Genomic DNA, 72089 nt, shown 5'->3' with positions numbered 1-72089 from the left:
CTCAATGCCTACTGTTTCTTTATGTTTTCATCTAAATTAGTAATGAATATGAATTCCCTTTCGCTCATATTTCCTCTAATTCACCCATGTTTGACAGTTATCTAGGGATTCTTGACTGCTCCTAGATAGAGCTCTTTCACCTTCTGTTAAGCTGAATGAGAGATTCTTTGTTGCCTCTCATTCCTTAGCCCTCATTCCATCCTTTTAGCTTGAATCATTGTTTCGTGTGCAGCTATCTTGCTCCATATTTCTCTCTTGTGACTAAGAAAATGCACCAGCAGTCCTACTCCATGACTCCATGCCCAATGGTTTGAAACTTTCACATTATGCATGCCTCTCTACTTGAAAGCATCATCTTTCCCACCAAAACTTAAACAAAACCCCTTGAACTCAATAACTAGCCTAAAATCATCATCAACAAAGCTAAATCAGAAAGAGATAACCCTCTCTGATTGCAGGTAGGCTAGGACCTGCAGTCCAAAGATTGGTTTGTGGTTACCTCGGCCGTATCCTTTAAGGAGCTTAAGGACAACCTGAGTGTTAACACTTTCATCATCTGAAGAAGAAATATTTTCAAAAGTAGAAGAGATAGGGAGAGGTGGCACATCCGCTGAACTAGGCTCGTAGGCCAATATATTTTCAGCAAACTTTACATCTCTTCTAATGATAACATTTTTGGACTTAAGTGGAATAAGTCTATATCCTTTGACATCTTTAGAATATACAACAAAAATACATTTTTCACTCTTAGGTTCTAAAGCTTTATGTTTCTCATCTGGAATATGGGCCCATGCTTGTTATAGAAATTTTTGTGCCTTACAGCATGAAGCATGAAATTTCCACAATCTAAGGGATCTAAAGTCCCTAAACATGTTGTTCCTACCCCTAGAGGAACAAGGTCAGCAAACCACAGCAATCCAAATCAGTTCTCCACTGAAAATTACCCAAAAACAAGTCAATTCTGGATCATGTCAACTGCTCCACTGAGCATCTGCGCTGAATGTCAACTGCTCCATGGTCTACCTGCGTTGAATGTCAACTCCAACAAAGGCTACCTGCGCTGAGCGAGATTTGACAAGTGGAAGTCTCATTCCTCTATGTGTCAGTGCCCAAGAAGCTTCCAAAATGACACTTGGATCAAGGAATTTGCCTAGTGATGAGTAAGAGGTTCTTAAACTCCAAGTGGAAGCAAGGATCTCCAAGTGGGCTCAAGAACTGAAGAAGAACTGGAGTTAGAGAGGACATTAGTCACTCATCAAGCTGACTCATGCTCTCTCCAAAACTCTATATATAGATCTCTCCTATGTGAGATCTAGAGGCTAGAATCTTGTGAATGTAAAGAATTGTTGTTGGTTTGAGGTTAGAATTATTGAGGTGATTTGCTTTGAAGGAGGTGAAGAGGAGATTTATTTCTGCTGGGAAGGTGATGCTGGATTGGGCCTCTTATGGTTGTATCACTTCCTAAACCTTACTTCTTCCATTAATAAAGTATTTGAGGTTCTTCTATATGCATGTGTTTCAATGATGTATTGTTGTACTTGTATATTTGATTTATTCTAATCCTTGAATCAATTATGAATGTATGCTTCTTGTAGTTTCCCTCTCTTGTCATTTTGCAGGATCTTGGTGTAGCTGGGCCCGTGAAAGAGCAAGGAGCTGGGAGCAAGCAGCAAGGAGAGAAGATTGGATCAACCATTAGCGGAAGACATCGGTTAGTGGATCTCTTTCTCCCTCCTTTTACTTTCATAAAGAAGAAATCTTAGATAGCTTTGCTTCGATTGTTGCTAAGGAACTATCACCCTTAGAGTGGGATAGGGTCATTCCGTATTGGATACTTTTCCCTACAACAAACTGGCGACTCCACTGGGGATCGTATCTTGTTGGTTGTTTGTGTTTCTTGCTATTCATTTCCTAAACATAGGGAGTACCAAATCGAACTGCATTTGAATCTTTCAGATGCAAAGTAGAGGGCAGCTACTCTAGCTCAGTTTCTGGGCATGTTTATGATTTGAAGAGCTGATCCACAAGGACTCTAATAGCTCTTTCTGATAGTCTTCATCCTCCTTTGAATCATACTCTAGTGTGTACCTGATTGCTAGCTTTGATTTGGCCAAAAACTGTTGATTTTTGAGAAAACTGCAACCCGGAACCTAGGAGGGACGAGAGTTTCTCCTTCAGCGGAGCTGCTGTGAAGGCAGTCTGCATTTCAACGCAGGTCCCGTGAAGGCTACCTGCGCTGAATGTCAAACTGACAGTGTTCCACCTGCGCTGAACCAGTTTTGCATTGTGCAACTGGGGTTCTCTGACTTCTGTTGCCCAGTTTTCAGTCTTGTTTTTTGCAGCCTGTCAGCAATCAATGTACCTATCTGAAACCACCTTTATTTGCCACTATTCTGCCTCTGTTGTATAAAGAAACTGTATTTTTTCTTAGTGTATTTCTTACATCATTTTCAGTTTCCCATAACGAAAGTGAACTAGTCTTGCTGTGACCTCTTAGATCTAGACCTGTCATAAGTGTCGTTTTGATCCTAAGAGTTAGTTTGTTTGTTGTTCATAGTTGATTGAGCTTTTGCTTTCGTCATATGGTTTGAATTGATACATTTCTAGTGTCGAAACAAGTAAAGCATAAGGTGTCTTTTGATTTTGGACTAAAAGCTTGTTTGCTTTCACTTGAAATTGAATTCAAAGTTATACAACAACTTTCTTTTTGTAATACATCAACATTAAGAAAGAGAAAAGAAATACCTGCATTGTGCATGTGCATTTTGACAGCTTGCATGTTGATTTAGGGAAAAGTGCATTAGTGTGTGCTCTATGATCTATGTGAAAAGATGATGTCTTTATTTTCCCTCAGTAGTTAAGATTTTCATAAGTTGAAAGAATTGAAAAAGCTTGCTTATCATTCTTAGACTGCATTTAGGAGTTGTACCATACATCACGTGGTGATCCATAAAGGCAAACTGCTAAACAAGATCAACCTAAAATGAATTGAATTTACATAACAACGCTTTGAAACATAACGCAAACACATAGAGGTCTAAGCTAGAGACGTGTTCCGGCGTCGTTAAACGTGATATCTTAGCGTCGAGTGGTTGGGTGATTCCTCCACAGTGAAGCGATAAGTATCAATACGGACTTGTGCTCCCACGTACCGTCGCGTATATATTGGGAGACCCCTATAGGAATAAAGCCTTTATCCATAGGAAGCCGTGTCGGCCGCCCTACTGATCGCAATGCAGTGAACACAGCATTCACGAATATCGACCACCCGTACCGTAAAACGTATTCTGTGGTTTTGCGAAAAGTTTGGCACACCCTCTGCCTAGAACTCCAGAGTAGTTTCTTTTGGCCTTTTTCAAACTCTTTAACTGAAAAAGTCCACCCGAGCATTTGTCACTTCGAGCTCGTTAAAACATCGAAGGGGACTAGAGTCATCTTTAGCTTTTTCTCGACTCTTTAAAAGTGAAAAAGCAAGTTGTGTCTAAAGCGTCGTTATAAAATTTATTTTAAATGGAACATAATCACCTCCTATTCCTGCGTTGATCTTTAGGTTGAGAACATGGAACACACCAATCAAGGAATTCCCCATGATGGAAATCCTAGTCCCTTCTCCTCTTGGGGAGAATTTGGTGCGCCCCACATGGCCACATTGTCGCTTCCAGGACTGACAATTGGTCTGCCAGTTTGGCTATTCTCAACCAGTGTAGTTCAGACCACCACAGTTCCTGAACAGTCGAGTCAACAGTTAGATCAGTCTAGAGCTGCCCTCCAGCCTTCTACTTCTTATAAATCTTCCTCCAATCCTTCCTCTTCGCAAGGTAGATCCGGCAAAAGCCAAGCTCCCATGGAGAAGAAGGAGAAGAAGAAGAAAGAGAAGAAGAAGAAGGAGCCTAAGGCGACGGGGGGCAAGCAAAAGACATCTGACAAAAATCCACACACAGCACAGACCGGGCCTAAATCGCCATGTTTCATATGTAGAGGAGACCACTTCCACCGAGATTGTCCCTGTATTCCCCGGATACTAAGGGACTGGTCCCCTCGTTTGCACAGTTCGGGAGCATCAACCTCTGATAGCCATGTTGAATGCTTACCGTCGACCGGCGAAAGTGAAGGTTCTAGGCAAAGAGGGGGAGCAAGATCCCCTTGTAGACTGTGTGAAGGCGATCACGCCATCCACCGTTGTCCCTTCTTAGACGAGGCGAAGAGAGTTTTGGAAGATCGTCCGGTTTCACCGTTACGACTTCCTCCTGGATACAAAGAAACTCGTGCCAAGTCCTTCATCGGTTGAGAATACAGCTGGCCCGCTCTAGTGGTCAGCTGAAGTGTCAGTCATTGAAAATGAACCTACTGAATCCAGACTGGACGAAAGTCCAAAGGTCGAAACGGCGGTTGACCCGGTTCTGCCTTCGGAGGTTTCATCTTCAAATGACACCGTCACTAAAGATTCATCTTCAGCTGACACCCTCACTGAAGAGAATAAGGATGACACCATCCAGATTCTTTTCATCAACACCGACTCTGATGAGCATCAGGGCAATGCGCCCATTCCTTTATCGCAGGAAGGAACATCGTCAGGGTCATATCCGGCCGTGTATTCAGTCCCACCACCAAGCAACCTGGTTGTGTCCTTTGATTGGAACCAACTAGGCAGACCCCGGTTACCAGCCAGTATACCATTCAGAATTATAGTCCAAATATACAGAATGGTGATGGCTGGAACTATCATTGATGAAGGGGCATCTGTGAGTATCCTTTCCTCTATTGCTTGGAAAGCACTGGATTCCCTAGCGCTTTTGCCTGAGATGAGAAATCTATCGGGCTTTGATAAAGGAACCAGTCGACCATTAGGGATCCTCCCCAATGTGCCCATTACATTGAAAGGGAAGGCCATTCAAATGAACGTGATGGTCGTCCAAGGACCCTTGGATTATAACCTACTCCTTGGACGAGACTATATATATTGCATGGGAGCAATAGTCTCCTCACTCTTTAGAGTAATGTGTTTTCCACACGAAGGAAGAATGGTCAAGCTCGTAGACCAACTTTCATTTCCGGGATCACGCATCGCAAATAGTCACATACCAACCCTAAATGGTCTATTCAATCAAGAAATTTCTCCACCCCCAGTCCTTCTTCCCGATGAGTGCGAGTGATTCGGAAAAATAGGACTGGAACCCAGGGGGCATGCATCCTGGTCTGCTTTGGGCAGAGAAAATCCTAGGTATAAGGTAGAATTTCCACGAGAGAATATGACTAGTCCGTACCCCGTCCAATCCTTCCTCTTCACAAGGTTGAGCCGGCAAATGCCAAGCTCCCATGGAGAGGAAGGAGAAGAAGAAGGAAGTGGGGTTGTTCTAGAATAAGATTCTTTTGTCAAAGTTATGTGAGTTGGCGGGCGTCGTCGCTCACCTTTGTCTATTTCGATAGACATTGTCGAGGAAGTGTTTTGTTTGAAAGATTAACGAGACAATCTTTGGGTAGCCTGAAAGAGGTATCCCTTTGGTAAAACAAATGTTTTGTCTTTGAGGAGTGTTCTTCTCTTGTCGCAAGTAGCTGTTCTCTTGTCGCAAGTAGCTGTTCTCTTGCGATCTTGCAAAGATTCATCAAAGTTAGGCTAACGAGAAAAACCAAGTAGCTGCTCTCTTGTGATCTCGTATAGTCCCAGTAAAACTAGACTAGCAAGGAGACAAGTAGCTGTGAACACCCAAAGAAAAACGGATCTGGAAACTGGAGGGATAACCTTGAAATTGTACTTTATACCTGGGGGCATGCAAACCTTTTGGAGTGGAAGCAAGGAGCGAGTATTTATCTACTTTTTGGATTAGTCGTAACCAAACTTGCATAAAGAAAGGATATGGGGCAAAAATCTAAAAGTTGCCAAGAGAGCATAGCCTTGGTAAGGCGCAAGCTCTATAAAAAATGGAATCTTTCAGGAGACATTCTTATCTTATGACTGGTATAAACGAGCAGTTTTGGCAAAGTTCATGCTCATTAAAAAATAAATGCAAAACCGAGTAGTTTTAACGCGTAATTCATGCTCGTTAAAAAATAAACATAAGCATGTGAGCAGGCTTCCCCTTAGAGTTCAAGCTCATCCAGAAAAAATGAACCGGTAAATAACCATTTGAGATTGTAAATTCATTAGCCATAAAAGCCTTGGTCGTGTTTGTGCACCGTCACCTCCACTTTTCATTTGGCCGATCGTTCACCTCCATCTGATTGTTTACCTATTTTGAGGAACAGCTGCGAAGAGTGATTTCACCTAGCCATCCTTGTGACACTGCCATGATTGGAAAATTCCAACCTGTACCTGGAATCTGCTGCTATCCCTGTTTATCACTCGTTCCTCAAAATACGAGTCTTCTTTGAGCTCTTTTCATTTGACTCGTAAAATATGAAAAGTTTGCCGAGTTTTGGCCCTCCAGCTCGTTAAAACGACCGGAAGAGCTATCCCTCCTCTAGATTGTAATCTTTTTGGACCTGAGGGATTATTGCACAAAAAGATCGAGCGCTTGTTTAGTTCGGCTCGTTAAAACTATCGAAAATTCATCCCTTTTGTATGGTTTTATACTTTTTCGGACTTAAGGGATTAGATGACGAAAAAGGAACCTTTGGAGTTAACTTTACGTACCTTTTCAGACTCTCTAAAAATGAAAAGGACCGAGTTGTCTTTGTCGCTAGACTCGTTAAATACATTAAATAGCGACAAACTTGTCTTTAGACGAGAACGAGTTTCCCTATCGCTAGGCTCGTTAAAACATAGCAATGGGCTTGCCCGAAGGGCAGGTTATAGAACAAGCATATGTTATCCTCCTCAAGCTTGACAAAATAAAGGGGTACTGGTCAGAAATGACTGGGGAAAAATTGGGAGAACCTCAAAGCTTTAATGGTAGCAAGTCGCTCTTGAACATGACACTTTTGCCTCCGTACCACATCGGGTTGGGTTGTTTCATTCACTGGTCTCATCACCATGGTCTCGCCATACCATCCACATTTGGGGTAATGCTACCGATCCATCACATCAGTGTCGTTATATGTTCAAGAGATGTCGTTCAGAAAGAGTCAACCGTGTCCCATCCACTGCCATACATCATCTTTCATCCTTTCATGACCGCCACCCTGAATCATATTTCACAGATCGTTTTCACCTTCATCACAATCATTAGCTCTGTTCTGTGTCACTGATGTGGGATTCATTAAGGCCCTCCTTTGACGGATCGCTTCTTGTCGACATCAGCTCATTATCCAAGAAGTTGATCTAGGAACACCCCCCTCAGTACTTTGAAGCTTGCATGCCTCAATGGCAAGTTTCTCACTTCTGGCGACAGGTATACATCAATGACCTTCGACCGAAAGATTTTGCGTGGTGTTCGACGCCAAGTCCTCTATTCACACCACGTGAATTGTACTGCAGTACCTTGAGGGTCATCATCATTATCGGTGATTCCTCTCGCGCTTGTTAATAGTTTACATCATTGACTGGTAATCAAGCGATGTCTTTCCATGTTCGACTCCAAGAAATTCTCACATGGATCGACTTGTACTTAGAGTGAAGATCGGACGAGTTTGAAGACCCCGGACCTAGTTTCATCCATCCGGGCTGCGATATATATTCAGGAAATAAAGACATTGACATGTACAGCAGATGATCATCCTACTCAAAGGATGATTATTTCAGCAGAGAATTATCAGTCTACCTTCAGACGATCGTCTGTTCTATGTACAGAAAAATGTATTTATAAAGCTGAGCATGGGAATGCCCGCCTCAGCTAGATCATGAAAGAAGTATGAAAAATAATGTATTGTATTGTATCTTATTACAGGTCACCTCCCAACGATCGAATGAACTTCGGATCCTCCTGATAAAGCATTTCACCCGATAAACGACCTCATACTTTAGGGGGCAGCTGTTATAGACATTTTTGTGCCTTACAGCATGAAGCATGAAATGTCCACAATCTAAGGGATCCAAAGTCCCTAAACATGTTGTTCCTACCCCTAGAGGAACAAGGTCAGCAAACCACAGCAATCCAAATCAGTTCTCCACTGAAAATTACCCAAAAACAAGTCAATTCTGGATCATGTCAACTGCTCCACTGAGCATCTGCGCTGAATGTCAACTGCTCCATGGTCTACCTGCGTTGAATGTCAACTCCAACAAAGGCTACCTGCGCTGAGCGAGATTTGACAAGTGGAAGTCTCATTCCTCAATGTGTCAGTGCCCAGGAAGCTTCCAAAATGACACTTGGATCAGGGAATTCGCCTAGTGATGAGTAAGAGGTTCTTAAACTCCAAGTGGAAGCAAGGATCTCCAAGTGGACTCAAGAACTGAAGAAGAACTAGAGTTAGAGAGGAAATTAGTCACACATCAAGCTGACTCATGCTCTCTCCAAAACTCTATATATAGATCTCTCCTATGTGAGATCTAGAGGCTGGAATCTTGTGAATGTAAAGAATTGCTGTTGGTTTGAGGTTAGAATTATTGAGGTGATTTGCTTTGAAGGAGGTGAAGAGGAGATTTCTTTCTGCTAGGAAGGTGATGCTGGATTGGGCCTCTTATGGTTGTATCACTTCCTGAACCTTACTTCTTCCATTAATAAAGTATTTGAGGTTCTTCTATATGCATGTGTTTCAATGATGTATTGTTGTACTTGTATATTTGATTTATTCTAATCCTTGAATCAATTATGAATGTATGCTTCTTGTAGTTTCCCTCTCTTGTCATTTTGCAGGATCTTGGTGTAGCTGGGCCCGTGAAAGAGCAAGGAGCTGGGAGCAAGCAGCAAGGAGAGAAGATTGGATCAACCATTAGCGGAAGACATCGGTTAGTGGATCTCTTTCTCCCTCCTTTTACTTTCATAAAGAAGAAATCTTAGATAGCTTTGCTTCGATTGTTGCTAAGGAACTATCACCCTTAGAGTGGGATAGGGTCATTCCGTATTGGATACTTTTCCCTACAACAATGCTTCACTTCCAAAAACATGAAAGTGACTTACATATGGTTTAATTGAGCTCCATGCTTCTTCTGGAGTGATATTCTTTAAAACCTTAGTAGGAGTGCGATTTATTATGTACTTTGCACAGTTAATTGCTTCTGCCCAAAAATTAAGACCAAGTCCTTTAGATTGAAGCATACAATTAGCCATTTCCTTTAAGGTGCGATTCTTCATTTTAGCTACACCATTTTGTTGTGTAGTATATGGAACAGTATGTTGCATTTGAATTCCATTCTCAGTGCAAAATTTGATGAATTTGTTGTTGACATATTCTCCGCCATTATCAGATCTTAACTTAATAATTTGATGTCCATATTGTTTTTCAACAAAGGCCTTAAAGGCCAAGAACATGTTAAATACTTCACTCTTGAGTTTTAAGAAGTATACCCAAGTGCGTTTGGAGAAATCATCAATGAAAGTTAAGAAATACTTGTAGCCAGAGAATGAAACAACTGGAAGTGGACCACATAAATCACTATGCACAAGCTATAAAGGGGTTGAGGCGTGCCAAGAGGCATGTTTTTCAAAACTATCCCGATGATGTTTTCCGAGTACACATCTGGAACAAACACCATCTCTAAAAGATACCATTGGAAGACCTGTCACCATATTTTCTTTACATAGATTCTGAAGGGAGCGATAGTTTAAGTGACCAAATTTCTCATGCCAAAGTTTGCTCACTTAATCGTTATGAGCAACAAATACCGAGGGAAGATTTGATGACCCAAAGTTTTAAAACTTATAAAACCTTGTAGAATCATTAGCAATGCCAGTAGCTAAAATCTATCTAGGATCTCTTAGGTCCTTAATTACAACATCGTGAGATGAAAATTCAATGATTTTACCTTCACCTGAATGAGTTATCTGATATACAGATAGAAGGTTGCATGATAAGGTTGGAACACATAATACATCATTAAATTGACCATTGTCTATATGAACAGTTCCAGTCCCTACAACACTAAGAGATCTATCATCACCAACATATATATTTTTGGTGTTACAATCATTTAAAGAAGAAAACATGGCTTTGTTTTTGGCCATGTGATAAGAAGCTCCAAAATCAATGAGCCACTCATGAGAATGAGAAGAAGAAGATACATTTAGTGCATAGCCAGATCGAGATGCTTGACAACCACATGCAGAAAGTGCTATTCCTGAAGATGAAGTTGAAGTTGAAGAGTGATCCAAATGGATGTTATGCTTCTTCATTGCTGCTTCCAAGGCTTCCATCTTCTTAAAGCATTTGGATTCTAAGTGGCCATCACAATTACAAAAGTTGCAATGTCTATCAGTCTTCTTCCCTTTGTTTTTATTTGTCTTATCATTTTGTTGAAATGATTTTTCATTTTGAGGCTGAAATTGCTTAGGACCCTTGTTTGGTTTAGGACCATTCCTTTTAGGATACAACTTCTTAGGCTCTTTGAATTTGGTTGCTATTGGGCGGCTAACGCTTTCTTGGAAGAGTTTCCAACATGAAGAAGACCAAGGTGTAAGAGTTTTTCTTGTTCTCTTATTAAAGAATCACAAAAGGAATCAAAGGAAGGGGACTTGTAGGCTTGTCCTTGAGAAATGAAGTTTTCTCTTGTAGAATGGAAGGTGGAAACAAACACAGAATAGGCTGGTCCCAACTTAGTAAGAATGGAATAGATAAGGTTACTATCTTCTTTCTTAACCTTAACACCTTCCAAGAGAAGTCTAAGGGTCTTGAACTTGGACAAAAAATCTTCAATGCAAGAAAAATTATTGGGGTCCAATGTAAGAAACTCATTTTCGAGTTTTTTCCGGAGAAAAAAACTAAAACTTTTTATTAAGGAAATATAAAAAGTTTTACAAGTCGTCTTTGCATCTTCAGCCCAACCGAGGGCATCAAAACAGATATAGACATTCCCCAAAACAGTTGGGGATCTTACAAAGTTACCCAATGCATCCCATATCCAAACATGATTAAGGGACGCGGCACATCAACCGGGCCTGTCAACTGATGAAAAGAAACTGTCCAAAGGAACGCGGAGAGATATCCGCAATAGTTGCCAATACATATGCAAAGTATAGCCAATGAGGCCTCCTTACAGGAAGGATAAACAGCCTCATACATAAGAACGGAAAGTATAAACAGCCAGATGAAAAAACATAAATAAAAAGCATCTCGTCCACTGCCAGACAAAGGATATATTCAGATACAAAAAGCAGATCACCCCGAGTGATAAGAGCGAGTGCCTGTAAAAGCAAGGGCGGCATGATCTGCGAACAAAAAACAGAGGTGCATCGAAAGAACTCCACAACCCTGTAGCCACAAAAAAATTTGGAAAGAGATATTATGATGAGAAACTATACTGGCGGAGCAAAAGGAGGAAGCTGTGAGTGGAAAGACTGTCCCTGTCGCAGTTCCTCTATGGTCCAGCTGCCCAAAACTTGTTGTAAGCCTGTTTTAGAAAGCTCATCTGCTGAAGAGTTTTTGTCCCTATAAATATGACATATAGAGATAGAATTAAAATGAGACTTTAACGACAATATATCATCTAAGGTAGACTTCAGAATCTGGTTTTGACATCTTGCTTTCCCGTTCACCCATTTGATAACATTCATGGAGTCTCCGAATATTTGAATGCTCAGGATGTTCATTTGTAGAGACCAACACATTAAGAGGCGTAATGCAACCAGTTCAGCGTAATTGTTTGTTCCCTGACCCAGCCCTACAGCTGCTTTGAAAGAGTGCTCTCGGTTTAGATGAATACAAATACCTGCCCCAGCCCTGTTCTGTTGAGATGCCCCATCAAAGAAGGCCCAAGGGGAATTTTCATTTATGATCAGGGGAATGTCACGGTTAGATGTATATTTTGACTCAGGAGGAGGAAGGGAAGAGTATATTGCTGCACAATTTGTAGCCACAGATGTTGAAGAGAAAGACTGATCTTGGAATAAACATTTGTTCCTGGTCAACCACAGACCCCAGAAAAAAATGGGAAGGAGGTTCCTGAGATTGCCATCTGGGTGGTTAGTCCACCAATTCCTCCAGACTTCATCCAGCGAAGTTGGTGCCCAATGAGCTCTAATTTTTAACAAGTTTATAAGTTCCCCCTAGATGCTTAGAGAGACAGTGCATGAAATGAAAAGATGATTTATTGTTTCATCATCCGCCTTGCAGAGAGGACATCTCCCAGGGCCAACGAAAAATCTATTCTGTAGGATATCCCATGTTGGGATTTTTCTTTTTAAAATACACCAGAGGAACACCCTAGATTTCAGGGGGCATTTGAGCTTCCACAAATGTTGTGACCACTACTCTGGCTCGGCCCAACCTTTCTTTTCCATGAGAAAACCATACCCATCTTTTGGGGTATAAACACATGTTTTGCCGTGCGCCCATAACAGCATATCAGGATCAGGTTTTATCCTTACATTTGTTCTGTGGAGTTCATCAATGAAAGAGGACCATTCATTATGCCATCTGATGTTTAGACCCATGTCCATAGCGTTCTTCCATGCCTGACCCCATAAGGTGGATTGACCCACTTTCTCCACTTGATTTAGAGTATAAAAACCCTTGCTGTCTAAGTGCCTCAAGAGGCCAGGGGATAGTGCAAAAGATTGATTGCAACCAACCCAGGGATCCCTACCAATGCGAACATTCTTCCCGTCGCCAACTTTCCAAGCCAGGCCTTGTTCAATCACAAAGAAAGCCTCCACCGTAGCCTTCCAGATAACAAAGGAGTGTTTCGTTTTCTTGTTTTGACTGCGAATCCAATCTTCCAGGGGCAAAGGGTCGATGTATTTTCGCTTAATCACCCTTGTCCATAGGTTCTCTACGGTAATAAGTCTCCATCCTGACTTGGCAGCCAAGGATAGGCTAAACTCAGGAAGCCGTTTTATTCCCCAACCGCCCCATTCTTTTGGCCTAGCAATCTTGTCCCATGCCACCCATGGAAGAACTGAACTCTCATTTGAGCCAGCCCATAAGAATCTGCTACACAGCCTTCTAATTTTCTTCAAGATGCCCTTGGGGATCCAAGTGAGGGCAGCCCAATAGACCGGGATAGCTAAAAGAACATATTTTAATAATGTCATTCTTCCTGCTCTTGAAAGCCATCTGAAACTCCAGTGGGAAATTCTTGCTTCGATCTTTGCAATTAACCAGTGCCAGTCCTCTTTTTTGTATGCATCCGGTTTTAGCCAAAAACCAAAGTATTTAAAGGAGGAGTCCAAAGACTGAAAATGGAAAGGGAAAAGGTTTTTCATTGAGGAGCATTCTCTCCTATTGAGCCCAGCCACACATACTTGGGATTTCCCAGAATTTATCAGCATACCAGTAGCTTTCATAAATAGTTCAAAAATGCTTTTAAGCTCCTTTAATTCATTATGAGAACCATTGGAAAAAATCAAAATATCATCAACGAATAGCAAGTGAGAAATATAAAGGTTGATAGCAACCTCTATACGTTTGATCTTGTTTAATCTTCTGGCTTTGTGAATCAACCTACTAAGTCCTTCTGCCACCAACAAGAAGAGGAGAGGAGATAGTGGACAACCTTGTTTGAGGCCTCTTTGACTTTTGAAGAAAGGGGATGCGGCCCCGTTGATCAGAACCGCAAAGCTGACATTAGAAATACAACCCATGATCCAACTTATGAAGGTATAATTAAAACCCAAATGAGTGAGCAAAAGTCTGAGGTACAACCAGTTTATTCGATCATATGCCTTGGATAGGTCAATTTTTAGGATCACCCCTTTTTTCTTCTTTTGTTTGACACTATGAATGACCTCTTGAGCCACCCCAATAGCCTCGTGAATTTGCCTGCCCTCCAGGAAACCAAATTGTTCCATTGAGATATTTCTGGACAGAATAGGAACAAGTCTGATTGCTATCACCTTTGCAATAATTTTATAAATGCAATTGCAAAGTGAAATAGGCCTAAAATCTTCAAAGGACTCCGGATCATCTTTCTTTGGAATAAGAGCGATAAATGTTGAATTAAGAGGTTTATAAATTTCTCCTTTCCGTCTTGACTCTTCCACAACTTCAGTGATATCGGGTCCAATTAAATCGAAGAAATGAAGGAAAAGTTCGATAGTCCATCCATCAGGACCAGGACTTTTCTCCTTTCCCATAGTTTTCATTGCAGCCTCAACCTCTTCCTTGGTAACTGGACCTGATATATCTTCAGCTTCATCCCCCTCAATGAATCTTGGGAAACATTGAGCTGTCCTCATAGCTTCCTCAATGGTAGCCTCTCCAGGGTCCGAAAAAATTCTCTGAAAATGTCTCAGGCCCAAACTCGAGAGGTCTGAGAACGATTTAACCACCCTGCCTTCTTCATCTTTTAGGCTCCAAATAGTATTTGCCGATTTTCTCCCTTTGGCATAATTGTGGAAAAATCTTGTGTTTTCATCTCCTGCTTTGAGCCAAATAGCTCTGCTTTTTAATCTCCATTCCTCTTCCTTTGCCAAAAGGATCTAGTTTTGAGCTTTTTCTAAAGATAGTATGCGGTCTTTTGAAGACTGAGAAGAATACCCATCCGATTCCACGCTTTCCAGAGACTTCAGCTCCTCACTAATTTTAGTCAATTCTTCATTTTGTTTTATCTGTCTTTCTTTTGCCCAAGACTTGGTCGCTGACTTAAGACGTTTCAGATTTTCCATGAATAGGAAGCTCTTACTTTCAGTGGCATTCCTGTCAGCGCGAATCCAAGTAGATTTGAAAAGGTTATTAAAAGAGGGTTCTTGCAGCCATGAGGAGTTAAATTTAAAAGGGGCAGGGGGCTTAGGAGGGGGAAAAGATAGGTCCAAAAAAACCAAGAAATGGTCAGAATTTCCAACCTCCTCAACCCAATGCCGAAACAGTGGCACTCTTCTGATGAGACCCTCTGAGATCAGAAAGCGATCCAGCCTTTTAGCAATCCTATCCTCCCCAATTCTCCTATTCCTCCAAGTAGGCTTTAGATTAATCGGGGAAGGATCAATAAGATTATGGTCAGAAATGATTTTGTAAAAAAAGTCCGAAAGCGGGTCCTCCCTGGCAGAGGGTCCCCAGGCTTCCGCCCTGCCCAAGGAAAAGTTTAAATCACCACCCACCACCATCAGGGGCGATTTCATCAAAGATTTGGCAAACAAATCCAACCAGAAAACCTCCCTTCCTTGACATGGGCCATATATATTTACAATTTGGAAGGAAGAAGGAAAATCTGGTGAAATTATTTCCATTCCCATAACATTTTTCAAACCCCACAGATTTAAACATTTTATCCTGCCCTCTCTGTAACCAATGGCGAGGCCTCCTGAATGGCCAGAAGAATCTATAGCATGAAAGAACCAACTAGGCATCAGAGATTTCAGACATGTTTCTACCTCGAAGCCTTTTCCCAAAGTCTCTTGAAGGAAAATGATGTCAGAGTTTGATTTATGAAGCCACTCTTTTAGAGCCAGTTTTTTAGGTTTACTAGCCAAACCTCGACAATTCCAGGAAGACGTAATCATTTTTTAACAGGTTCGGGGGTCTGCACTGCTCTAAGTACCCCTGGAATTGAAAATTGCTTCCCATCCGCCACTTCTATTTTTGCTTTATCATTTTCGAGTTGATGGGCTTTAAGTTCATTTTTAATTCCAAAAACTTTAGTGATCTGTTTCATTTCTTCCTCAGGAGTATCAAGTTTTGCAATATGGAATCTAAGATCTGGAGAAATAGACATCCCTATCAACCCTCGTGCTTGATCTTGCTTATTTTCCCATTTAGCTGCCTTATCTTCATCTTTCGGTTTGGTTTCTTGGCCTGAGGCTATTCTGTAGAGACCTTTACTTCTAAGTAAATCCACAATGTAGGACCACCATTGGATGTAGTTGGTGCTGTCAAGAAAAACTTAGCATGGACTTTCCATTTTAATAGAAACTGAAGCTATAGCTACTAAAACTAAGTGTTCCAATGGAAAGATCTCGAAAAATTAGGCTGGTTCAAAAAAAACGGCACTTAAAACGGCTTCCAGATGAAGAAGTTATGGCTTTTTGAAGAAAATTTAATGAATATGCCGACGAAGTGCGGGAATGTGCGGAAATGAATGATAATGTTATAAAAAAAAATCAGCCCCCTTTCCAAACTTAATCTAATTAGCTCAACAAAAAGAATACTTGAACTCAAGACCTCTACTCTCATAAAGTAGCTTTGGACCAAGTGAGCTAAACTAAAAGTTTAGTAATTTTTGGAAAAGAGGAAGGGTTTTTTTTTTTTTTTTTTTTTTGTAGTCGCTGGAGCTTTGGGCTGCGTGCTTACTTTGAGAAAGCTCTTTTTCCCTACAAAACAAAAACCACAAAACCCAACATGGACATACAAAAAAAATGAACCTTATGGCTCGAAGTTAGCTTTAGCCGGAAACTAAATATTTTCCTCAATGTTTTTTATTTTCTGAGATCACACTAAGGCGCAGCGGAAAAGAGCATACGCATGAGAAAAATCCTTCCTTTCTGTTTCTGATTTGCCCAGATCACACAGAGTCATGAGGCAAAGAGCATACAAAGAAATGAAAGGTATAGATCCGGTAATAAAAAAAAACAAAAAGCTAAATAAACCGAAATAAATAGAGAGAAAATAACTGTAAACTGCAAATAAACATTGTATACCTCTAGATCTTAAAAATGACGTAGCTAGGGCTACCGAAAACCTTTTCGCGTGAAACGAAAGGGGTTCCTCACCGGAACAGATGCTCATAACACAATATAGCAGTCCTCTCGGCCCGAAAGTAGTCAGAAATAGTAAATCTAGGAAACAACAATTGGATGCAGTTCTACCGGCTTCAGATTTGGATCACCAACGGATGCGGCCCTCAAATAGCTCTGATGCCATGTAGGAATTTACAGGGTAAGTTCCTCAGATAGAACACCAAAGGACACCGCTCACAAACAGATCACAGATCAATACACCAGTATTTTGATGTGGTTAAAACCCTCAAAGAGGGAAACAGTCCACGGCCTGAGCCAACACGGCCACTTCAGGCAATTTATTAATAAAAGAATGAAAATTTACATAAGGTTCTCTCATGGCTGGTTACCCTACAAATGACCCCCCATGCTCTTTAAATAGAGATCATGGACCAATCGGGTGTTAAGCCACGGATCAAGTGTCAGTAATACCGAGGAGAGAATGAACCGTCGGATCACTACATATCGTGACCGTCGGATTGTAAGTTACAAAATGTACATAGTAAAGAAACACACTTTACCTAACTCTATACTAGACCAAGTTATACTTAACTATTTCCTATGTGTCGGAATATCCTAACATATCGAGGGAAGGCAAGACACATCGTATATATATAGCACCTCTCCCATTCCTCCGATGCGATAAAAGGTATCGCTATCGGCAATCAGCCGTAGCAACCCAATACATGAATTGTGACACCTTCAAATCTTCTGATGTGATAAGGCGTATCGCCATCGGCGATCGGCGATTTCGCAATGGCATAAGTAATATGATCCGAGCCCATTCCCGATTGCAATACATTAAACCAAGGCGCGTGTTTCGAAGCATATTAAATAATGGCATGCATTATACCACCTTTGGTGATTGAACAATATTTTGGACTATTATTAAACCTTCTCGTTCACACTACTAGTCATCGATTGCGATTTAATTCTGATTATCCGCCAAAAATTTAAGCCATGCTTGAATGGATCATTCGCCATATAAAGGTTATGATGGGTATTTAAAAACTCCTTTATCATGATTGACGGGTGAAACAGTCAATTAATGAAGTAGTTATGCCGAGATTTTCCACTTAGATTCTATCTGTAGCAGTTTTATTATAATCTTTGATTATTCGCTAATTGATATAACTCTTTCATATTGGCTCATGCTACCTATTTCTCTGTATCACGTAGTTTTCATTCCTTGTGCAGAATTCTGCCGAAATAACAAGTTTTAAGCAAATGGGAAAGAAATCCAAGAGATCCACACCTGCAGCGGCCCTTACAGTAACAATGCAGCCCACTAGTGATCCGGGACCAAGTAAAAAGGGTTTAATCTCATACACTACGTGTCTTGGCCTTGGAAATACAAGTTGGCAAAGCATCTACAATTTAATTGAAGCAGAGGAGCCTGAGGAAGTGTCAGAAGAAGCTACTGCAGACTCAACTAATAAATCAGAAGCCTCCCTGAAAGATTTAGTCGACTCATTTTTGCACAGGATAGTAGCACGGGAGAAAGTTCTTCCATACACTGATGTAGTTCGATGGGTGGTTGAAGAAATCCTAGTATCAAATAGAATGTTTTGCACAGTTGACGGAAGAATTTTTGGCTCATTTCAGCCTGATGACTTAAGGAAGATGTATCATTTGCCCCAACCTGAAAAGAAATATAACAAAGCCTTTCTGGAGAAATTCGCCGCAGAGAACGAGACTGAATCGGCCCCAATTAAGCAATGGAGACAGAATCCCACAAAGCACAAACATGATTCATCGAGTAAGTACTCCGTGGATTCATTATCATCTCCTTACTGTTATGCTGGGGATATGATGTGTAGAATGTGGGGGATGCATGATTATGCAAAGTTTGCTATTGAAATGGTTCATTTAATGGAAGCGGCAGTTAATAGTTATGTAATGGATTGGGCAAACATATTGTCTGATAAATTAGCCTCTACAATTCTAGGATTTAGATCAAATTCACGTAAAACTACGAGGACCATTCCTCCTTTCTATTACAGTGCTTATGTTATTGACATTCTTTGTTTTAATTTCGAATACCCGGTACTTGGGTGGAGATGGACGCCACAAGACCCTAACCCAATCCACATTTATCATCAAATTTTATGGAAGGCGCATTATAAAGACCACTTGTACCAAATCTGTAATGGTTTCATGTTGCCTATCTATTATGCCATTTTTGATAAGCCTACCCCAAGGATTTCGGAGGAGGCAGAAGTTGACTTGCTTGCTGTAGGGAATTGGTTTGGGGAGGACAAGTTCACATATAAGGGTTTTTGGAAGCCTTGCAAGACCCCATGTCCTTCCTTTGTATATACCTGATAAGCTGTTAGCCCGAGAGTTGGCCTACCAAATAACCACAATAGGAACATCCAAAACTCTCAGGCTTTCTAAAAAGAAGTCATGGCCTACATTTCCTTTGAGATGTGGTGTTTATACTCTACATGATTACAAATATGCGGAAAAGGAAATAGGAAAAATAAACATGCTCAATCTTACAACCATTCCTAACAGGCAATTCGGTCCAAGGAAAGTTGCCTATAATGTGCTTGAACAAGCCAAAATTACAAAGTTTGAACATGAAAAAGATAAATTTGACGACCTGTTTTCTTCAGCAGAATCATTATCGTAGGTGAAAACATTGGCCAAAATGAAATATAAAGATGAAGGACTGGTAGAATGCAATAGGCTTAGAGAACAGAGGTTGCAAACTCTACCTCTGGACTTATTATCTACTACACCAACAACTAAGTCAAGCGAGCCTGAACAGAAAATTATTGACAAATCTCCTGCTGCAGACAAAATTTCCGAAAAGGGAAAAGAGACAGAACAAGAAACAGAGCAGGAGAAAGAGAAGAAGCAGGACATTGAATATATTGATTTAGAGACTCAAATTGATCCCAAACTCCTCAAAGAATGGCAACAATTTGACTCTATTATAAGCAATCCCGAGATGTCACAAGGGTTCAGCACACCTCAGGTAACAGTTGGTCAAGAGACAACAACAACTATGATTCCAATTGAAGGGACCAGCAGCTTATCCATCAGCAAAGATGCAGAAGTAATTCCTAAAGATCCGTCCGATCAGATTGTTTTGCAGATAGAAGACATACCACCATTAGATGTCTTTTACAGTCCCAAACATAGGGCTGTGGTGAAAAGACAGAGAAAAAGGAGGAGACTTGATCAATCTTCCCTTTTACCAGGATAAACAGAGATGGCTAATGTGGGGTGGAAGGAGGAATTTAACCCTTCCAATGACCTTACAAAACTTTCTCAGTATACCGGAGCCTATTCGGCGGCCACTATGGATAAGGCATCGGAAGTAAGTAATCTACTTAAGGAAAAGGGCCAAAAAATTGTCTCATTGCAATCACAGGTGTCCAAAGCACAGTGAAAAATAAAACAGTTAGAATAGCAACTATCAACACAATAGCAGATAAACAATCAATTAAATGATAAATTGCTCAAAGAGAAGCAGAGGATAGACTTAAACGAAGTACAGAAACAAAAGGAATTATATGAAGCATTGGCCAAGTTGAAGGTAATGAATGAACAAATGAGCAAGACCAAGGATGAGCAAATCGCTCAACTGTCACAAGAAGTAGAAAAGTTCAAGAGTCTTCCTCAACTAGCAGAGTTCAGAACCGAAGCTCTCCAAATCAATAAAGCATTGATTACACAGCTAAAACTGCTATGTCATAACATTTCTCTGGTTGAGCCCCTTTGTGAGATTACTGCATCAATAGTTGATAAATCAGTTGATGCCAGGCAGGATTTAGAACAGGCCGATGAGACCTTAACCAACTTTCTTGCTTGGCAAGACACCAGTGAAGGACAAGCCGCGAATCTGCCCAAAATTCTAGAGTCACACAAAGACATCCTTTTCCTAGAATGGCAGTCACAATTGATGAAAGCAGAGAGAGAAACCTCAAGATGCCGAGTATCTACCAGTAATTTAATTGAGTTAATCAATGACACTCTTTATCTGTCTAACATGATTTCACAGTGCTCTCCAGGTAAATTGACGTCAGCCAAAGCCTTGGAACAAACATGCAATCAAGAATTGGAAAAGAATGGAAGACTAATTGCCGGCATCCAAAGTTTAACTTGGGATGCCTATTGGTTTTTCTTAATTAAACCATACAGTCAGAGGGCTGCACTCAAATGTTTAACCGATGCCATCAGTTGCATGATTCCCGAAATCCATGATGCCACATATTCAGCCCAACTGCATTCTCGTCTAAGTCACCCTCCAGAATTGCAACCGATGCTTTCTATCTGCCAGCTCAAGCCGAAGGGAGATCATCTGAAACAATGAATCATGCTGCCGACTGTGAACAAGCCGATTTTGAGAAAATACTCATAATGTAGTTGTACCAATTAATAACATTGTTATTTTGTAATTAGTTAGCCTATTTAGTATTTATAGGCCCTTTCATGCATTTAGAAAGGGTCCTCAGTTTTTTGTATAAACTCAAATTAGTAAGTCACACTATTTTGCTTCTGATCTATTTTTTTTATGAAGACTAGGCTAGTATTCTGAATTTTAACGAAGAAAGCTTTAATGAGATGTGCACTATTGCCTTTTGTGGAAATTTTTCTAAGTTAGAAGAAGGAATTTGAATGCGATTGATATCGGGAGTGATCCAAATAACATATGGTACTATTATCTATGCTCTTGTTTCATTCTTTTATGTGAATTGGCATTTATTTAATCTTGCTATCATTGGATATATATATATGTGTTTTACCAGCAATCCTTATGCTTATCACTATTGAATGCTTAAGGAATGTTATCCTTCCAATCATATCTATGTCATTGATATATGAGGAATAGTGTAATAATGTTTTAATGATCACTTTGTTCAACTACTTGAACAAAGTAATTATCATATGAGTAAATATCTTTGTTTACCAATAGAGTCATCTATATGCCTGTTTGTGAATAAAGACCATCAAAAGTTACACTAAAGCAGAAATTTCCCGGGATAGATTAGTTGTTTATAATTTTAATTTTTAGATTAAATCATTCATCCATTATCATTAGATATTAGAAAATCAACCACTTATCCATCCTATCTACCAATCATTGGGAAACTGGTCCCATTATTTCCAGTCGGAGCCACCACACCAAACAGAAAAGGCGCTGCCTCTAAGGTCCGGACCAGGTGGTTTTCCCCGATGTTGTTGCAGCGATTTTCAAGACATCAACATTTTGGCGCTAGAAGGAGGGCATGAACTATGAATGGCGAGAAAATCTAAACCTATAACCCATTCTAAGAGTAAATCTCCCTCCACCTCACCTTGGACCTCCCGTTTGCATGCTGGAACACCAGTATTCAAACGAGAAGAAGAGGAGTCAACTACCACTACTCAAACCCACCATACTTCAGAATGATTAAGTCCTAAGTCTCTTGAAGTTCAGTCTCTCATCCATAAACTTCAAGGCTTTTTGATTTCACCATCGAAATCTGAGGTATCCCAAGGCAGTGAGACTTCGCAATTCAATCTACCTCACCCTCTCACCAGACATCAGAGCAGAAAGCTCAGTATTGAACCTACTGAGTTGCCTTTACCCAAAAGGAAAGGGGAAAAAAATAATACTGAATGATCTGACAGTGAGACCTTCTCATCATCATCCTCTATCTCATCCTCTCTAGTGCGAAGTCAACCATCCACTCCTCCATTACACATTGTTGTTCAACAGGATCAGAAACCTCAACATCCCGACCACCTCACTCCTCAATATCAACTCCTTCCCAAACATCTGGAATTTCATCAGCAATATCATCTGCTATTAGTTTTACAATGGCTCAGAATCCATGGAATAGTCCTGGTGCGGTCACCATGCCTGCACCATTACACCCATTGCCTGATTCTCCTGAAAAATGGTTACCGAAATTTAATCCAGATGCTGGAACACAAGCCGAAGAACATATTAACAATTTCATGTTATCAGTTAATTTAAAAGGAGTGACAGAGGAAGATGTTGTTGTTAGGCTTTTCCCTTATACTTTACAAGGATCAGCTGGGTCTTGGTATTTTTCCCTGCCCTCTGGATCCATTACGAGTTGGAACATTTTTCAAGAACAATTTCTGACTAAGTATGGCGATGACAGATCCTTAGCGACATTAATTAATGATCTCTCCAATCTTAGAATAGAATCTAAAGAACCTATAAAGGAGTTCAACTCGTGATTTAATAAGCTCTTGAATAAGATTCCAACCGCCTCTAAACCAAGTGAGAAAATCAGAAGCGAATGGTATATAACAGCCCTACCTTCAAATATAGCTATTTTCATAAACAGGGCTGCAAAACCAACTTTAGCTGAAAACATGAAAGAGGCGCTTGCCGTAGAAAAATGCATTATTGCTTTAGAAAAGAAAGCTGCTCTTGAAGACAGAAAATTCAAAAACGTTTCTTTCAAGGATGATTCAAAGAAGAAAACCCCTAAAGATCCATATGATATGGAAGGTCTTCAGAAAGTTCTCAAGACCATGTCAAATGAAATGGTTGAAATCAAGAAGAAAGTAGTTGAAACTTCAACAAAAAGGCCATTTAGAAATTTTAAGAAACCTGAATCAAAACCACCAAATGCTATATTGTTATGAAACCAGCTCACAAAAAGATAGAAAAGAGAGATCCACGCCTTAGAATTCAGCCTCTTCGAGGGGGCAACCTCCTTTACATTACATAAATGAACAATTCTTGGATGATACAAATGACAAAACCTCCTTTCTATATATAGGAGTCTAAGGAGTCACAATATAATCCAGCCGACCTAACAATAATAATATAAAGCCACAAAAATAACAATAGAGGGATTCTATGGGGCACAGAAATAACAATATGGGGGTAATAGGGGCACAACAATATAAATAAGGGGTATAACTACAATAGTAATGGGGTAATCACTAGTATTATAGGGACCCAACATGCCCCTCTCCTTCAAAAAAGTGTTGTCCTCAACGCTTGAGTAGTTCTGGATACTTCTGCATAAAATTCTCATCCTCCCATGTGGAATCTTCAGCGGATAAGTTCTTCCACTTGATAAGATACTCTGAAATTGATCGATTTCGTAGCTGTCGAGTTCTTGTTTCTGTGACTGCTTCCGGTTCCAATATAATTTTTCCTTCCTCGTCAAGTTCTGGCAATATTGTTTGAATTGGGAGCTTGTCACCTATAACCTTCTTTAAACATGAAACATGGAAAACTGGGTGCAATCGAGAAGCTGCAGGAAGCTCCAATTTGTATGCCATAGTACCAATCTTTTGCAACACCTTGTACGGACCATAATACTTTGGTGATAATTTATTATCCTTCTTAGCTTGCTTTAGGGACATTTGCTTATATGGTTGTAGCCGTAGGAATACCCAATCACCTACATCAAAACTTCTTTCACTGCGATGTTGATCTGCCTGTTGTTTCATTCTATTTTGTGCCAACACGAGGTTATCCTTTAAGAGTTGGAGGACTTGTTGTTGATGTTCGATGTGATGTTCCACTGCCTGAACCTTAGAATTTTCTCTTAAATATGATGTGATGGATGGTGGTTGATACCCATAAAGTGCCATAAATGGGGTCATTTTTGTTGCTGTATGGAAGGAAGTGTTATACCACCATTCAGCCAGAGGCAACCATTTGACCCATTGTGTCTGTTTATCAGATACAAAGCAACGAAGATATCCTTCCAAACATTTGTTTACTATCTCAGTTTGCCCATCAGATTGAGGATGATAAGATGAGCTATGAGCTAACTGAGTACCAAGACAAGAAAATAATTCTGTCCAAAAATTTCCAGTGAAAATGGGATCTCTGTCACTTACAATAATCTTTGGGTTTCCATGTAGCTTTTGAACTGTTTCCATAAATGCAGTAGAAACTGTACTGGCTTTAAATGGATGTGATAATGCACAAAAGTGTGCATACTTGGTAAGTCTGTCAACTACCACCATGATGACACTCTTTCCCTCAGACTTGGGTAAACCTGTGATAAAATCCATTGAAACCTCCTCCCAACGTTGGCTTGGAATGGATAAAGGTTGTAATAGACCCGGTGTCTTAATTGTTTCAACTTTATTTTGTTGGCAAACCAAACATTCCGCCACAAACTTTTGAATATCTGATTTAAGGCCATCCCAAAAAAATTCCTTCTTAACCCTGTGGTAAGTTTTTAAAAATCCTGAGTGCCCTCCTAAGGGAGAAGTGTGCAATTCCATAAGAATCTTTTGTTTTAGCTGGGAATTCTTACAGAGGTATAAGCGATCTTTGTACCATAACGAATCATTTTTCCAGCTAAATGTATCAGAAGTACTGGAATCTTGTTGTAACTTTCGAATAAGTGCCCACACTTCTTCGTCATTCTTCCATTCCTCCCTTGCTTCGTTTATCCAATCTGGTTGGATAATAGAAATGGCACACAACAATGCTTCCACATCCTCATCCTTTCTTGAGAGTGCATCTGCCACCACATTTTGCTTCCCTTTTTTGTAGATGATTTCAAAGTCATAACCCAACATCTTTGTGACCCACTTTTGTTGCTCTTCAGAGGATAATCTTTGTTCTAAAAAGTATTTAAGGCTATCATGATCCGTTTTTACCTTGAAGTGTCTTCCCATTAGGTAGGGTCGCCATTTCTTAAGTGCATGGAGTATTGCCAACATTTCCTTCTCATAAATAGCTTTGCTTAAAAACTTTCCCTTGATTGGACGACTTTCAAAAGCAATGGGTCTTTCATCTTGCATTAGAACAGCACCAATTCCATTTCCTGAAGCATCACATTCCACAATAAAGGTTTTTGTGAAGTCCGGTGTAGCTAAGACCGGTGCTTGGCACATTGCCTCTTTAAGATGTTCAAAGGCCTTTGTTGCTTCCGGAGTCCATGAAAATGAATCTTTCTTCAATAATGTTGTTAGAGGTGCTGCTATTCTCCCATAATTCTTAACAAACTTGCGATAATACCCTGTCAACCCAAGAAATCCTCGCAGATGCTTTATGGATGTGGGGATTTTCCATTCCTTAATGGCTTTAATTTTGCTAGGGTCTACCTTAACTCCTTCATGAGATACAATATGACCCAAATATTCCACCTCCTGGACTCCAAAGAAACATTTGGATCTTTTTGCATATAATTGTTTCTCCTCCAATAGTTGTAGCACCCTGTCAACATGTTCAACATGATCCTTCCAAGACTTGTTGTAGATTAGTATATCATCAAAAAATACTAACACAAATTTTCTAAGGAATGGTTTGAAAATTGAATTCATCAAACCTTGAAATGTTGAAGGTGCATTGGTAAGGCCAAAAGGCATGACCAAAAATTCATAATGACCCTCATGAGTTCTAAATGCCGTTTTCGGAATGTCTTCAATCTTCATTCTGATTTGATGATATCCCGAACGAAGATCCAACTTGGTGAAGTAAATTGATCCATGCAATTCATCCAGTAATTCATCAATAACAGGAATGGGGAACTTATCTTTAATAGTGAGCTTGTTGAGCTCCCTATAATCCGGACACATGCGCCATGATCCATCCTTCTTGTGCACCAATACTACTGGAGCTGAGAAAGAACTTTGACTCGGTTGAATTATACCAGCCTCTAGCATTTCTGCAACCATACGTTCAATTTCACTTTTTTGGACATAGGGATATCTGTACGGCCTGATGTTTGGAGGAACACTTCCTGGAATCAGATGAATAGCATGATCATGATCACGCATAGGTGGGAGACCTTTGGGAGTCTCAAATACCTTGGAATGATTGTCCAGGACTTTTTGGAGATCTGGAGAAATAGATGATTCCAATGTGGAAACATCTAGCGAACATAATTGTGCAATTACACCTCTTTGCTCCTTTTTTAGAAGCTTTGTCATGCCATTAGAGCTGATTATCTTTCCTGGTTTCCCTGCAATACCCCTTAATTCAACTTCCTTTCCTTCCACAGAAAATTTCATGAAAAGTTCTTGAAAATTAAAAGCTATTGTACCCAAGGATTGTAGCCATTGGACTCCTAGTACAACATCAGCACCTCCCATTGGAATGGAAAGCATTGGGCTAGTCAATACATATTCTCCCATGGATAGCTTGATATTATGGCACTTTCCAGAACAATTTATTGTTCCTCCATTTGCAATCATCACTTGACACTCTGGTGCTGGATATAGGAAGCAATTCAATTCTTTTGCTACCCTACAATGAATAAAATTGTGGGTGCTTCCTGAATCAATCAACACTATTACCTTTTTCTTCTTGATTTGTCCTTCTATCTTGATGGTTTGAGGAGTGGTAATTCCTGCCAATGCATTACAAGATATGGTCGGATTTATTTGTTCTTCATCTAGGCTTTGTTCCTGGAATATATCCTCTTCTTTTGACCTTTCTTGCTCCTTTTCTTCTTCCTCTTCACAATCTATGTAGAATAATTTCTTCTCAGCACACTTATGACCTTTTGTGTATTTGCTATCACAATTGTAACAAAGCCCTTTTGCTCTTTTTTCTTCCAATTGTTGTGGTGTCAACCTTGTAGGTTGTGGAAGACTATGGGCAACAACACTTCCGTCTTTATAGTTGTGAGTGGTATGCTTCCTAGTTGCCATAATTTTGCTTTCCATTTTTCTTGCTAACCTGAATGCCTTCTCTAATGAATCAGGTTCCCAAAGGCGCACATCATGTTGGATATTATCCTTTAAAGACCCTATGAACACATCAATCCTATGCTCCTCTGGAATATCTTTTACCCTTATGTTCAATTTTTGGAACTCCTCAATGTGCTCCATTATTGAACCCTTTTGTTTGAGACTTATCAATTGGCTAAAAAAAGTGTTGCTTTTTGTATCCTCATAATGTGCTATCAATTCTTCCGTAAAAATTGCCCAAGTGATAAATTGTTTACGAGAACAAAGCCATTGATACCATACAAACTGATTTGGTTCCAAATATAAAGTTGCCATACGTACCTTTTGTGTGTTTTGCACATTATTGAGATCGAAGAATTGCTCCATCTGTAATATCCATGTGGCGGGATCCTTGCCATCAAACTTCCTCATATCGATTTTTGGAACATGGTGAGTCTTCGATCCAACATTAGAGTCTATGGAATCATGATTAACATTTCTTTTGTTCTCATCATGAGTTTCCTTTACTACCTTTTCACCATTAGTGACCCTTTCTTGTAGCAACTTCTTCAATTCATCCATCTTATCATCCATGCCATCAATTTTAGCGTCCATGCCATCAATTTTAGCGTCAATCTTAGCTTCCATGCCATCCATCTTAGCTTCCATTCCCTTTATCTTAGATTCCACGCCACTTATCTTAGCTTCTGTTAGCTTTTGTGAGCGTGACATTTGTTGCACTTGTTCTTGTAATTTTGATATATCATGTAGCATTTCTTCCTCTTCTTCATGAGTCATGCTAGAGCTTTCAGGTTCCTTACTAGGTGTTTGCATTTTCTTTCCTCGGGGCATCAGTTACCGATAATAATGTTTTACTATGCCCTTTGAATTCCGTTAAACCAAGCTTACACAAAAATTAAAAAAAAAACTACACACCTTTTTTCACTTTATAGAAGCCTGATATTGAATCTGATGTATCTCTGTAATTTTGGATCATCCAATTCTGAAATTGCTACTTGTAGTAGCCTTCTGTGTCCTCTTTCCAATGCCACAAGTCTGAGCCAAATTGGATTCTCCAAGGAAGAGTTATGTGAAATCTCCCACAGTGACTTGCTTTTAGACTGGTTCAGTAGAGCGAACTTGTACGACGTGCCACGAGTCACTGTTTCAACCTTTGAATCTGAAACACACACACAAGAAACTACAGTCCGTCCTCTTTCTGTACCTTTTTACAAAATTTCAATCTGATCCTCAGAGAGAGAGTTATGACGATTTTCCCCAGGTCACCTGTTTTGAATGTAATTCAGGAGTCTGCAAAAAGACCAACTTCCTCAGATCATATCTCCGAAAATATCTCGCGAAAAGCTCTGAAATTCGGACCCAAGGTTCAGCGCCAATTCTTCTCAAATGGGTTTTTTTTTCGACTTCTGAAACGTCACAGAAAAAAAGTTATAGCGAAAATTCCACGATGACCTGTTTGGAGCAGCGAAACCCTAGAATCCAAAGCTCTGATACCAAATGTTATGAAACCAGCTCACAAAAAGATAGAAAAGAGAGATCCACGCCTTAGAATTCAGCCTCTTCGAGGGGGCAACCTCCTTTACATTACATAAATGAACAATTCTTGGATGATACAAATGACAAAACCTCCTTTCTATATATAGGAGTCTAAGGAGTCACAATATAATCCAGCCGACCTAACAATAATAATATAAAGCCACAAAAATAACAATAGAGGGATTCTATGGGGCACAGAAATAACAATATGGGGGTAATAGGGGAACAACAATATAAATAAGGGGTATAACTACAATAGTAATGGGGTAATCACTAGTATTATAGGGACCCAACATATATCCAATGCAGATTTAGATCCTGAAGAGGAGGAAGAAGATGAAACAGTCTTGTCATCCACAGAACCTGAAAGTACAGAAGAGACTGTAGAATTTCATGGGATGTGGGACTTTATTTTACCTAATTCCGATACTGAAAATGAACAGGAAGCTTTTCCTGTGACTACCAGGAGTAAGGGCACTCCTGAACCTGTTCAGACAACTTCGAAGAAAAGGAATGCAGGTACCACTACTACCAAAGAAAAGGTTCCCACAAAGAAAGCTACGGCGATACCATCCCAAAATCAGCCATCATCTTCAAATCCACCTTCAACATCTAAGACATTGGTAGTGTTAGATTCTATGGACTACAATATTATCGAAGACATGAAGAAGATGAAGGCAAATATTGCTATGTTTGAACTTAGCAAACTCAAGCATCAACAGAAATTACTTCTTAAGGAGTGAAATGATGTACCTTCTTCACCTCTCCCTAATGCTATATTGTCCAAAGCTGCTAATGATTCAGGCCAACCACCTCTGGGTAGAGTGGAAGCTACTGATGCAGTTTTAATTTGGGATAGATCAAATTCTCATACTCCTCTTTTCCTCTTGACCTATGATATCTATAATAGAAATCTACACAACTGTTTGATTGACTCAGGGGCTTCTTCTAATATAATGCCAGCTTTAGTTTGTTCAAAACTTAACATAGAACCCCAAAAGTCTGCAATTCATATTGTATAGTTGGATAGACCTAAGGTCCAGGTTTTAGGGGAAATCAACTCAGTGACTATCAAGTTATCAGCTGATTCAAAAGTGGTTCAAAGAATTGATATTTTAATCACTGATATACTTGAATTCTATGGGTTGATTTTAAGTAGAGATTGGTCTGAAAAACTCCATGGTTATATTTCTACCGATTGGTCCCATATGTGGCTACCTTATAAAGGAAAGCAAAATCAGATCAAGATCGATCGGGAGAAACATATGACCCATATTGTTACTGAATTTGAACAAGAAAATCAACCAATAGCATTCAATAACAATATTTTGGGGAATTACGCATCCGAATCATTCTTTGGCAATTCCACCGCCCAACCATCTCCTTTCTCAGTTAATAATTTCACATCTCAAGTTGAAATTTTTTCACAAACAGATAGATCAAGATGTGTTAATGTTACTGATGAAACTGTAAATAAAATAGTTGATAATTCTTTATTTTGGTCATTATACTTTGTGTTAGCACTCAAATCTGCCTCAGGCTTAGGAAGGCAAAACTCAAGGCCACATCAAACCACGCTCAGCCTCGTAGCTAGCCCTACGAGGACAAAAGAGGGCTCTCTCTGGGTCTATCTCAGTAAAATATCTTCAAAGGGGTTGAGATGACCTATAGTGAATGCTGATCTTCGGCTAGTAAATAGATAGAAAGGGGTTTTTTGATAAATGATTGGGTTTTCTGGGCTGCATGGGGCAAAGACAGCAAGAGCAGAGATTAAATGAAAAACGCAGATTACCTCCTGAGGCAAGATAAGCATGAAGTTTAACAATCAAGTTGGAATTATATGTAGTGAGAGACCGCTGCGAGGTTGACAAGGGCAATAGTTGAATCCTTATCAAACTGAAGAAAACATAGAAAATGAATACCTCCCAAGGCAGAGCAGTAAACTAGATTCTGGCCTTCTACTTAAAAGCATTCATCTAGAAATGATTATGCAATGAAACAGTAAACATAACAAGGAACGTATGAGACAGAGAAGAAACATATGTCAAATGTCATACCACAGGAATCTCAGGAGCCAGAGCTGTATCTTTTCATTAAAATCTCTGTCAAAACTGTACAATAGAAGCTCTGTTTTTCTCCTCCACGCACCTCTCAAAACTCCCCCCCCCCCCTTACAAGTGATATACAATACAATAAATAAACTCTCATGTTTGAAAAAACAAATCGATCCAAAACAAGGGATCTGTTTTATCATTATTAACAAATAAAACTAAAAAACCAATCAGCTTTTCTGAAGAGAGAATAGTGTTCCTTCTTCTACTCAATCTGTTGATGACAAATGAAAGGGTGGAAACTGTAGCTGAAGACCCTTTAAATTTGCAACTAAAGACCAAAATGGGCAATCGAACCTATCTTTCTGCCACGGTGGATATCCTTTGTTTAAATTCTGGCTTTGACTTTACTTTGCCTTTGAATAAGAACTAATTTTTAATAAAAATAGCGCAATATCTTCTCCAATATCAGCGCATACATATCCAGCCATTCATAATTGCCAATACTCATCCGCATAATCACCTTTGGTTGCCTAACCGATGTCACTAATGTGCCAGTTTGACCTTTCAATACACCGCTTCAGCATGGGAAACATGAGGAAAATCACCACAACCGCATTTAGGCAGCAAATATGTGACAACAGTTAAAATATACAAGGGAAATTCCACCTGTTAATGACTAATAACATGCAGAGATATACATGTTATCCGTGCGAGAAATCCAATGACTGACATCAACGTAGACCACGTTTTGTTTCTGCTCTTTTGCACTAGATGCTTTGGACAAAGCAGTTTCAAAAGTATTGAAGGAATCTTGTGTAACAAAAGGAAGCGATAGAAATACTTCTCTTGGTGCAGAATGTCGGTTGGAGCGACGAGGTGTACAGGTTTATCGATCCATTTGCAAGTTGATGGAGCCGATTTGATAAGAAACTAGGCGCAAGAACAAAAACGTTTTGGTGTTGTGACTGAGTGCGTAGCGCCTGAACCCAACGCGTAGTGCACACCTAAGTGCGTAGCGCCTGTGTATTTTTACACTGGCCAGTGAGGCCCAATGCGTAGCGCCCACCTGAGTGCGTAGCGCATGGACCCAACGCGTAGCGCACGCCTCCAAACGCTGTCCAGGATTATGAAAACACGGCTTCGCCCTTCCAAATCTGCAATTCGACCTCTGCCTTGCAGATTTCTTGCAAATGAATTTGTTTGCCATGTTTTATACATGAAGAAAATATCTCTTTAAATCAAATTTAATTTCAAATTTATTTGATAACCCACTTTCATAATGTTTCTGCACTTTGATATTTGGTCATTTAATACAATACTTTTCCTTTGGCTTTTCTAAGTTTTTGGACTGATAACTTTGCTGTCTTTTGCAGGGATCCGGTACTTGGCTTAGGAAAAGATAACCAAGGCTACTTCTAAAATATTTCAAGGCAGGAGACTCTAAAATATAGATTTATTACAAACATTAAAATTTGAAAATTTCCTTTTCAAAACAAAGTTTTGAAAAAGAAATATCCTCGAACATGATGAAAATCTTGAAATGAAGCTTATTGGAAATCTTCCTCTGACCCGCAGGTATTATGAAGCACCTTGAGAACAATAACTTGCACCTAGCCCCAAATACCAAATTAACTCCTTGCTGACCTAGACATCAAACAGGAATGTACATAACGAGAAATGAACTTTGATAATTTGACTCTGACAGCAAACTGGCAAGACGGAGTCTAACATTGGCTCCAATGGGGATGGCAGCTGCCGCTTCTTGGAGGTGCCAAGAACCTGCAGAGCTTTGGGAGAGCAGACAGTGCCTCCGTCCATTGGGCAATGGAGTCCATTATTTCAACAAATCGACATAGCTGATGACTCAACTTATTAACTAGAAAATCGACTCAAACTGACTTGATGCAAACTAAAATGACTGAATTAAAACAAAAACTTTCTGAAAAGGGCAGCAGTCCATCAAGATTTGGAATCATGATGACAACCACCTACATACTAAGGACATATGTACAATCATCTATAATTGGCTTTCCAATGTAACCAATCAAGCAGATGGCTTCTTCACTGATTTCCCTGATCAGATCTGCTGGTCAACAATACAAACTGATAACTGGGCATCCAAAAACATAGTTGACCATGATCTCCTTCATCACTGAACACTACAATAATCACTTTCACTGCTGACTGTAACAAATCTGCCATTGGATCCTGAAAAACATGAAGATTTACCTCATGTTGAAGAAACAAGGTGTTTTTCTCTTCTGATTCTGATCTGTCTTTATCATGTACTTCAGTAAAAGTATGCTCCTGAGCTTCAAAAAACTCTGAACAGGTAGATGAGCAGATCTCCTCTTGTAAAAACATTTCAACACATGAAACATATGAAGAATCTGAAAGGTAATCCTATATGCTCTGATCTTCTGTAGTCTGACAATATGGTAGGTCATCTTCATATGATATCACAACCAAATTATCAAGTTCCTTATTACATTCTTCAATCATAAGGAAAGAAACTTTAGCTGATTCTTGAAGTGCAAAATTAACATTTCTATCATCTACCATAAATTCATCCAAAGGAACTATTTCACTTACTTGAATGAAGAACTCATCTTGCTTTTCATGAACTGACTGAATTACCTCCTCATGCAGGCTCTGTTCTGATGGCATGAGAACATTTGGATCAAAAACTCTGTCTATGATCTCAACAAAAAAACTCTCCTTTTCAGGATTCAGCACAAGGTATGCTTGGTCATCACAATCTGAATCTAGAATTGAAGTAGCTGTCCTAACATTATCACATTCTGCAATCTGCATGTTGTCTTCTTCTGTGGGCAGATCTGAAACAAGCTCTTCTCTTTCATCAATTACAGCCATATGGCCATCTTCAACCTACTGATCTTGATTCTGCTGCAAAATTTCCTGATCATCTTGATGGGTATCCACTAGGTTCTCGTCATGTTGCTTGAAATGGATTCTCATACAGAGCCTCCATGATCTCATCATCCATAAAATTATCATCTTCATAATATTTCTCAAGGCTTTCAATAAAAGTAGAAGCATGTTTGCAACAGTCATGAACTAAATTTAATGATAGATAAGATGCTTGATATCTTTCAATGAACAAGGCATGAAAATCCTTTAAACAGTAAATACAGGCTAGCGGCAAATTTTCATACCAGGATTGGGCTTCACCTTCCAGAGTGGCCAGGAATATCTTCATCATGCAATCTTCAGGTAAATCCACCTTCAACTTGCGAATATGCATATGAAATCTAACTAGATGTAAAGCAGCATCCTTCTTACCATCATCGTTAAATATAGGCAGATTCCTTGACCAATCTACATTGGGCATCTTATTTGGAAAACCTGGAATGTGGTCTCGGCTCATGGGAGCATATCTTCTTGTGATTCGGTCCATCTTGAAAATCTCACAGCTACGGATCTCCCTACAGTGAAGTCACCATGAAGCATTGATTTCTAAATTTGTCAGTGAATGAAGTCGCCAGGTGAATGATTTCAGCCTTGCGGTGTCTGATCGTTGTTCACCATCAACCATCAGATCTGAACTTGATACACGTACTGGGGAAATTAACAAGTTAGATGTCACGTTTACAAGCTAGACCGGAGATTGACTGAAGCAGCGTTTATCTACTTCCGCTTATGCATAGCAAAAGCATTTCGAAGGCTACCTGGCATGACTTCAGGCTTCGTCTGTAGCTATAAAACAAATGACATCAACAAGCAAACCATGTTCTCCCCAGTATGGTTGCCACTATGTTAGCGCTCAAATTTGCCTCAGGCTGAGGAAGGCAAAACTCGAGGCCACATCAAACCACGCTCAGCCTCGTAGCTAGCCCTACGAGGACAGGAGAGGGCTCTCTCCGGGTCTATCTCAGCAAAAGATCTTCAAAGGGGCTGAGATGACCTATAGTGAATGCTGATCTTAGGCTAGTAAATAGATAGAAAGGGGTTTTTTGATAAATGATTGGGTTTTCTGGGCTGCATGGGGCAAAGACAGCAAGAGCAGAGATTAAATGAAAAACACAGATTATCTCCTGAGGCAAGATAAGCATGAAGTTTAACAATCAAATTGGAATTATATGTAGTGATAGACCGCTGCGAGGTTGACAAGGGAAATAGTTGAATCCTTATCAAACTGAAGAAAACATAGAAAATGAATACCTCCCAAGGCAGAGTAGTAAACTGGATTCTGGCCTTCTACTTAAAAGCATTCATCTATAAATGATTATGCAATGAAACAGTAAACATAACAAGGAACGTATGAGACAGAGAAGAAACATATGTCAAATGTCATACCACAGGAATCTCAGGAGCCAGAGCGGTATCTTTTCATTGAAATCTCTGTCAAAACTGTACAATAGAAGCTCTGTTTTTCTCCTCCATGCACCTCTCAGAACTCCCCCCCCCCCCTTACAAGTGATTTACAATACAATAAATAAACTCTCATGTTTGAAAAAAACAGATCAATCCAAAACAAGGGATCTGTTTTATCATTATTAACAAATAAAACTAAAAAACCAAGCTTTTCCTGTGACTACCAGGAGTAAGGGCACTCCTGAACCTGTTGAGACAACTTCGAAGAAAAGGAATGCAGGTACGACTACTACCAAATAAAAGGTTCCCACAAAGAAAGCTGCGGCGATACCATCCCAAAATCAGCCATCATCTTCAAATCCACCTTCAACATCTAAGACATTGGTAGTGTCAGATTCTATGGACTACAATATTATCGAAGACATGAAGAAGACGAAGGAAAATATTACTATGTTTTAACTTAGCAAACTCAAGCATCAACATAAATTACTTCTTAAGGAGTTAAATGATGTACCTTCTTCACCTCTCCCTAATGCTATATTGTCCAAAGCTGCTAATGATTCAGGCCAACCACCTCCGGGTAGAGTGGAAGCTACTGATGCAGTTTTAATTTGGGATAGATCAAATTCTCATACTCCTCTTTTCCTCTTGACCTATGAGATCTATAATAGAAATCTACACAACTGTTTGATTGACTCAGGGGCTTCTTCTAATATAATGCCAACTTCAGTTTGTTCAAAACTTAACATAGAACCCCAAAAGTCTGCAATTCATATTGTATAGTTGGATAGAACTAAGGTCCAGGTTTTAGGGGAAATCAACTCAGTGACTATCAGGTTATCATCTGATTCAAGAGTGGTTCAAAGAATTGATATTTTAATCACTGATATACCTGAATTCTATGGGTTGATTTTAAGTAGATATTGGTCTGAAAAACTCCATGGTTATATTTCTACCGATTGGTCCCATATGTGGCTACCTTATAAAGGAAAGAAAAATCAGATCAAGATCAATCGGGAGAAACATATGACCCATATTGTTACTGAATTTGAACAAGAAAATCAACCAATATCATTCAATAACAATATTTTGGGGAATTACTCATCCGAATCATTCTTTGGCAATTTCGCCGCCCAACCATCTCCTTTCTCAGTTAATAATTTCACATCTCAAGTTGAAATTTTTTCACAAACAGATAGATCAAGATGTGTTAATGTTACTAATGAAAATGTGTTAATGTTACTAATGAAACTGTAAATAAAATAGTTGATAATTCTTTATTTTGGTCATTATACTTTGATGGGTCTAAATCTAGTGAAGGTGCAGGGGCAGGATGTATTTTAGTTAGTCCTGAGGGAGAAAAAACCATGTTATCATGCAGATTGGAATTTGAATGCACAAACAATACAGCTAAATATGAGGCCTTAGTTCAAGGACTTTACAAAGCAATTGGTCTCAAGGTTCAATATTTGAAAGTGTTCGGTGATTTAGAAATTGTTATAAAATAGGTTAGAAATACAATTCATTGCCTTTCTAGCCATCTCAAACACTATCAGTCTTTGGTACAGGAACTCATATCTCAATTTTTAGCATTCAATATTTCTCCCATCCCTAGGTCCCAGAACGTAGCAGCTGACCTACTAGCTAATGTTGCTTCCAAGCTCCTTCCATCTGAAGATTACAGCGCAGATAGATTTTCGGTAGAGTTGATTTTTAGACCATCAATCCCCGATAATGTCACCAACTGGAGAGTGTTTAATCATGATGAAGACATTTTAAATTTCTTGACTTCTAACAAGTCTTATGACGATCAAATCATCGATGAGATTGATCATGACCTTCAAATGAAAGAAAATAAAGAAGAAAACTCAATACCTAAACCAGTGGTCAAGCTTGAAGATCTTTATGATATTAAAGACAGGTTTAAACAGGTGACCAATTCTAAGCTTCAGAGTTCTACTTTGAGATTTGAATTGATAAACCTAGGTACTGAGGAAAATCCTCAAAACATCAATTTGGGATTAGGACTTTCTTCAGAAGAAAGAATAGCATTCATTAGATTATTGTGTAAGAATAAATATGTCTTCGCTTGGAAATATGATGATTTGAAAACATATGATACATCAATCATTCAGCATACTATTCCAATGCTCTCTGAACAAAGACCAGTGCAACAGAAGTTAAGGAAGATTCATCCTAACCTTGAGAGTCAAATAAAGGCTGAGCTAAATAAACTCTTAAAGGCTAAGATAATTTTTCCTGTTAGACATTCGAACTGGGTCTCCAATATGGTGCCAGTTAGGAAGAAGAATGGCGACATTAGGATTTGTATCGATTTCAGAAATCTCAACAAGGTAAGCCAAAAATATAACTTCCCTTTACCTACCATGGAGCAAACACTCCATTCGGTAGCTGGTTCTGAGTTAATGTCTTTTTTAGATGGTTTCTCAGGATATAACCAAATTTTGGTCCATCCTGATGACAGGCTTAAAACTACCTTTAGAACCAAGTGGGGAACTTATGCTTACCAAAAAATGCCTTTTGGACTTATCAATGCTGGAGCTACATTCCAAAGAGCAATGGATATAGCATTCAAAGGTTTGATCAATAAATCAGTAGTTGTCTATTTAGATGATATTACTATATTTTCCAAGAAAAGATCTGATCATTTACATGATTTAAAACAAATCTTTGAACGCTGCAAAAGGTATGGTATCTCGCTAAATCCAAAGAAGTCCTTTTTTGCTCTTAATCAAGGAAAGCTTTTGGGCTTCATTGTTTCAAGGGATGGCATTTATATTGATCCAGATAGGATTAAAGAAATTTTTGATATTCCATTCCCTCATAATAAAAAATCCATGCAGTCATTTTTAGGTCAAATTAACTTTGTTAAACGATTTGTTCCAGATTTTTCCCAAATTATTTTACCACTGCAAATAATGATCAAGAAAAAGTTGGTGTTTAAATGGGGACCTGGAGAGAAAGAGGCAATTGATTCTATCAAACAATCAATCATAAATGCCCCTGCTTTAAGCACTCCCAATTTTTCAAATCATTTCATACTATATACCCTCGCATCCGCTTCGTCTTATGCAGTAGTGCTGACTCAGATTAATGATCAAAACTTGGAAGCACCAATCTCATTTTATAGCTCAAATATTCAAGGTGCTGAACTAAATTATTCGGAAGTTGAAAAACAAGCCTTTGCCGTGTACAAAGCCATTAAACACTACAGACCCTTTCTCTTAAAAGCTCATACAAAAGTTATAGTTCCTTTTTCAAGAGTAAGAAAATTACTGGTTCAAAGGGTATTAGGAGAAAAGAGAGCGAATTGGGTTACAACATTACAAGAATATGACTTACAAATCAATTCAACAAAGATTGTCAAAGGCCAAAGTTTTTGCAGGTTGTTAGCGGGAGCATCCAATATTCAGGAACCTGAAAGTACAGAAGATACTGAAGAAATCAATCAGATAAGTATCACGAATCTTGAATCGCAATATGCAGATCTGATTTTCTATTTAAAAACTGGATACGCTCCTTCTAATCTCTCCTATAAAAACAAACATGCCATTAGATTGAAAGCCAAAAACTTCATAATTGTAGATGATGTATTGTTTAGACGAAATTATGATTCAATTTTATTAAGATGCTTAGAAAAACCTGAAGCGCAAAAGGTTTTGCAGGAGCTACATGACGGACCAGCAGGAGGACATTTTGGAGTTGATACAATAGCTCACAAAATCATTCATGCTGGATATTATTGGCCCACCCTGTTCAGGGATACTCATGAATATGTAAGGAAATGCCAAAGTTGTCAAACATCCAGTGGAAGACAAAGGAAGCCTGCCTTCCCTTTGCAACTAGTCAACATTGAACAACCTTTTGAGCAATGGGGATTGGACATCATTGGGGAAATCACTCCACATTCTTCCAAACAGCATAAGTATATCCTTACTGCCACTGATTACTTCACTAAGTGGGTTGAAGCAATTCCTTTGAAAACAGCAAATTCTGAGGCAATCATGGAATTCATAGATCAATTCATCATTACCAGGTTTGGTGTCCCAAACGCTCTTGTTTTTTATAATGCATCTTATTTCTCTGGAAATTCTATATTTGAGTTTGCAATTAAAAGGGGATTTAAATTGAAGTATTCTGCAAATTACTACCCTCAGGGTAATGGTTTAGCAGAATCTACCAATAAAAATCTTATCAAAATTATCAAAAGGACTATTGAGCAGAATCATAAAAACTGGCATAAATCTTTGATATTTGCACTATGGGCTGATAGAATAACACAGAAGGCCTCCATAGGTACTTCTCCATTTAATCTAGTATATGGAAAGGAAGCTGTCATACCAGCCAATTTAGTACTTCCATCCCTAGCTTTAGTGCAGTTTATTGAAGAAAGTCCCTCATCTTCTATTCAACTAAGACATGATCAAATTTTGAAACTAGAAGAAGAAAGAGAAAAAGCCAGAATTATACATGCAAAACATCAGCAAATTATCAAGTCATCTTTTGATACAACTTCAACCAGTTCAAAGCAATTACAAGTTGGTGATCTAGTTTTGAAATGGGACAAAGCCCATGAGGATAAAGGAAAACACACTAAGTTCTAGAAAATGTGGCTCGGACCATTTCAAATCAACGAGAAGATAGGCCCTTCTACTTTCATATTGCAAGATCTATCAAGAAAGAGAGATTCTCTTCCTGTTAACGGCCTTATCTTGAAAAAATTCTTCAATTGAGGAGGTAACCCCTTCTCCCTTTGTAAATATTCAATTTTCAGCAAAATTTGTGTGCATAGCTTATTTTTAGGAAAATAAAGTTGTATGAAGCCTTCCACTGGTCTTTTCTATATTGAAAAAGTTTCTCAAAAGAAATAGTTCTGATATTTACTTTTAAAAATGGAAGCCTTATATGAAAGGAAGATTTCTAGGAAATTAGGTATATTTAGATCCCGAAAACCCCATTTTATTTTCGTGAAAATATTCTCAAGCTTTAGAAGTACTGTAAATCATTTTAATGTTTTCAAGCAACCTGAGAACGATTATCAATACAAAACAAAAACTGATTCAATCTTAGCATCTTCAACTCTTACCCTGTCATCCATGTTCTCTTAAAGAGAAAATTGTTCATCCCATTCATCAAAGTTTATAATTACTGAGAATGTAATTCTAAAATATATTTGATATAAAAGATAAGAGGTCTTATTACAAGCCTGTTTACCATGATCATAGGGGAATAGTTCAACTGACATTACCAATACTGCATATCAAAACAGGGTAATGGCTTATAATTATAAGACAAGGGATCTCATCACGAGCCAGCTTGTTCAGTTAAATTACAACCAGTGAATGGCATTGTCAAACAGCTGGCCACCAAACCAGGACAATGACTTTTTATCTTACAAAATAAGGAAAAAGAAAAAGTAATACAAAAATATGAAGACATATTTTTGGATTCATTCTTTTTAATTATACTCTGAAATGAATGGAATAATGAATGATCAAATGGCTAAAAGGTATCCCTGTCGAAACTATAGACGTTTGCTGGTAGCAGAGGCTCTACCTATGACAAAGGAGTCATTATAAAGCTAAGTTGGAAAAGTTTTCTGTTTTATTATTATCAACCAATTAAGGCTAATTTAAAACTTAGAATGTATTTAATTTTAACAAGAGAAGAAAAAAGCAGGAATAGTTATTATTATATTCAGGATTTATAAATACCTAGTTATATTAGAATTTTCCTATTAGTTGAGATTTCCGGATGAAGAAAGATTAAGTATTTTAACATTTCTCAGAGATAACTGTTTCTCCCAGTAAATCGCCAATTGTTGTGTTGTACAACAACCCCCCATTTCATAAAATTTTTCTCTAAAAATCATAATTTCAAATGGGTCCCTTTAAACATAGATGTGTGAATAAATTGGTATTAACTCATTATTAGAAAAACCCTCATCAAAAGGTCCAATGGAAATGATATATTCTAAAATAAACCTTTTGAACAACAATGGAAATAAGTCTTTTAAATAATTATAAAGCTCTTTATTATTACGATAAAGCGATCGCAAGATCGCATATCGCAATAATAAGAAAAACATATATAAAAGACCCATTTGAATCACTCCGATCCAAAAAGGGAAATCTCTATTGGATATCGAGGGAAGGCAAGACACATCGTATATATATAGCACCTCTCCCATTCCTCCGATGCAATAAAAGGTATCGCTATCAGCAATCGGCCGTAGCAACCCAATACATGAATTGTGACACCTTCAAATCTTCCGATGCAATAAGGTGTATCACCATCGGCGATCGGCAATTTCGCAATGGCATAAGTAATATGATCCGAGCCCATTCCCGATTGCAATACATTAAACCAAGGCACGTGTTTCGAAGCATATTAAATATTGGCATGCATTATACCACCTTTGGTGATTGAACGATATTTTGGACTATTATTAAACCTTCCCGTTCACGCTACCAGTGATCGATTGCAATTTAATTCTGATTATCCACCAAAAATCTAAGCCACACTTTAATGGATCATTCGCCATATAAAGGTTATGATGGGTATTTAAAAACTCCTTTATCATGATTGACGGGTGAAACGGCCAATTAATGAAGCAGTTATGCTGAGATTTTCCACTTAGATTCTATATGCGGCAATTTTATTATAATCTTTGATTATTCGCTAATTGATATAACTCTTTCATATTGGCTCATGCTACCTATTTCTCTGTATCACGTAGTTTTCATTCCTTGTGCAGAATTCCACCGAAATAACAAGTTTTAAGCAAATGGGAAAGAAATCCAAGAGATCCGCGCCAGCAGCGGCCCCTATAGTAACAGTGCAGCCCACCAGTGATCCGGGACCAAGTAAAAAGGGTTTAATCTCATACACTACGTGTCTTGGCCTTGGAAATACAAGTTGGCAAAGCATCTACAATTTAATTGAAGCAGAGGAGCTTGAGGGAGTGTCGGAAGAAGCTACTGCAGACTCAACTAATAAATCAGAAGCCTTCCTGAAATATTTAGCCGACTCTTTTTTGCATAAGATAGCAGCACGGAAGAAAGTTCTTCCATACACTGATGTAGTCCGATGGGTGGTTGAAGAAATCCCAGTATCAAATAGAACGTTTTTCACAGTTGATGGAATATTTTTTGGCTCATTTACACCTGATGACTTAAGGAAGATGTATCATTTGCCTGAACCTGAAAAGAAATATAACAAAGCCTTTCTGGAGAAATTCGCCGCAGAGAACGACACTGAATCGACCCCAATTAAGCAATGGAGAAAGAATCTCGCAAAGCACAAATATGAGTCATTGGGTAAGTACTCTGTGGATTCATTATCATCTCCTTACTGTTATGATGGGGCAATGATGTGTAGAATGTGGGGGATGCATGATTCTGCAAAGTTTACTATTGAAATAGTTCCTTTAATGGAAGTGGTAGTTAACAATTATGTAATGGATTGGGCAAACATATTTTCCAATAAATTAGCCTCTGCAATTCTGGGATTTAGATCAAATTCACGCAAAACTACCAGGACCATTCCTCCTTTCTATTACAGTGCTTATGTTATGGACATTCTTTGTTTTAATTCCGAATACCCGGTACTTGGGTGGAGATGGATGCCACAAGACCCTAAGCCAATCCACATTTATCATCAAATGTTATGGAAGGCGCACTATAAAGACCACTTGTACCAAATCTGTAATGGCTTCATGTTGCCTGTCTATTATGCCATTTTTGATAAGCCTACCCCAAGGATTTCCGAGGAGGTAGAAGTTGACTTGCTTGCTGTAGGGAATTTGTTCGGGGAGGACAACTTCACATATATAAGGGTTTTTGGAAGCCTTGCAAGACCCCATGTCCTTCCTTTGTATACACCTGATAAGCTGTTATCCCAAGAGTTGGCCTACCAAATAACCACAGCAGAAACATCCAAAACTCTCAGGCTTTCTAAAAAGCAGTCATGGCCTACATTTCCTTTGAGATACAGTGTTTATACTCTACATGATTACAAACATGTGGAAAAGGAAACGGGAAAAATAAACATGCTCAATCTTGCAACCATTCCTAACAGACAATTCGATCCAAGGAAAGTTGCCTATAGTGTGCTTAAACAAGCCAAACTTATGAAGTTTGACCATGAAAAAGATAAATTTGACGACCTGTTTTCTTCAAGAGAATCATTATCGCAGGTGAAAACATTGGCCAAAATGAAATATAAAGATGAAGGACTGGTAGAATTCAATAGGCTCAGAGAACAGAGGTTGCAAACTCTGCCTCTGGACTTATTATCTACTACACCAACAACTAAGTTAAGTGAGCCTGAACAGAAAATTATTGACAAATCTCCTGCTACAGACAAAATTCCCAAAAAGGGAAAAGAGACAGAACAAGAAATAGAGCAGGAGAAAGAGAAGAAGCAGGACATTTAATATATTGATTTAGAGACTCAAATTGATCCCAAACTCCTCAAAGAATGGAAACAATTTGACTCTATTATAAGTAATCCCGAGACTTCACAAGGGTTTGGCACACCTCAAGTAACAGTTGGTCAAGAGACAACAACAACTACGGTTCCAATTGACGGGACCAGCGGCTTATCCATCAGCAAAGATGCAGAAATAATTCCTAAAGATTCGTCCGATCAGATTGTTTTGAAGATAGAAGACATACCACCATTAGATGTCTTTTACAGTCCCAAACACAGGGCTGTGGTGAAAAGACAGAGAAAAAGGAGGAGACTTGATCAATCTTCCCTTTTACCAGGACAAACAGAGATGGCTAATGTGGTGTGGAAGGAGGAATTTAACCCTTCCGATGATCTTACAAAACTTTCTCAGTATGCCGGAGCCTATTTGGCGGCCACTATAGATAAGGCATCGGAAGTAAGTAATCTACTTAAGGAAAAGGACCAAACAGTTGTCTCATTCCAATCACAGGTGTCCGAAGCACAGCAAAAAATAGAACAGTTAGAACAAAAACTATCAACACAGCAGCAGATAAACAATCAATTAAATGAGCAATTGCTCAAAGAGAAGCAAAGGATAGACTTAAACGCAGTACAGAAACAAAATGAATTATCCGAAGCATTGGCCAAGTTGAAGGCAATGAATGAACAAATGAGAAAGACCAAGAATGAGCAAATCGTTCAACTGTCACAAGAAGTAGAAAAGTTCAAGAGTCTTCCTCAACTAGCAGAGTTCAGAATCGAAGCTCTCCAAATCAATAAAGCATTGATTACATAGCTAAAACTGCTATGTCATAACATTTCTCTGGTTGAGCCCCTTTGTGAGATTACTACATCAATAGTTGATAAATCAGTTGATGCCAGGCAGGATTTAGAACAGGCCAATGAGACCTTAACCAACTTTCTTGCTTGGCAAGACAACAGCAAAGGACAAGCCGCGAATCTGCCCAAAATTCTAGAGTCACACAAAGACATCCTTTTCCTAGAATGGCAGTCGCAATTGATGAAAGCAAAGAGAGAAACCTCAAGATGTCGACTATCTACTAGTAATTTAATTGAGTTAATCAATGACACTCTTTATCTGTCTAACATGATTTCACAGTGCTCTCTAAGTAAATTGACGTCAGCCAAAGCCTTGGAACAAACATGCAATCAAGAATTGGAAAAGAATGGAAGACTAATTGCCGGCATCCAAAGTTTAACTTGGGATGCCTATTGGTTTTTCTTAATTAAACCATACAGTTAGAGGGCTGCACTCAAATGTTTAACTGCTGCCATCAGTTGCATGATTCCCAAAATCCATGATGCCACATATTCAGCCCAATTGAATTCTCGTCGAAGTCGCCCTCCAGAATTGCAACCGATGCTTGCTATCTGCCAGCTCAAGCCGAAGGGAGATCATCTGAAACAATGAATCATGCTGCCGACTGTGAACAAGCCAATTTTGAGGAGATACTCATAATGTAGCTGTACCAATTAATAGCATTTTTATTTTGTAATTAGTTAGCCTAATTAGTATTTATAGGCCCTTTCATGCATTTAGAAAGGGTCCTCAGTTTTTTGTGTAAACTCAAATCAGTAAGTCACACTATTGTGCTTCTGATCTATTTTTTTTATGAATAATGGGCCAGTATTCTGAATTTTAACGAAGAAAACTTTAATGAGATGTGCACTATTGCCTTTTGTGGCAGTGTTTCTAAGTTAGAAGAAGGAATTTGAATGTGATTGATATCGGGAGTGATCCAAATAACATATGGTACTATTACCTATGCTCTTGTTTGATTCTTTTATGTGAATCGTAATTTATTTAATCTTTCTATCATTAGATATATATATGTGTTTTACCAACATTCCTTATGCTTATCACTATTGAATGCTTAAGGAATGTTATCCTTCCAATCATATCTATGTCAATGATATATGAGGAATAGTGTAATAATGTTTTAATGATCACTTTGTTCAACTACTTGAACAAAGTAATTATCATATGAGTAAATATCCTTGTTTACCAATAGAGTAATCTATATGCCTGTTTGTGAATAAAGACCATCAAAAGTTACACTAAGGCAGAAATTTCCCAGGATAGATTAGTTGTTTATAATTTGACTTTTTAGATTAAATCATTCATCCATTATCATTAGATATTAGAAAATCAACCACTTATCCATCCTATCTACCAATCATTGGGAAACTGGTCCCATTATTTCCAGTCGGAGCCACCACACCAAACAGAAAAGGAGCCGCCTCTAAGGTTTGGACCGGGTGGTTTTCCCCGATGTTGTTGCAACGATTTTCGAGGCATCAACAGTCCCTCCTCCAAGCAATCTAGTCATTTCCTTCGATTGGAATCTACTAGGGAGACCCCGCCTACCATCTAATGTACCATTCTAAATCATAGTACAAGCTTACAGAATGATCATGGTTGGTACTATCATAGATGAAGGGGCTTCCGTGAGTATCCTTTCCTCCACTGCTTGGAAAGTGCTTGGTTCACCATCACTTCTGCCTGAGATTCAAAATCTGTTAGGCTTCAACAAAGGAACCAGTCGACCATTAGGGATCCTTCCAAATTTGCCTATAACTTTGAGAAGGAAAACCATTTATCTGAACGTGATGGTAGTCCAAGGGCCATTAGATTACAATCTACTCCTTGGACGTGACTACATTTATAGCATGGGAGTTATTGTTTCCTCACTCTTTAGGGTGATGTGTTTCCCGTATGAAGGCAGAGTGGTCCAGCTCGTTGACCAGCTTTCATTTCCTAGTTCAAACACGGCTAATAGTCAAATACCATCCCTAACTGGTCTTTTTGCTCAAGGAATGTCTCATCAACCCCCAGTCCATCCACCTGATGAACGCGAGTGATTCGGTGAATGTGACTAAACCCAGGGGGCATGCACCCTGGTTTGCTTCGGCAGAAAAACCTCAGATATAAGGTAGGTTTCCTCATAGGATATATGACCAATCTGACACACCTGTCCATTTAGGAAAATGGGATCAGTCTAGAAATATCATTTCCTCATCGAAGGTTATGTGATTGGAACTGACACCATTCACCTTTGTCTATTTCGATGGACAGAGCCAAGGAAGTGTTTCGTCAGCAAATGCCGACAAAACAACCTTGCTTTAATGCAAGAACTTCCATATGGTAACCTGGAAACTATACTACTCTTTATACCTAGGGGCATGCAAACCTTTTGCATGCAAGTGAAAAACGACCTTTTATTTTCGTATATTGTAGGCTTGTTTTCTTAGTTTGTAGGTTCTCAACCCTTTAACCTCGTAGGTGGGTCGTTCCTAGCTTGCATAAAAAAGGCTCTGAAGCAAAGTTATGAATGGGGAAAGCTCCCTAAAAAATGAACCTACTGATGAGAGATCCTTATTATACGACTGGCACAAGCAATGTTTCCGCAAAGTTCAAGCTCGTTAAAAAATAAACCTAGTAATGAACATATGTTCCCCCAGAGTTTAAGCTCATTAAAAAATGAACCCACTTCTGGTAAATAACCTTTGTGATTGCATTACTATCAGCTTTTGAGCTTTGTTCGTGTTCTTACCATCACCTTCACTTTTTAGCCGATCATCCGCCTCCACTTGATTGTTTACCCTTTTGAGGAACAGCTGCGACGAGTGATCCTGTTAGCCATCTTCTTTACACTGCCATGATTGAAAAGTTCCAAACCTTACCTAGAACCAGCTACTACCAGAAAATATCACTCATTCCTCAAAGAAGAGTCTCTTTTAAGCTCCTTTTAGACTCGTAAAATATAAAAAGATTGCCGAGCAATTGACCTCTCCAACTCATTAAAGTCATTGGAAGTGCCATCCCTCCTCTGGATTTTAATCTTTTTGGACCTGAGGGATCATTACACAAAAATATCGAGCGCTTGCCTTTTTCAGCTCGTTAAAGTGATCGGAAAAGTCATCCCTTTCGTATCATTTTATACTTTTTCAGACTTAAGGGATTATACGACGAAGAAGTATTACTGGAGTCTCCTTTCCATCTCTTTTCAGACTCTCTAAAATTGAAAAGGACTGAGTTATATTTGTCGTTAAACTCGTTAAAATGATAGCGACAAACTTGTCCATTATAGCCAAGAGCGAGTTTCACTGTTGCTAGGCTCGCTAAAACATAGTGACAGGTTTGCCCGAAGGGAAAATTATAGAACAAGCATATATTATCCTCCTCAAGCTTGAGAAAAATAAAGAGGTACTGGTCAGCAATGACTAGGGAAAAATTGGGAAGAAAACTTGAAGAACTTCATTGGTAGCAGGTCACTCTTGAACATGACACTTTCACTCCATCACCATGATTGAGTCGAGTTGGGTTATTCCGTTCACTGGTCATATCACCATTGGTCCTCTGTACCATCCATTTTTGGGGTTAATGCTACCAATCCATTTCAGCGTCGTCAATATGTTCAAGAGAAGTCGCTTAGAGAATTGACCAACCCAGCTCATGCCTCATCCGCTGCAATACCTTCAAGCTCCATTCTTTCATGACCGCCACCCTGAACCTTGTATCATCAGATCATTTTCACCTCCGCAAAATCATTTGCTCCATTTCGTGTCATAGATGTGGGATTAATTAAGGCCCTCCTATGATGGGTCACTTCTTGTTGACATCAGCTCATTATCCAAGAAGTTGACTTAGGAACAACCCTTTCAGTACTTTGAAGCTTGCATTCCTCAATGGCAAGTTTCTCACTTCCGGTGACAGGTTTACATCAATGACCTTCGATCGGAAGATTTTGCGTGGTGTTCGACATCAACTCATGTATTCGTACCATGTGAATTGTACTGCAGTACCTTGAGGGTCATTATCATTATCAGTGATTCCTCTCGCGCTTCTTAACAGCTTACATCATTGGCTGGTAATCAGGCGATGTCTTTCCATGTTCGACATCAGAACATCTTTTCACATGGATCGACTTGTACATCAGGCAAATATTGAATGAGTTTGAAGACCCCGAATCTAGTTCCATCCATCCGGGCTGCGATATATTCAGGAAAATAAAGACATCAAATGTACATCATAGCTGCACAGATAATCATCCAAGCCAAAGGATGATGGCTCTACTAGAATCATCAATCTGTCACACAAACGGTTGTCTGTCATATGTACATGAAAATGAATTTATAAAGCTGAGCATGGGAATGCTCGCCTCAGCTAGATCATGAAAATATTATGAAGATAATATATTGTATTGTATCTTATTACAGGTCACCTTCCAGTTTGGAAAACCTCGGATCCTCATGATAAAGCATTTCACCCGACATCAGAAGATTTATGACCTCATGCTTTAGGGGGCAACTGTTATAGACATATTTGGGCACTGCAACCCCAATCTCATATGTACATAAACCAAGGGCTTCTAAGCCCCTAAAAGTGTTGTTTCATACCCTAAAGGAACAAGGTTAGCTGATTACATCATCTCCAAGAAGTTCTCCCTGAAAAACTACTCAAAACTAGTCAAAACTGGACCACACAGACTGCTCAGTGCTAAGGGTGCGATGCATCTCACCTGCTACATGCAAAAAGTGCAATGCATACTAAAAATCCCTTCTATAGGGTGCGATGAGTGAGAGCAGACAAATGGTAGAGGCAGTTGGCTAGGTGGAAACCCAGAAAATCTTCTAGAAACTACCCATTTGACACTTGCCTCTTTGAATTCTCCTAGGGGTGAGTAAGAGATCATCAAATCTCCAAGTGGAACCAAGAACTATCAGAGAAATGACACTAATCAAAATCCCAGAAGCTGACTCACCAACCTACAAATATCTATATATGGATCCCTCATCCTAGAGATCCAAAGGCTGGAATTTTGTATTTTGTAAGGAAGTACTGTTGGTTTCTCTGTGAAACATCATTGTGTTGGGTGATCTATCTTTTCATGAGGTGAAGAGGGCTTTCATGCTGGGAGGATGGCATTGGGTTAGACCAATGGGTTGTAATCCTCTCTTCTACTACTTCTATCAATAAAGCTATTTGAGTTTTCCTCCATATTCTTGTATATTTCTGAATATTCTATTGATATATGCATTTGTATGGTTAATATATATCTGATCCTATATTGTTTATGGTTATAGATATCTATGCTTTGATGGTATTATGTTGCTTTGACTCTATAGGTGTTCTTTGAAGCGGGACAAGTAAGGAAGGAGTGGCAAATCTCTGTCAAAGGAGGGAGGAAACAAGCAAGGAGCCAAGAGAAAGACTGAGGTTGGTACTCTCTACTTCTCTCTCATCTATCTCTCATAAAGGAAAACACAAGTAAGTTTAGTTTGTTTGTTTCTAAGATAGCTACCCGTCTTAGTGGGACTAGCAGCTCTGAATGGACACTAGTTTTCCCAATAACACAGAGGTGAAATCAAGGGGCTAGTTTCTATCTCTGCACTACCTTCATTTCTGTAGATCCTCCCACTTCGCGTAGCCCCAAACATAAATTTATTTGCATAACCTGCTTTTCACACAGTAGCATTTTAATCCAAGTGTTCAGAGATTTAACGTACTTACCTCATAGACCTTTGACGAAGAATCATTCTGCCTCGCTGTAGCTAACTGAAGTATCTACCGCGAACTCGATGATAAACCCTCCTATAATTTGATCGAGACAATGGTCCACAACACGCACAATATTATCTTTCGATGCTTCCAATCTGTGCATGATCCAGTTGGATATTGGTGGCCACCCAAGTCCACTTGGACCCCCACCATTGTTCCTTTTAGCTTTTCAATTTCCTTAATTGTATCAAAATTTACTATTTTTAGCAGTTTTTTTAGTCCTGAACTTTTGGAGCCGTTTTGAGGCCCTAAACAATGTTTTTTGGGAAAACTGGGAGCAACATGGGTCCATGGACGAATGTTATTCTTCCTAAGTTGTAGTTCTTGGATAGATCTTTTTAGTGAGATATTGTGTGTGTCAAACAGAGATCATATGCAAAAGTTACGACCCCGGGAAGTTGATGTACCAATTTACCCAAATGAGGCCCACCGTTTGGCATTTCATCTTCTAGGGTTAGGTTTTTTGATGTTTAGGGTTTTCCATTGTTTCTCAACAATAAATAGTCCTTCGAGCCTCATTGTAACACAGTTCAGAGGCATGTAGCTACCACATCTCTTCTCAGAGATAAGCTACCATCGCCCTAGCTGGTTTATTTCCATTGACTTCTGATTGGCCACTTCTCTACAAAAGCGACCCAGAATTCGGTCACACATACCAGACACTCTTGGAGGGTTGGCATGCTCCAGATTTTCACCTCCAGGATGCCCTATTATGCCACTGGGTCACCTTTGTGTTCCTTCAAGCGAGCATGCCAAGATGATTTGGGAAGCACACTACAGTCAGGCTGATGGGCATTTCGGGGTCGAGAAAATGGTGGCAGTACTACAAAAGTATTTCTACTGGCCGAATCTGCAACAGGATGTCGGGAAGTACATCATATCATGCACGGCCTGCGCCATTGCCAAACCAACCGTCAAGAAGCAAGGCCTCTATACCCCATTTCCTACCCCTATTCAACCTTGAGAATCCATCTCCATGGATTACATGTCAGGCCTTCCTTCCTCTAAGCATGGAAATGACTGTGTTTTTGTGGTTGTTGACAAGTTCTCGAAGATGGCTATTATGGCGGCCTACAAAAAGAATATCACAACACAAGCCATTGCTAAACTCTTCTTTGAACGAGTGTGGGTAAACTTTGGGATCCCACAATCTATTAGCTCGGATCGAGACAACAGGTTCCTCAGTACATTTTGGTCCAGTCTTTGGTCGATGCTGGACACCAAACTCACTAAGTCCATGTTGGACACCTAATCCTAAGTGGGTTAGTGTGGAAGTCGAATGGACAAAAGGAGTCCAAGAGACCTTGGGATCTGAATCCCAAGAGTCACATATTGTACTATAAATGTATATCTGATGTTAATAAAAAATGATTTGCATGTTTATCTTTCATACTGTCTTGGCTGTCCATGTGTGTTTAACATGGTATCAGAGCAGGCGTATTCCTGCCCTGCAAATTAATTTGAGCCATTTGTTTATGGCCTTTCTGTGCAGTGTATTTCTGCCATATTCCTTTATACAGACCTGTGCATTGTCTGCCATTATTCTGCCATTATGCTCCTGTACCTGAAAATCTGGTTGTTCTCTCTCCTGAGCTACCCAATGACACAACTGTGCAGCAGCTGTCATCTTCCATAACCGCCCCTGCATGAAATCATTTGCTGTCCAAGCCGTTTCCTCAAGCTACACCTACTTTAACGCTCTGAAATCTGCGCCTACTCCCTGGCTCCAGTGGATTCTGGAAACGCTTTCTGCCTCTGTCGTTCTGGCCACTGACATGATGCGACTGTTTGACCTGCTGCAAACACTGTGTGAGTGTCATAGACGTTTTATATTCTCTGTAACTCCTGTTTTCCTGCCACATATTCTGTGCGTATATTGGACGGTGACATTGTATTGAAGGAGGGCGGAACTACTGATGCTACTTTCATCGATATGCCGAAAAACACAGCTGCTCCTTCGATTTCAAGGCTGCCGGTTGTGAGGCCATTGCCAAAGCCAACCCTATCATGAAGGCTACCAAGATTGATAAACTCTGACTGGATTTTAAATGCTTTTAGATTCTATTTGACAAAAGGCCACGACATCATGAAGAACCGGATTGATTCTTGGGTGGAGTTCAGATCCTTGAACCGCCTCACATCTTTTCGTTATTAATTGGCTTTCAGTGTCTTTTGGTTTCATTTAATGACAAAATGCTGGTCTCTGCATCAAAGATATGAAAATCTATATATCTCAAGGCCACTTCGGGCTGAGGTTGTGGCTGAACCGACTCTGTCATATCTTTCTAATCTAATTTCTTATTTATTCGAAAATCTGCACTCCCTCCATTGAGATTCGTTGAAAATTTGTTTCGGGATTAGACGCGTGCACCTTCCGAGCAGAATGATATTGTTGTTGTCGAGTGAAAGTTTTGAGAGCAAATCGCAGAGAACTCTCAAAATTCCAGCGGTGGATACCAATTTTATTTAAAATGTGTACAAATGTGGTCAATACGCGATAGAATGTTCATGGTGGCGTTTACCATATGGGTGACACGGGTCCAATAAATCTTTGACGGCACTAAAAACTGGACGAAGCAAAATTTCGTGACTTGAGAGTCGCAAATGTAATCTCCAATCATTATTATTATTATATCTGAGAATGGGGGCTCCAGCATTGGCGTTTTAATTTGCTTACAACTACATTCCATCTCCAGGCAGGTCGTGTATCCAATCTCAGCAAGGAGCTTGATTTATTCTCAATGGTTGGGCCGAAATTAAAGGTTGCTTCACTACTCTATTTGCACCATATTTAAAAGGATATCCTGCACAATAACTTGCTCTATTTGCACCAGATCTTGCACTGCAATTTCCAGATCCAATTTTGTTGTGACAGTGCCATGGGAAGGAGTCCAATCAGCCTATAGGAGGGTCGAATATATTTTTTTTCACCAGCAGTAGGAGGGCTGAGCTATTTATCATTCAGAGTACAAATTCCAAGAAGATTTTCTACCACCATCAGTTGATATTGAAGTCATTGTGTCCAGTAGTTGAGGAGCTTGCACTCGTTGATATTAAATATATGGTGATTGTCATTTTCAGATCCAAGGATGTGCAAATAAGGAGCCTGTTTCAGATTTATTTATGCTCAGAATTTCAAGGTATCATGGCCGCATTGATTAGGAAGTCGTAGAGATTAAAGAGTCGGAGCATTGAGGTATGGTTTCTCATTGTACCCAAGGTTGTTTTGTGCATTTTTCAGAGAATATTAAGGCTGAACCAGGTGCCAGAGAAAGCTCTATCTTTGTTGTGGAGGAGAGCCAAATTCTTTATAAGAAGATGGGACAAATTTCCTAAGTACCAAGCACAAAACCGAACTGGATAAATGTACAATGATCCTATGTTTCAAATGAATGAAGAGGGACAAAAAATCTGATATGAAGGAGACCATCGTCATATATATAGGTTCACATGCACCAGATTTGAGTATTCTGCCATAATTCTGTAGCAGACTGCCTATACAGAAGATTGAGTTTATTTCAGTTGCGTATGCAATCAACTTGTTCAATTTCTTAATAGAAGGAGCCTATACCAGGTGTACTCCTCCAATAGCCTTGTAACTTCTGTTAACACCCAGGTTGTTCCCTATGACTCCCAAGGGAATACGGCCGGGGTAACCACTAACCAATCTTTGGATCACTGTTTCTAGCCAAACTGTGATCAGAGAGGGCTCTCTCTTTATGATTTGTAACTGTTTATGATAGGGTTTTAGGCTAGCTATTATGCACAGGTTTTGTTTATGTTTTGGTTGAAGAATTTCTCTCAGATCTCTTGTGATGTGATTTTCAAAGAGTTAAATACCATTGGGCAATGGAGTCTATGGCTGTAGGTGTTTAGAAACCTTGAGATGAACTGGTGAAACTTACAGGGCCATTTGGATACTTCATAGAACAAATTTTGATTTATAACACGAACAGGAAAAACAAGCAGTGAGAGCATTCAACGATTTTCACTAAATGTTTAAGTATTTTCACCAAACTGGTTATGAGAAAATGGATGGATGTCTCAGGGGCAAAATTGAATCCCTGGGAATATCTATCACTGTAAAAGATATAGTTTTAAAGTGCAGCAACTAAGAATTACACTTCTTTTACTGTATCTGAAGAAAACATGGATAATAGCTCAGTTTGAGTTCAGGGTAATCGGGGATTAAATCCTGGAACTATTCTTCTACTTTGCTATTAAGTGGAAAATATTTGGACAACAAAAGAGAACAAAAGACTCGAAAACATGTAATACAGAGATTTAAGAAAACTTATTGTTTCATGAAACACTCTGGAATCCTGCAACATTCACCATTCATCACAATGCATCAAGGTACACCAAGCTTTGGAAATTCCATTCACCCTTTGTATTATCTCTCTGGGAATTTTACAGCAAGTTAGATCTCCAAAATGAAAATAACAACAACCCCCTGAGCTTCTGCCAGGGGTGAATATATACTTGCGATTGTTTACAAAAATATCTGAGTCCTGAGTTATCTCAGACTTAATGTTCTTACCAACTTTGAGATATTATTATCAGAAATTTATTACAGCATTGAATACAAAATAAAGGCGCTTTAATGTTCTGTCAGAAGATATTTTGGCCTTTGGGATCTGCTGAGTCGGTTGAGATACTTTGATTAAATGCTGGAGAACCCGACTTTATGGCTTGTACGCTGTATTTTGGGTTTGTCACCTGTGATTGAGACTGCTGTTGTGGTGAGTAAATGGCTTTGCTGAGTTGGCTCAGCATCTGCCTCTTCCTTGTAGATTTTATTCGTCAAAATTGTGCCTGCGTATGACTGCTCATGTACTGGAGAAAATTAGCGCTACAGGTTCTGGCCTGATAGAATTATCTGTGTCAAATTCTTCCATACTTCCTGTGTGGGCAATTGATGATTTATGATTGCCCCCATAGTCTCATCTGCCTCAGTATACTTAAAGAAATTTGGTGGTGTATCAAACAGGTGATCAATTTCATTCATAATAAAAAACAGATTATCCACCCTATCATACAGATTCTGCCCTGATGCTGGCCCTGTGTCTGTTGAGGTACTGGGCTGTTTTGCAATCTGTGCTACTGCATGGGCATCAATCCTTTTGTTGTAATTTTCTAGGGTGAGCAGTCTTCCTACGCTGCTTAAAATGTTGGGGAGGCCTCTGTTCTGTAATGCTACAAATCTGTCCAGGAACTTGTTGATCTCGGTCTGCATATCCTGTGTTCTCCTCTCCAGTGTTCCAACTAGGCTTCTTAGTGTCAGGACTCTTTTGACTACTGATATTGTTTCAGTCCTGTTAGTAATTCCCATGGCAGCTAGTTGAGAGCTAGTTTTGTTATTTAAAACATTGACCATTCTGCTGGCAGCATCTGGCATGTGGCCAAGGCTTGCTCTTGCTCTGTGTATTTCCTTGTTTGCCTTTGTGATGAGCACTATTTGCTCATCCATAGTCTCAATATACTGCCACTGATTGGTGATGGATCGACCAATGTTGCCCCAGAGGACTGCTTTTAGTTCTGCTGTTACCTTTTCCAGTGCAAGCTCTTTTTCCAGTTCAGCTATTCTCTTTTTTAGAGCTTTTATCTCTCGCTCCTTTGTTGCTTCATTCTGCTTGCTTTTGTCGAATTTTTCATTCACCTTAGCCAAATTTTTCTTGACTTCATCAAGCTCTTTCATTTGAGATTCAAGAACTTGGATCTCAGCTTGCAGCTTCTGCATATCCAGACTAGGAGTTTGCTCTGTTGCTGGTGTAGTTGTTGCTGTAGATGGTGCTGTAGTTCCAGTCTGCTGAGGAGGAATAGTAGTTATTGGAGTAGCTTCTTCAAGGTTGATTACTTCCGGAGGGGGCTGGGAGGTTTGGCCCTATTCTCTTTGCTTCAGTGCTGTTTGTAGTGCTGCCTTTGCAGCTTCAGATTGTCCTAGCTGGTCTTGAGTCCTAACCAGCTCCTTGTACAGGGATACCAGCAGGTCTGTAGTATCCTTTTCCTGCCTTTGCTGGGCAACCTCATCTGTTTGTGGATGGATGGTGGCTGGGAGCTTGATTTTCTTTCTTAAGGCCGCCATGTCTGCATCCCTTATCTTCAGGAGTTCTTGGATACCTTTGACATCTTTAGGATCATGTCCTATTTCTATAATTACTTCTTCCAAGGACTTGATCCTATTGTCCTTGGCTTGCGATGATGCTCTTTCTAATTCCAGCTGAGAGGCTGTGTTATCCAGGCTGCTCTTCAGTTTGTAGTTCTCCAATGTCTCATCTGCCAGGGAGGCATACACCATTTCACCAGTTTGTTTATGTAATTCAATCTTATCCATAGGGTGTATGTCTTTGGCAAGAACCTCCATGTTGGTTCTTAGGTAGTCCGAGGTGGATTGAGGATGCAAGGTTGTAGGCATGAAGTGGCTCATTATCATTTTGCCTTCACTTACATCGAAGGCAGACATGAGTCTCTGCTGGTTGGTAGGAGCCAGGTTCAGCAAGTGATTGTATAGCTGCACTTTAATTGGATCGCTCCTCCTCTTGATGTCAATGAACTGTTGTTTGATGCTAGACTGTCCTTCTCTGTGTTGACTGGAGGAGCTGACCTCTCCTCCTATAGTTCTGTCATGTTCATGCTGAAATGAACTAGCTGAAACTTCTCCACTGGGTGGGCCCATGCCCATTGCTTGCCTTACTGCTATATCCTCCTCTTGAGAGTCATTTAATCTTTGTCTTTTCTCTCCCCGATTGAAGGATGAGGTCAGGGGGGTCTCTCTATCCCTTTTCCTGGTCAAGTCCTCCTTTTGTGGGGTTTGGAGGACCGAGGTGTCAACCATAGTTTCTGCCCTAGGAGGCACCACTGTCTGAGCCTGCTGCTCAGTGGAGCTTGGAGGATCAATCACTTTTTCTTGCTGCAAGGGCTGCTGTTCACTAAACTGTTGCTGCCCAAGTTCATGCTGCTCCATCTCTTCTTGCTGCTGTAGCAATGTGTCCACTTGTTCTTCTGTCAATGGAGGTGGCTGCTCCACCTGCTTCCCTTTATCCTTGCTTGCTGTCTGTGGTGTTTTCTCGGCAGTTTGCTGCTGGGCTGTAGATGATGTATCAGCTGCTCCAAGTTGTTTTTTGTAGGAGAGGGGCACCTGTGCACAAGTTTCCAAGTCAGCTTCCTTTTGCATATTTCTAGCCTGTCTCTCTAGAAGCTCTTCAGCAGTTATTTCTTCTTCTAAGGTACCCTCTTCCCAGCTTAAGGCATTGGCATACTGTTCAATCTCAGGTTGTCTTTTGTGTGCATAACCACCCAATTTGTATTTTATCCTCCTGAGGGAGATAGCATGATTGGGGTCATAGGGTATCCATTCAAAACTGGTTTGCAGTCTGAGGCCTTCCAGGATAGTGTTTGCCTCTTTCCATCCCTCTTCTTTTCTGTTATATAGGAAAGGACCCAGCTGGTTCCTTACCTTCAACTGTGACTTCTTGTTGTTGCTCTGAAAATGAAGATAGTCTGAGTTCCCAAACTGTCTGAAATATTCCAAGGCAAAAAGCCTCATGGGGACATACCTTGGCAACCTAAATGGGTTCAACTCACAGCCATATATCCTGATGACTGTGTGGTTTTGGTAGAAGTACAAGTTACCAATGCTGTAGGACTTATTCAAATGGAGAATTCTCCTCATGTCATCAGTTAGTCTAGGAGGAGGAGTACCTTGCAGCACTGTTAGGGCTGGGTAAACAAATAAATCAATAAACTCACAGTATGTATAAGGTGATACTGAGGTATGATGAAAAACAGAAGTCCAGAACACAACTGACCTTGGAATTCCCTGGGCATTGAGTGGCTTCAAAGGAACAGAGAAGGTGGCTGGCTGGTAAAAGAGGAATAAGTGGTATATATATGAAGTATACCTGAATAGTCTTTCCCTCTTCAAGTTCATAAACTGCTCATGGATTTTATCTGCAATGTAGGTTGCATAGTCATAATGTACAGCTGGGGGTTTACCAGGAGAGAATATAGACAGCATTGCCATTATGCTGTCATCCACATCCTCCATTCCCTTGAATCCTAGGACATAGCCAATTAGATCCACCAACATTCTGCCCAACTCATTTAGATATTGATACCCAATAGGAGGGGTTCTGACTGTTTCAGAGCCTGGCCTGACAAACAATTGGTTGATTTTGACGATCTGGTCATTTGACAGTTTGCTCCCTCTGTTTATCAAATTCTGCATATATAGAGGGGTCAATAGCTTGGCAGTTTGGAAGTGCAGCATTCCATTTATACTCTCTGGGGTAATCTGGAACAGGATTGAGCCTGTGGGGCTGATGACAGCTCTTTGGCTTGGGTCATAGCATTCCTGGCAGCTGTAGATCAGTTCTGGCATAGGATTTACTTGGGGAAGGTTGTAGATGGGCAAATTTGAGTCCCAAATTCCCAAGATGTCTGCCCCACTCAGGTGCTGGGCTTTTAACTCATTCATCATTTGGATATTGTATTTGGTTCCCATAGGGAACCAGTCCAGCATTTGATAATCCATGTCTCCCAGGGGTTTCCATGCTAATTCCTGGTGAGGAGCATTGAGGGGCTTGATATTTAGAGCAATAGGAGTCTCCATAGTTTTTCAAAGTGCAAGGATTGTGGGTGGATAGCTAAAAATGGTAGCAACACAGAATGGAGGTGATTCTCTGTGAAAACAGTTGGTATCTTGGATATCAGAGGAGAATTCACTCAACAGCAATTGAAATACTGTTTGTTTTAGTAGCAGAGCTTCTCTAAGGTCTGACTGTCCTCTTCCAGTGGGTGAATTGTATTTACTAAGGAATCTGCCGGGAAACGCAGAGTGACAGTGGTTTTGAGCGAGTTACCAGTATTTGAGGCTCGGCCGGTGCTTGTTGGTCTTCACAGTTACAATGGTGGACGCGCAGATGGAAATGAACGGTGCAAATATAGTTTTTTAGGTTCCTTTATCCTTCTGAGCAATTTAAAGTTCAATGACAGTCGTATGGAGGGCAGAACACTGTAAATACCTGTAAATTGACGAGCGGAGGTCGAGCAGAGGTGCACGGCTGCTGCTGAGGAGGTCGCCCGGGCTAATTCAACGGGTTGGCGGCAATTTGAACGTGAACGGTCATGCAGAGAGACCAATAGAAACAGGAGCAAAAGTGGGGAAACACGGGTTTTTTGGGTAAATATGGGTTTTTTACCATTTTTGGCGCTTTTTAGTGATGACGTCAGCATGACGTCAGTGGTGGGTCACAGTGAGGTGACGTCAGCTGACGTCATCGGGTGACGTGGCAGTAGATTACTGGTCCAAGGGGCGGTGAGGTGGCAACCACGTCAGCGGCCAGGTGGACGAATAGCGGAGGTAAGTGCGAGTGGATGTGACGTGGCGGTGGGTCAACGGTAAATAGGTGGCAGTTAGGACCGTGGCGGTTACGGTTAAGGCTAACCGCTGCGGTTTCTCGGGGCGGTTTGGGTACGGCGCAGAGGTTGTCAGGCCCGGCTCCGAGATATCTTAGCGCCTGACGCGTGGAGAGGCCCTGACGTGACGCAACGTCATCATCTCGGGCGGTAAAGTACAGCAATGGGGGCCGCTCCGATATTGACGTGGATCGTCGGATCTTAAGGGCTTGATCCGACGGTGGGCGGAGTATGGAGGTGCTCGGGTTATATGCGGGCGGAAAACTTTAATTTTTGTGGGTTTTTTTATTGGTTTTTCGAATGTTTTTTCATTTGATCAATAATGCACTAACATTTGGGAACGCGCCAGAGGCGGGTTTTGACCTTAATAGCTTTTGCAAAGGATTTAAAGGCGGAAGAGGGGTTTTATAAGGGTTTTATCAATGCGGAGGTGGTTTAAGAAGCAAATTGTTTTGCAGCAAGGGGGAATAGGATGGAACAGGTTCACCAAAGTGACCAGATGTCATTTTGGTCCCTCTCGAAGACTATATGGCTAATATGCCAAGGGGAGGGAGTATATATAATATTTGGGGCTTTTATACACCTTAGTGTTAGTATCATTAGGGGGAGGGGTAAAATAGGGGAGCTATATAGTAGAATTAGAGGTTAATATGAATGAGGGGGGTGATGAGGGGATTTTACTGAGTTTATCTGAAACTGACTTGGTTTTGAGAGTAGATCAAAATGAAAAGATCTTAGACAAGAAATGTGGATTCTGAATGAGCTAGAAACACCATAAAACCATGATTTCTCTTCATGAATCTCAGTTGAAAGAAAGGGAGTGTTAGTAATGGAATAGAGGGGAAGAGGGAGGTTAGTCATGCTCCTTGCTGTAATATGATGGAATTAACCACTTTGTCCATTGATAGATTTTGCCTTGGCAAAACACTTCTTGACATATGTGTAATGGTGAAAATACCCTTTCTGCAACCACAACTGCCTACCCAGCTATTTCCCTAGCATTTTTTGTTTCTTCTTGGAGGGGCACTTGGACTTGCAACCCTTGCTTGCCTTTTCTTTTCTTTGGCTTTTTCCCTTTTCTTTCTATCTACTTCTACCCTTATCTCTTCCAAGGTCCCAGATTAAACTTTTGGGAACCTTTGCTTCTCTACCTGCACTACTTGTCTGCCAAGATTAAGCTGTTTGGACAGACTTCTTTCTCTATTCTATAACTCAAAATTGAAACATGGCATGATCCAGTTTAAACTGTTGAATCATCCACAAAATTGAAATGAGGCTCTTAACATTCAAAACACTTTACACACCTCTGGTTCTCTGGAAATATGGGATCTTTGTAATGCCAAAGCAGAGCATATTTGGATTTTCTTTGGTCAATCATGAAATATGAAACCTATTACTATAGGCATCCAACAGTGGCTCCACATGGGGATGGTTTTTCTTTTTGAAAGACCAAGAACAGCAGGTCAGATTGCCTTGTTCCTTGACTGCCCATCTTAATCTTTGAAATCTGCTGCATAAAACCTGTCAGAATTGTGTGCTTTTTCTTGGAGAACCTCTGATTCTATTTGCCTCTTACTGCTTGGTGAAGCACTTGGGAAAACCGCTTTTTACAAAAAAAAAAAAAATGATATGTAAGTCTGGATATATACAATGAACCCTTGGATTTCACTCATAGTGAACAGTCAAAGTAGTGCTTCAGCATCCTGCCATTGACAGGACCTTCATCCAAGTCAGTTTCAGTCAGACTTTTCAGGAAGTAAGTGTTATTACCTTGCACTGCTTGGACAGCAAATGGTCCTATCCATAAAGAGTCAAACTTTCCATGTTTCCCTTTCTCTTCTCTTCTTGCATCCCACTTCAGAACTTTGTCCCCTACATTGAAATCTTCTGCTTTGGTTCTTCTGTCAAAAGCCTTTTTCAGTTTCTCTTGTAGTATCTGCACTCTGCTGAAAACTTGTTCTCTGGTCTGCTGTAAACAAATTATCTGGTTAATCCTTCTTTGCATGTCATTTGGCTCTGCTTGGCTTTCTTGTAGAAGTTTCATAACCGGCACTCCTAGTGATGAAGGAAATCTGGCCTCTAATCCATAGACTAACTCATATGGGCTGGTCCCAATTGATCTTTTAGTTGTTAGTCTATCCGCCCATAAAGCATTTACTAGTTTCTTATGCAAGTTCTTTTTGTTCTGTTCCAGCACTTTCTTTATGATATTTATCAAACTTTTGTTTGATGATTCAGCAAGGCCATTTCCTTGAGGATAGTAAGCTGTAGAATGGCCCAAAGTAATGTGAAATTTATGGCAAAAGTTCAACATCTTCTTGGATCTGAAGGCGGCAGCATTGTCTGTTATTATCTTATCTGGGCAGCCAAATCTAGCCAGTATATTGTTTTCCAAAAATTGAATGATTACTGAATCATTTGCTTGTCTGCATGGGGCAGCTTCAATCCACTTGGTGAAGTAGTCTGTTGCTGTTAGAATCCATCTGTGTTGCCCTGAAGATGAGGGATGAATTTCCCCAATGAAATCCAAACCCCATTGTTGAAAAGGTCTCTCTGTTGCAATGGGCTTCAAAGGAAGTGGCAGCAGCTGTCTTTTGCCTTCAAACAGTTGGCATTTGTGGCATGAGGCTGTGAATTTCTTAACATCAGAGAACATAGTAGGCCAGTAATAACCAGCCCTCAATATCTTGTCCACAGTGGACTTCCAGTACAAATGTCCACCACAGTCTCCAGCATGGAAATCTTGCATGATGTTGTTAGTTTCATTCTCTATTAGACAGTGCAGCAAAATACCTTCATGGTTTTTCCATAGTAAATTTCCATCCATCACACAAAATCTAGATGTTTTCATTTTTAGGAACCTACACTTAGTTCTGGACAGTCCTGGGGGAGCACACAGGTTTTGTAACACATAACAGATATCAGAGTACCAAGGAGATTGTTCAAAGGCTATATTGATCTTTGGAGTCGCCAGCTCTGTTTCACTGTCCAGTTGGTTGATATCTAAGGCTTGGAAATTTGCTTCTGTCATTAATTTGGCCAAACCTTGCCCTTTTATTAGCTTTGTGGGTTTTATTTCAATGTCAAATTCTAGTATATTGGCAATCCATTTTCCTCTCCTGCCCTCTAAGTTTTCTTGGGTGAGAATGTCTTTGACAATAGGGCTTGGTACATAAGCCACAACATGAGAGTAAAGGATGTAAATCCTAAAGTCTTTAATAGCTTTGATCAAAGCATAGGCTTGTTTCTCCATTATTTGATACTTTAGGGGGGCATCTCTAAGAGCTCTGCTGAAGAAAGCAATGGGCTTTTCATTCCCTTGGTCATCTTTCTGTAATAATACAGCAGCAATAGTATGTTGGGAGGCAAAGGAGAAAATGATAAAGTCTCTGTCAAACTGAGGATTGGTTAACACTGGGGTTTGAGTCAAGGCCAACTTTATACTTTCAAAGGCTTGTTTTGCTTCAACAGTCCATTTGACCTTTGAATCTTTCTTTAGCATATTGTTTAGTAATCTGATCAATTCTGCCAAGTTCGGGATAAACCTTCTTAAAAAGTTGATTTTCCCTAAAAATCCTTGCAACTCCTTGACATTCCTGGGATGAGGCATTTGTAGGATAGCTTGTATCCTATCTGGATCAATTCTTATGCCATCTTTTGAAATAATATGTCCTAGAAGTTTCCCTTCTTCCAAACCAAATAATGACTTCTTGGGGTTTAAGGAAATGCCATATTTTCTGCATGTTATGAAAATCTGTCTTAAATGTTTCAAGTGTTCTTGGTCAGATTTTGAAAAGGGTGTAAGATCATCTAAGTAAATAACCAAGAAGTCATGAATCTCTTTTGCAAAAGCAATGTCCATTGCTCTTTGAAATGTTGCCCCTGCATTTTTCAATCCAAAGGGCATTTTGACATATTTGAAAGTGCCCCATGGGGTAGTAAATGCAGTTTTGTCTTGATCATCAGGGTGTACCAGGATTTGATTGAAACCTGAGAAACCATCCAGCAATGATATCCTTGAAGCCCCTACTACTCTTTGAAGAATGTGATCCATTTTGGGTAAGGGGTAGTTGTCTTTGAGTGACACTTGGTTCAAATTCCTTAAGTCTACACAAAGTCTAATCTCACCAGTTTTCTTTCTTGTAGGGACCAAATTTGAAATCCACTCAGAGAACCTGATTGGTGCTATGATACCAGCTTTGAACATTTTCTGTAATTCTTTTTCAATGGAAGGAAGGAGCATAGGATTGATCCTTCTCAATTTCTGTTTGAATGGTTTTTGATTAGGCTTGAGGGGAATGGTATGCTGGATGACAGAAGTATCATAAGACTTTAGATCCTCATAACCCCAAGCAAAGACATCTTGAAACTCTTTAAAGAGACCAATATATTTGGGTTTTTGATCAGGGGGCAAAGCAGCAGATAGCTTTATTATTTTAGGCTTGTCAGTGGTACCAATGTTGCACTCTTCAATTGCTGCATCTAATGGCTGCATCTTTGGTTTTCTGGGGACATCATTTGAGTCAAAAATGTCCTCTAGTGGGGTAAGGCCTGCTGGAAGGAAATTGTCTTTGAGTTGTATGATTTCATCTTCAGCGTTGCTCACCTCTTCACAGTCAATTTGGTGAATTTGCTGAATGTTTTCATTGTCGAAAATGGTTGGAGTCAGTAATTGTTTTGCTGTCCTAGGTGACATTGGGTGAGCTGACTGTTGAAACTGTATTTGTGATGGACTTGTTGACTCAAGCATTTGTGATTGACTTGCTGACTCAAGCATTTGTGATTGACTTGCTGACTCAAGGTCAATATTTAATCTTGTGAACTCTTGTTGCAAGGTCAAAAAGTTGTTTATCTGCATGTCATTCTCAAATACTTGCCACTCTTTGACATTGTTTGGAATAGAGGGCCTATATTTGATCTCGGCTGTGAAACAATTGTTGGGTTCCAATGGAAATTTGAAGGTGCTGGCAAATGTTGCCAAGCTGTGTGCATGGAGGTTGTGGCCCCTTGGAATTTTTGTGATAACAAACTCGGAGAAAGTCTCTAATATTTCAATTACAGCAGACCTATAGGACCTCAGCCTCTTGTCATTGGTGACAAAATTCCCTTTTACTTGTTGAATTACTAGATCAGAGTCCCCCATGATGGAGAGGCTAGGTGCTTGTAATGATTTTGCAATCTTGAGGCCTAGTAACAGAGCTTCATATTCTGCCATGTTGTTAGTGCATCTAAAATTCAATCTGTAAGCCCTACCTGCTGCATAGTCCTTCTCTTTGTTATGTATCCATACTCCAGCTCCTGCTCCTAGCTTGTTAACTGAGCCATCAAATTCTAGGACCCACAGGATGTCTTGCTGAACAGGAGATTTAAAATTCTGTTTATGGGATGGCAATGTGAGCATGAGTTGGGGTTTCTTTTCCCATTTGTTTTCTAGGACAATTTCATCACTTTTTTGACAATCTTTAACAACTAGAGGAGGGTGAATGTGTATTGTTGGGCTGATTGATGTTTGGCAGGTGCTACTTGTTTGATCAGTGTTTTGCTCTTGTATGAGTGTTTCGGTCCTAATGTCATTGTTGGAGAGGTCTGCGCTGTCATTGAAGAGGATGAAGGAGTCTATGTCCGAATGAACAGCATATATTGGAAAATTTTGAGGTTTTTCTTCACTGCTGACCATATACTTCATGAGTGTTTCCCTATAAAGTCTTTTAGGTTGCCCAAAGACAGAGATAGTTGCATATGACATGTCCAATTGCAGGGAGCCTTGGAGCTTGGCTCCCCATGATCTTGATAACAGCATCCCATATTTGGGTGGGATATCAGCAACTACAACATCCATTAGAATAGTCTTGTTGGGATATTGAACCAGAGACACACATAAATCTTTTATTAGGCCTAAACATTTGACTTGACTGGAATCAAAGGAAAACAGGTCTTTGTATGGCCTTGTTATATCCAAGTTTAATCTTTCCATGACAGCTTTTGGCATAAGGTTGTGAGAGGCGCCTGAGTCAAACATAGCATTATGCAGTATTTTATCATGAACATGGAGGCTGACATAAAAAGGTAAAACCCCTGTGACTACTGTTTTTCCATCTACCTCTGGGCCAAACAGTAATTCTGGAGTGTCATCTAGCACATTTACATCATCTTTGCTGTTGGTGAGCTGAAGGGATTTTTTGATCTGTTGCTTATATATGTCATGCTTGGCTAGCTCTGAGAGGGGGATTGCTATCTTTAACTTGCCAATCTCTGTACCTAGGTCAAAGGGTTTGTCAACTTGGGTTTTGGAGTCACGGGTAACAGTTCTTTCTCTGTTCATTAAATCTTCTTGTTGGATTTCATCTTGATTTTGGAACCTGCCCCTCATACTCATGTCTTGAGGGGTAATGTTCGGATTTGGGTGGGAGGATGAGGTTGCCGTGGGCTGTTGTAGTGGGGACAGTAATTCAGTGACTTCCTCAACCACTACTTCTTTTGTAGGCAAGTTTGTTTTGTCATTAGGTTCAGTGACTAAGGTTTCTTTAGATTGCTGTTTCTCCTTTATCTTTTCGGGCTGATTTACATTTACAGTCCTACTCCTTAGTTTGTATTGTTTATGGACTTCATAGACAGCAGTATCATATCCTTGTTTAAAGTCAAAGGATTCTCCTGATTTCATTTGGAATGTTTTGCTTTCATCCTCCTCATGGTCTTCTTGTGTTAAGAAAACATGGCTTTTACCATCCAGACCCATTAAGTTGATTTCAGGATCTTCATTGAGCTGATTGGCTGAGGAAGTTTCTGCATAGTTTTCTTGAAAAGGGGGTCTGATGTCTTGATCTGCACTTGTTTTTCCTATGTTTGGGTTCTGAGTTCTTCTAAAATTTGGGTTTCTAGGAGGGTTGTTTTGTGATGCCTCCCATGATGATTTTCTTTCAACTGATTCCACCCTTTCACCCAGTCTCTTCATGTTGTTTAGTATTGCATCCAACTTTTGATCAAAACCCGAGGGCTCTTCTCTGAAACCAGCCTTCTTTTCCAGCTTTGCCCTGTTTCTCTTGGCAATTAGGTTTGCCTCTACAGTGACTGCAACTCTTTGGGCCTCTGCAAGGGTTGGAGGATCTCTTTCTTTCAACTGATAGGCCATATCAGAATCAAAACCATCGGGGAAGTTATACAGGGCCAGATCAGGAGGGGGTCTTAGGTTCTGGGGGATAGCATTATATACATTGTTAAACCTAGCACAATATTCCAAAACTGTTTCTTGGGGACCTCTTTTAATAGTGTTATATTCACCGAGTATGTGTAGAGGATCTTTCTTCTTCTCCCATCTGTTGGTAAACTCTTGGTACAGGACCTCAGGGGTTGCAATGGAATTTGCATTGAGGGATCTAAACCAAGTTCTGACATCTCCAGTTAAGCTTTGAACAAAAATTCTCATCCTGACACTGTCATCATCTATTTCATAGGTCTCAAAGTGGTCTTGCATCTTCTTAGCATGCTGGACAGCTGTCAAAGGGCCATGGGAGTCAAAAAATGAGATTTTGGTTTGGTAGTCTTGGGGTAGAGCTGGAGCATTGGCTGGCATCTGCAGAGGTGCATATCTGTTAGCCATGTTTATGGGGTTTATTGGGTTAATGGGAACAAATGGGACAGCTGGGATTACAGGTGTAACAGGGTTAATAGGATGGATAACAAGCGGGGGGCTGGTTAAAAGAGTATATGCAGATGGTGAAGATGGAAGAGGATGACTTTGAGGGGTTGATGATGAACTAGGGGAATAAGGTGTGGAACGGAAAAGGACTTTGCAAGGAGTCGGAATGAGGATAGGTTGATCTGAACTTATATCTGAATCAGCAGGCTTCTCCTGCTTTTGCTGTCTCCTTATGTTCTTTGGAATGATATTTGGGTTATCAACAATGATGGGTTGATCAGGGTCAGGGTTTGCCCTAGTGTGCCTTGGGTTTCTTTTGGGAGCCAGCTTCTAAGCTTTCCTTTAGAACTTTATACCGAAGTTTTATATGTATAAGGACTGAATAAGAATTCTGGAATGACTATATAGGTTTCAAAGCTAGGATGAAGTTTCCCTAGTTAGCTCTTCCCTAAAGCTGTCCCTGTGTTTACAGAAACAGTCCTAAGGCCTCTTGGCTAGTTTCAGGCTTGATGGTAGCTTTGGAAGATAGATAGTAATTGAAAAGTCTTAACAATCCCCAGTGGAGTCGCCAATTATGTTAACACCCAGGTTGTTCCCTATGACTCCCAAGGGAATACGGCCGGGGTAACCACTAACCAATCTTTGGATCACTGTTTCTAGCCAAACTGTGATCAGAGAGGGCTCTCTCTTTATGATTTGTAACTGTTTATGATAGGGTTTTAGGCTAGCTATTATGCACAGGTTTTGTTTATGTTTTGGTTGAAGAATTTCTTTCAGATCTCTTGTGATGTGATTTTCAAAGAGTTAAATACCATTGGGCAATGGAGTCTATGGCTGTAGGTGTTTAGAAACCTTGAGATGAACTGGTGAAACTTACAGGGCCATTTGGATACTTCATAGAACAAATTTTGATTTATAACACGAACAGGAAAAACAAGCAGTGAGAGCATTCAAGGATTTTCACTAAATGTTTAAGTATTTTCACCAAACTGGTTATGAGAAAATGGATGGATGTCTCAGGGGCAAAATTGAATCCCTGGGAATATCTATCACTGTAAAAGATATAGTTTTAAAGTGCAGCAACTAAGAATTACACTTCTTTTACTGTATCTGAAGAAAACATGGATAATAGCTCAGTTTGAGTTCAGGGTAATCGGTGATTAAATCCTGGAACTATTCTTCTACTTTGCTATTAAGTGGAAAATATTTGGACAACAAAAGAGAACAAAAGACTCGAAAACATGTAATACAGAGATTTAAGAAAACTTATTGTTTCATGAAACACTCTGGAATCCTGCAACATTCACCATTCATCACAACGCATCAAGGTACACCAAGCTTTGGAAATTCCATTCACCCTTTGTATTATCTCTCTGGGAATTTTACAGCAAGTTAGATCTCCAAAATGAAAATAACAACAACCCCCTGAGCTTCTGCCAGGGGTGAATATATACTTGCGATTGTTTACAAAAATATCTGAGTCCTGAGTTATCTCAGACTTAATGTTCTTACCAACTTTGAGATATTATTATCAGAAATTTATTACAGCATTGAATACAAAATAAAGGCGCTTTAATGTTCTGTCAGAAGATATTTTGGCCTTTGGGATCTGCTGAGTCGGTTGAGATACTTTGATTAAATGCTGGAGAACCCGACTTTATGGCTTGTACGCTGTATTTTGGGTTTGTCACCTATGATTGAGACTGCTTTTGTGGTGAGTAAATGGCTTTGCTGAGTTGGCTCAGCATCTGCCTCTTCCTTGTAGATTTTATTCGTCAAAATTGTGCCTGCGTATGACTGCTCATGTACTGGAGAAAATTAGCGCTACAGGTTCTGGCCTGATAGAATTATCTGTGTCAAATTCTTCCATACTTCCTGTGTGGGCAATTGATGATTTATGATTGCCCCCATAGTCTCATCTGCCTCAGTATACTTAAAGAAATTTGGTGGTGTATCAAACAGGTGATCAATTTCATTCATAATAAAAAACAGATTATCCACCCTATCATACAGATTCTGCCCTGATGCTGGCCCTGTGTCTGTTGAGGTACTGGGCTGTTTTGCAATCTGTGCTACTGCATGGGCATCAATCCTTTTGTTGTAATTTTCTAGGGTGAGCAGTCTTCCTACGCTGCTTAAAATGCTGGGGAGGCCTCTGTTCTGTAATGCTACAAATCTGTCCAGGAACTTGTTGATCTCGGTCTGCATATCCTGTGTTCTCCTCTCCAGTGTTCCAACTAGGCTTCTTAGTGTCAGGACTCTTTTGACTACTGATATTGTTTCAGTCCTGTTAGTAATTCCCATGGCAGCTAGTTGAGAGCTAGTTTTGTTATTTAAAACATTGACCATTCTGCTGGCAGCATCTAGCATGTGGCCAAGGCTTGCTCTTGCTCTGTGTATTTCCTTGTTTGCCTTTGTGATGAGCACTATTTGCTCATCCATAGTCTCAATGTACTGCCACTGATTGGTGATGGATCGACCAATGTTGCCCCAGAGGACTGCTTTTAGTTCTGCTGTTACCTTTTCCAGTGCAAGCTCTTTTTCCAGTTCAGCTATTCTCTTTTTTAGAGCTTTTATCTCTCGCTCCTTTGTTGCTTCATTCTGCTTGCTTTTGTCGAATTTTTCATTCACCTTAGCCAAAGTTTTCTTGACTTCATCAAGCTCTTTCATTTGAGATTCAAGAACTTGGATCTCAGCTTGCAGCTTCTGCATATCCAGACTAGGAGTTTGCTCTGTTGCTGGTGTAGTTGTTGCTGTAGATGGTGCTGTAGTTCCAGTCTGCTGAGGAGGAATAGTAGTTATTGGAGTAGCTTCTTCAAGGTTGATTACTTCCGGAGGGGGCTGGGAGGTTTGGCCCTATTCTCTTTGCTTCAATGCTGTTTGTAGTGCTGCCTTTGCAGCTTCAGATTGTCCTAGCTGGTCTTGAGTCCTAACCAGCTCCTTGTACAGGGATACCAGCAGGTCTGTAGTATCCTTTTCCTGCCTTTGCTGGGCAACCTCATCTGTTTGTGGATGGATGGTGGCTGGGAGCTTGATTTTCTTTCTTAAGGCCGCCATGTCTGCATCCCTTATCTTCAGGAGTTCTTGGATACCTTTGACATCTTTAGGATCATGTCCTATTTCTATAATTACTTCTTCCAAGGACTTGATCCTATTGTCCTTGGCTTGCGATGATGCTCTTTCTAATTCTAGCTGAGAGGCTGTGTTATCCAGGCTGCTCTTCAGTTTGTAGTTCTCCAATGTCTCATCTGCCAGGGAGGCATACACCATTTCACCAGTTTGTTTATGTAATTCAATCTTATCCATAGGGTGTATGTCTTTGGCAAGAACCTCCATGTTGGTTCTTAGGTAGTCCGAGGTGGATTGAGGATGCAAGGTTGTAGGCATGAAGTGGCTCATTATCATTTTGCCTTCACTTACATCGAAGGCAGACATGAGTCTCTGCTGGTTGGTAGGAGCCAGGTTCAGCAAGTGATTGTATAGCTGCACTTTAATTGGATCGCTCCTCCTCTTGATGTCAATGAACTGTTGTTTGATGCTAGACTGTCCTTCTCTGTGTTGACTGGAGGAGCTGACCTCTCCTCCTATAGTTCTGTCATGTTCATGCTGAAATGAACTAGCTGAAACTTCTCCACTGGGTGGGCCCATGCCCATTGCTTGCCTTACTGCTATATCCTCCTCTTGAGAGTCATTTAATCTTTGTCTTTTCTCTCCCGATTGAAGGATGAGGTCAGGGGGGTCTCTCTATCCCTTTTCCTGGTCAAGTCCTCCTTTTGTGGGGTTTGGAGGACCGAGGTGTCAACCATAGTTTCTGCCCTAGGAGGCACCACTGTCTGAGCCTGCTGCTCAGTGGAGCTTGGAGGATCAATCACTTTTTCTTGCTGCAAGGGTTGCTGTTCACTAAACTGTTGCTGCCCAAGTTCATGCTGCTCCATCTCTTCTTGCTGCTGTAGCAATGTGTCCACTTGTTCTTCTGTCAATGGAGGTGGCTGCTCCACCTGCTTCCCTTTATCCTTGCTTGCTGTCTGTGGTGTTTTCTCGGCAGTTTGCTGTTGGGCTGTAGATGATGTATCAGCTGCTCCAAGTTGTTTTTTGTAGGAGAGGGGCACCTGTGCACAAGTTTCCAAGTCAGCTTCCTTTTGCATATTTCTAGCCTGTCTCTCTAGAAGCTCTTCAGCAGTTATTTCTTCTTCTAAGGTACCCTCTTCCCAGCTTAAGGCATTGGCATACTGTTCAATCTCAGGTTGTCTTTTGTGTGCATAACCACCCAATTTGTATTTTATCCTCCTGAGGGAGATAGCATGATTGGGGTCATAGGGTATCCATTCAAAACTGGTTTGCAGTCTGAGGCCTTCCAGGATAGTGTTTGCCTCTTTCCATCCCTCTTCTTTTCTGTTATATAGGAAAGGACCCAGCTGGTTCCTTACCTTCAACTGTGACTTCTTGTTGTTGCTCTGAAAATGAAGATAGTCTGAGTTCCCAAACTGTCTGAAATATTCCAAGGCAAAAAGCCTCATGGGGACATACCTTGGCAACCTAAATGGGTTCAACTCACAGCCATATATCCTGATGACTGTGTGGTTTTGGTAGAAGTACCAGTTACCAATGTTGTAGGACTTATTCAAATGGAGAATTCTCCTCATGTCATCAGTTAGTCTAGGAGGAGGAGTACCTTGCAGCACTGTTAGGGCTGGGTAAACAAATAAATCAATAAACTCACAGTATGT

This window comes from Pinus tabuliformis, chromosome 1_1, assembly GCF_031772625.1.
Source record: "Pinus tabuliformis cultivar Carrire ecotype Pingquan chromosome 1_1, CPIR1, whole genome shotgun sequence".
Taxonomy (NCBI): domain Eukaryota; kingdom Viridiplantae; phylum Streptophyta; class Pinopsida; order Pinales; family Pinaceae; genus Pinus; species Pinus tabuliformis.
This window is presented reverse-complemented; position numbering follows the sequence as displayed.